Source organism: Oncorhynchus keta, chromosome 5, assembly GCF_023373465.1.
Source record: "Oncorhynchus keta strain PuntledgeMale-10-30-2019 chromosome 5, Oket_V2, whole genome shotgun sequence".
Taxonomy (NCBI): Eukaryota; Metazoa; Chordata; class Actinopteri; order Salmoniformes; family Salmonidae; genus Oncorhynchus; species Oncorhynchus keta.
Window position 1 is genome coordinate 18,327,390 of NC_068425.1, and position 63,122 is coordinate 18,390,511.

The 63,122-nt window shown below is 42.7% G+C and overlaps 2 protein-coding genes and 1 long non-coding RNA gene across 8 annotated transcripts; all 3 read right to left on the reverse strand.

Annotated features, from left to right (window-relative positions):
- Window positions 1-317: 317 nt before the first annotated feature.
- Window positions 318-9,109, reverse strand: LOC118365532 (calponin-1-like). The gene is made up of 7 exons (XM_035747817.2): window positions 8,860-9,109; window positions 2,650-2,771; window positions 2,370-2,436; window positions 1,605-1,742; window positions 1,363-1,479; window positions 1,027-1,173; window positions 318-847 (listed from the first exon to the last, which is right to left on the reverse strand). Exons 1-7 carry the CDS (start codon window positions 8,917-8,919, stop codon window positions 608-610), a joined length of 891 nt encoding a protein of 296 aa, XP_035603710.1. The 5' UTR covers window positions 8,920-9,109; the 3' UTR covers window positions 318-607.
- Window positions 9,110-13,773: 4,664 nt separating this feature from the next.
- LOC118365534 (TLC domain-containing protein 4-B-like) lies at window positions 13,774-31,081 on the reverse strand. Of its 6 annotated transcripts, none has more exons than XM_035747822.2 (7): window positions 30,970-31,081; window positions 27,456-27,608; window positions 23,321-23,410; window positions 17,919-17,977; window positions 17,693-17,787; window positions 17,447-17,520; window positions 13,774-17,346 (listed from the first exon to the last, which is right to left on the reverse strand). In XM_035747822.2, exons 2-7 carry the CDS (start codon window positions 27,599-27,601, stop codon window positions 17,010-17,012), a joined length of 801 nt encoding a protein of 266 aa, XP_035603715.2. In that variant the 5' UTR covers window positions 27,602-27,608; window positions 30,970-31,081; the 3' UTR covers window positions 13,774-17,009. The 6 variants fall into 6 exon arrangements, with proteins under 6 accessions (XP_035603715.2, XP_052374881.1, XP_035603714.2 ...); XM_052518921.1 differs by lacking the exon at window positions 30,970-31,081 and adding an exon at window positions 30,509-30,539; XM_035747821.2 differs by lacking the exon at window positions 30,970-31,081 and adding an exon at window positions 30,204-30,502.
- Window positions 31,082-31,521: 440 nt separating this feature from the next.
- LOC127930036 (uncharacterized) lies at window positions 31,522-51,866 on the reverse strand. The gene is made up of 3 exons (XR_008136581.1): window positions 51,622-51,866; window positions 39,151-39,318; window positions 31,522-32,821 (listed from the first exon to the last, which is right to left on the reverse strand). It is a non-coding gene; the product is annotated as an uncharacterized LOC127930036 (long non-coding RNA).
- Window positions 51,867-63,122: the final 11,256 nt, after the last annotated feature.

Sequence of the window (63,122 nt, forward strand, 5' to 3'; positions counted from 1 at the left end):
CAGGGATGTCAGCACAGCGCAGAGGTGCATACACAGGCAAAGTCATAAGGAATACATCTGATCAAAGCTTCTAGTCCATGCCCCTGTGTCCTGGAAGACTCAGTCTGATTCTCTGGGCCTCGAGTCATCCAGAGGGATTGAATCCCAGAGCGGACTCCTGTTCCTCAGGGGTTAAAGGTTAACAGCAACATGTCGGTCACTTCTTTCCATTCAATAAACTTTTTCCTGTATTCTCAATGTTTAAGCTTAAACTATAAGCTTAAACTTTATAAACTATAAAATATCTATCAATAAAAAATGATTGATTAAGGAATCTCTTGACATTATTAGTATTTTTAGTATTTATTTTGACCGTATTTGAATAGAAAAATATCCATTGCAAAGGGAGAGAGGGGTGTGGGCCAAAACATTACATTTATTTTAAAAACAAGGTCAAAGAGATTGAACCAGGCATGAATCCCCTCAAAGGACAACAATTATTTGAATGGTTGATCACAAAGACAACAGCAAGGGATGAGGATAATGAAAACAGTAAATAACAGTTTGGGTGGTCTTGCTGGTGGAGAGGGGTTCTTGAGAGGAGTGGACTGGGGTTATCCTGTTCTCTTTAGTCATAGTACATAGTACCGTCAAACTCAGCCCCCTCTCCGTTGTTGATGAATTCATCAGGGTTGGAGCAGTACTTGTTGTCGTAGACCTGCCGAGGGAGGCCGTATGTGGTCATGCCCTGTTGGGACGCCATCTTGTTGGTGCCCATCTGCAGTGAGACGGTGGAGGTGTCGCATTCCTCCAAGCCCAGACTCTTGTCATAGATGTGTCTCCTGGTGCCAGGGGCCGTCATGCCAGACTGAGAGAGGAAGAAAAGCAGGGGATGATTAGATATAGGCTACAAAGTGTAATATTTTACATCATATTAATTGCTTTCTTGATAGGCAGAGAGAGGGAAAACTCCCAAGATGTGCAGAATGTTAGTCAATTCTATCTCTACCAGAGAATATCTATTTGTGAAATCAAATGGCGCCCCACCTGGTTGGCACCCTTATTGGTGCCCATCTGGAGGCTGATGGTGGACTGGTCCAGAGGGTTCTCCATTCCCCCCCTCGGGTCATACAGGTGACGCCGCGTGCCATAAGATGTCATGCCCTTCTGGCTGGCAAGTTTGTTGGTACCCATCTGGACAGACAGGCAAAGGTAGCGCACTGGTTATGCCTGAACTATAATACCATTAAACCAATCCTATCGGCCAAACTAAAAACAAATGAAGGTATGTTATAACATGCTGCTACTACTACTTATATTACATCCGTAATAACAGTGATATCTTAGTGTATAAGGTGTATATGATACAAAGACTGTTCTGACCTGCAGGCCGATGACATTGCGCCCTTCCTTCAGCATGTCTGGGGCGAAACGACGCTGGTGTGCTGTCGCATACTTCACTCCCATGTCATGCTTGGAGTGGAAACCTTTGGACTGGGCCTGGTGAAAAACAGATTATGGATCCTCACGTGAAGTAGAAGTAGGTTTCTTACAAGCCACTGACAATACTTTCTACATACAGTACTGTACAATGTGCTGAGATTCCACTATGGGTTTCCACTCACAATTCCAGCCAGGGTGATGAGCGTGCTCTGGACCTGGGTGTAGTTGGTATTCTCAAACAGGTCGTTGGCCTCAAACAAATCGTATGGCTTCATACCATAAACTGTGATGGCTCGTACAAAATTGCCAATGTTTTCCAGCTGGGCAATGAAAAGAAAGAAGAATTAGCCATGAACAAATGGTCCACTGAGGTAAAAGCAAGAGTACAAACAAAGAGAACACCAGTTACTGAGTTATTTGTTATTTTGATATTGTCATGTTTCTTTAAATAGTCATTCTATTTGAGACTCAGGACTTCAAAAGGATCAGCTTTCTGGGGTTTTCTTCAAAGCCCTACTCACCAGTTGGATAATCTTTTTCTCTTTTATTCCTGACAAAGGGAGCACATGTGAGTGCATTGATTCTTTGTAACAGTGTATGTCATGGATGATTCTTTGGAAGTGCCTCAACAAACACTTAAAAGTGCTGTTTTCTTTTTGAGTCTCATATAAGAGAGCTGAAGACACACGCGGAGATGTGCCTCATTAAAAAACGTATGTAAATAAATAATCACTATGACAAGCAAAAGACTATCTATCTGGTTACATATTTTAGAGAGTTCAGTGGATGAAAGGTATGGAGTGGAAGAAACTACTGACTCTTGGCATGCTTATGCTGCTCAATACTATGCAAAGTATCTATAATAACTATAGCCTACTGCACGTCATGATGGGCATGATGTTATATAATAATATAGAAACATTTATTCTGTCTCAGAACAAGCTTACCTGATGCCAGTTTTGAGGGGAAGTGTTAATCTTTCTCACAGATCCTGGCTGAAGTGTGTTGATAAGTCTACACACAAGGAAAGAGAAAGCACAGAACAACAGTCAAAATACTGTTCTGACTTTGAGTGGCACAGACATCATTAACAGTGGGGAAATGAATGAGACTGAATGATATTGGAAGCAACAGAAAGTAATATGGTGATATGACACACAATATGCTCTGCCATTCTGCATGACATTCTGCACGGCCACAGTACTGAGGAGAGTATCGCTCACTCACTCGCACAAGATGACCCCATCCTTTAGGTTCTCCATGAAAGGATCAGCGATCTTCTTGCCTGTTACGTCCTGGATCCACAGCCTCAGCTCCTCCTCCTTCTGGGGGTCATACTTCTGGGCCAACTGAAGAGGCATTCGGAAAGTTCAGACCCTTTCACTTTTTCCACATTTTGTTACATTTCAGCCTTATTCTAAAATGGATTAAGTTATTATTTTTCCGCCACACACAATACCCCATAATGACACAGCGAAAACAACGCAGTGAAGGGGTCTGAATACTTTCCGGATGCACTGTAAATGTGTTGCATTTGACTGCATCCTAACATCTGCAGACACTCAGGTCTTGTAACTGTCAGTTCTGCATGATGAATGATCTTGTGACAGGTGCTTGGCTACCTGAAAAATAAAAATGATCTTACAACAAACTATCTATAGTAAACGAGTCATAGAACTATGATATTTATCAGAGCTATTATCCCCCCTTCTCCCTTTTCCTTTCTCATCGTGTAACAGAGGGATAACATTCCTCTCCACTTTCCTTTGAAAGCCTACCCGTTGTAATAAAACCTAAAGATGAAGATTAGAGTTAGAAAACAACAGGAAGAAAATGAAAAATGGCCAGGGGACATTCCTGCATGGAGAAACACTGATTCTCCGCTTCCATGTATTTCCCTATTGGCACAAACGCATCCCCCTAATACCAGAAATTCTATGGTGGGTCTGTAGCCCCCCTCTCGCTCTGCGCTCTCTCCTTTTCTGAAAGTTCTGCTCACTCACAGTCTGGGAGAGGGCTTGTGAGACCAGGAGCCAACACAAACAGGTATTTCAAAGCAGCAGGGTTTGCGTAGCTTCCAGTCCATCACACCAAACTTGGGAGAAACAGCTCACCCTATTACTCCTCCCTGTGCTCCCTCTCTCCCTCTGGGTTTTCCGGAATCTGTACTTTTACAGTGAGGCAATCTACTTAGGCAAACCACATCTGATAATGAGATGCCAAGACCTGCAGACAGCACTTGCATCCAGCCAAGGTATTTTGGTCAGAGTTTCATTTAACTGTGTCAGGAGGTCAGGAATGTAATCAGAACTGGTTCATTTATTTGCAAATGTATAAGTCTTTGATGCCACAATTGGCACCTATCCATTGATTCTATCAGTGTTTTTCATGTATGAACTCAGTGGAGAGAATATAAATTAAATCATCGTAGGCCATGGAATAAGGAATAAAATGGTTTAAGTTGAAACAAACAGGGGTGAAAGTAAGACGGAACGGTCCAGTATGGAGTACTGGCAAAATAATTAGTGGGTTTACGTCATACCGGTAAAACACGAACCTATCACAATAATTAAAACAAATTTTTAAAAAACTGTAGGCTATCACACTATTTATCATAGCGCATGTCATTCGCATGAACAATTATGGACTTGAATGGACTTGAAAACTTGTGGAATACGCTACAAAATGCAGTGTGGTTCAACTACAACACTGACGTTTTGATAAGGCAGAGATGAGTGGCCAAGACTGAGATGCACGCGGACAGCAGTATACACATCAATTCAGGTTACAAGACTTGTGCAGGCCTAATGAAGGACAATCACCGAATGTCATTCAGAACACTTTTTGGTGTTTTGTAAGTGATGTATCTTTGCATGTATCAAAAAGGCACTGCTGTATGGATGCCAGAATTATTTTAGTGTGGAGAGGCGTAATAGTTGGAATAGTAACTAAAGTCTGGACACTGACTATAGGCCTCATATGTCGCCTATTATAATGTTAACTCCAGCAGAATTAAGTGTTCCTCGCAGTAAAATTATAGACCAAATGCTAATTTTGTCACCGGGAACAGGAGTGGAGAAATACAATTTATTTATTTCAGCATCTTGAGAGAATGAGATTGAGGCTTTTAGGGACCTGTTGTGTAGCCTTAAAGTGCAATTTTCTTCAGCTACATAAAAGCTGACAGTATTTCATTTTCAGCCACCTTAAATATGCTTCCAAGACGAACTGAAATACTATCAGAAACATGTTGGATCGTTTTCACAGCTTTTCATTTCCTTTAAACCGGTCAAACAGATGCCATTTGGAAATCTCCCTGGTCCCTAAACGTCCTCGCTCCGTGAGAGAAGCAGAAATGAAAGAGAAACTTTAACTATGTCACCTATACGGAACAAAGATTTAAACGCAACATGCAACAATATCAAAGATTTTACTGAGTTACAGTTCATAAAAAGAAATCAGTCAATTGAAATAAATGCATTCACATGACTAGGTAGGGGCGCTGGGGATGGCATAGGCCCACCAACTCGGGAGCCAGGTCCACCCACTGGTGAGTCAGGCCAAGCCAATCAGAATGAGTTTTTCCCCACAAAAGTGCTTTATTACAGACAGAAATACTCCTCAGCACCCCCACTCCCCCTCCTCAGACGATCATGCAGGTGAAGAAGGTGGATGTGGAGGTCCTGGGCTGGCATGGTTACATGTGGTCTGGGGTTGTGAGGCCAGATCAAATCAAATCAAATTTTATTTGTCACATACACATGGTTAGCAGATGTTAAATGCGAGTGTAGCGAAATGCTTGTGCTTCTAGTTCCGACAATGCAGTGATAACCAACAAGTAATCTAACTAACAATTCCAAAACTACTGTCTTATACACAGTGTAAGGGGATAAGGAATATGTACATAAGGATATATGAATGAGTGATGGTACAGAGCAGCATACAGTAGATGGTATCAGTACAGTATATACATATGAGATGAGTGTGTAGACAAAGTAAACAAAGTGGCATAGTTAAAGTGGCTAGTGATACATGTGTTACATAAGGATGCAGTCGATGATGTAGAGTACAGTATATACATATGCATATGAGATGAATAATGTAGGGTAAGTAACATTATATAAGGTAGCATTGTTAAAGTGGCTAGTGATATATTTACATAATTCCCATCAATTCCCATTATTAAAATGGCTGGAGTTGGGTCAGTGTCAATGACAGTGTGTTGGCAGCAGCCACTCACTGTTAGTGGTGGCTGTTTAACAGTCTGATGGCCTTGAGATAGAAGCTGTTTTTCAGTCTCTCGGTCCCAGCTTTGATGCACCTGTACTGACCTCGCCTTCTGGATGATAGCGGGGTGAACAGGCAGTGGTTCGGGTGGTTGATGTCCTTGATGATCTTTATGGCCTTCCTGTAACACGGGTGGTGTAGGTGTCCTGGAGGGCAGGTAGTTTGCCCCCGGTGATGCGTTGTGCAGTCCTCACTACCCTCTGGAGAGCCTTACGGTTGAGGGCGGAGCAGTTGCCGTACCAGGCGGTGATACAGCCCGCCAGGATGCTCTCGATTGTGCATCTGTAGAAGTTTGTGAGTGCTTTTGGTGACAAGCCGAATTTCTTCAGCCTCCTGAGGTTGAATAGGCGCTGCTGCGCCTTCTTCACACGCTGTCAGTGTGAGTGGACCAATTCAGTTTGTCTGTGATGTGTATGCCGAGGAACTTAAAACTAGCTACCCTCTCCACTACTGTTCCATCGATGTGGATAGGGGTGTTCCCTCTGCTGTTTCCTGAAGTCCACAATCATCTCCTTAGTTTTGTTGACGTTGAGTGTGAGGTTATTTTCCTGACACCACACTCCGAGGGCCCTCACCTCCTCCCTGTAGGCCGTCTCGTCGTTGTTGGTAATCAAGCCTACCACTGTTGTGTGTCCGCAAACTTGATGATTGAGTTGGAGCGTGCGTGGCCACGCAGTCGTGGGTGAACAGGGAGTACAGGAGAGGGCTCAGAACGCACCCTTGTGGGGCCCCCGTGTTGAGGATCAGCGGGGAGGAGATGTTGTTGCCTACCCTCACCACCTGGGGGCGGCCCGTCAGGAAGTCCAGTACCCAGTTGCACAGGGTGGGGTCGAGACCCAGGGTCTCGAGCTTGATGACATACTGCCAAATTCTCTAAAACAACGTTGTAGGCGGCTTATAGTCAAGAAATGTATATTAAATTGTCTGGCAACTGCTCTGTTAGACATTCCTGTAGTCGGCATGCCAAATGCATGCTCCCTCAAGACATCTGTGACATTGTGTTATATGACAAAACTGCTAGTGGCATTTTATTGTCCCCAGCACAAGGTGCACTTGTGTAATGATCATGAGGTTTAATCAGCTTGTTGATATGCCACACCTGGCAAAGGGGAAATGCTCACTAACAGGGATGCAACCAAATTTGTGCACAACATTTTAGAGAAATAAGCTTTTAGTGCATATGGAACATTTCGGGGATCTTTTATTTCAGCTCATGGAAAATGGGACCAACACTTTACATGTCACATTTATATTTTTGTTCAGTATAGATTGTAGATGATGCACTGATAATTCTATTGATTTATGCCATCATTAGCAAGGCTTATCTAGTATTCTAGATGAGCATCAAGTAATGACAGAAGAGGAGCTGTAAGGATCTAATTATAGACAAGTTTACTAACAAATGTAACAAAACAAAAAGCAGAAAAATATCTAAATATAGCTTAAAAACTATTCCCGCACCCCCAGTTGTTCAGACGTCCCTGATTAACTACATTAGCGTTTTGAAGTAATTGATTGACACTCAGATGAAAACACATGACAGGTCATGTTAATGCCACATTTAAAAGGTAGGCTAATACATTTTAAAAGTTAAAGGACAAATCTTCACTATTAGGCCTGTAGAGATCCTATTAAATTAATAGGGATTCTATACATGTAATTCTACACACACAGAAGGTCCCTGTCTCGGGAATACATTACATTTCCTTTCACCCCTGGATATAAACATGTTGAAGGTTGACATTCCAGTGAATCCACAGGGCTTTGTTCTGTCTGTCTCTCTTCTGCCTCAACAGTGTTTTGTCATTTCTCACTGGAGTGTAAATTGTTTACAGAGAGACACTTGCTCAGGTTGTAAGACAGAGCTTGGGGACACCTTAAAAGGAGGTTTAGGTTGCTGACGTACCTGTCTGTCAGTCTCTGGAGCATATCCGCTATCATCGGATGTCATGCCATATATATATATATATATATATATATATATATATATATATATACTGACTGATACACTTTTGAATATGACCTATTTCTATACTACAGCACTAATGACCATGGTGGCCAAGTATTAAGGAAATGTTTGTTTGAAGAGTGTGGACAGGAAACCACTATGTATGCAGGAACCAGGGCTCTTCCAACACAATAAGGTTGATGATAGGAATAGCAAATTCAGTTGTCATTGACAGACATGGAGTTGGGAGTTCCGGAATATCCTGGGATAGTTACTTGATCCCATTGGCAGAGTCGTGCTGTGTCCCAAGCTGAACATGGGTTGTCAGCAGTTATGACACACACACACATATCGTGCATCACTGTTATTGCACTGTCCCTGAAAATACAATCTCTCCCAAACATTAGTGGATGTTGATGCCTACACGATAGGCCTACAGTAGCTGGTCCATAGACTCTTGGTTGGTGTTGGTGACTCATTTAGTTCTCGGCTAGACTTTAAAGGGGCAATCTGCAGTTCAAACAATAACAAAGCAGACAAACGCCACTGATTTGGTAAAATAGCTTAGGGATGGGTCTGTAGAAATGTAACCACTGATGGGTTCTGATGATGGGGTAAGAACAAGGAACTAAGCTCATGAAGGACTTATAAGTCATATTCTTCAAGAATCAATGAGAATCATGAATTTAAAAGTCCAAAATGAATGTAGCGATCACAGATTGACGCTTTAAAAAATATATACATACTGGTAGCCTTCTAGAGACACCTTGAAATCAGGCCTTGTGGGCTCATCTTGGAGGAATTATGTCATTGTGTTCTGTGACAGACAGGTTCAGTGATATCACCTATAATCTAAATGACCTGTAAGTAAACTGTAAGAACGGTAGGCTGCCATTTATCAGTATAGGCCTAGGCCCTAAACCTATGATCACCACTGACAGTCCAATTTGACAGTCCAAAAAGCCTATTCGATAAAATATCCTAACAGAAAGCAAAAATATATTATTGGCCCTCGATATACCATTGGTTCCCCTACAACTAATACATCTGAGAAGATGCACGTAGTAACAAGATATGCGAGCGTCAAGTGCGCACCTTCCTGAGCACGAGCATTCTCTTGGCCCACTGATGTCAATTACGCAAAGACCCCATTATTTTAATTTCAATTAAAAGAAAAGCTACATAACATGCGAGATACATACCTTACTTTTGACCTCAGCAGAAAGTCCGAAGGATGGTCCACCTTTGAAATTCTTTGACATAGTTATATTTGATTATTCACAGAGGAGATTTAAAAATGGTGAAATACACCCCTCTATCCTGGCACGAGAAAACCCACAGCAAAGTCCTCTTTCTCCCTGGACTCCAATGGATATGACAGACCCGCGGATTCAGATTCTGTAACGTTCTTGCCCGCTCTGGTGAGGCTGTGGACCACTTTGCAACACTTTTCTCAATCTTTTTTAAACTCTTCCCATCTGTGGATTTCTGGAGTGCGGCGCGATTGGCTAGGGCCACCATCCAATCCCGACGTTGCCTCTTCCTCTGGGTGATGTCACCAGTATGGCATTTGACTCGTTCAGTGTCACTTTTTCCACCTTAAGGGGAATTGGATGTTGGATGGAGGATCCTTTTCAATTGCCTAATTTTACTGCATCCCAATTTCACTTTCATTACCAAATGAAATAAATATCAAGCACATCACAAATTCATAGACCTATAGCTATTATTAAATAGTTGAGGGTCTACCTCACAATCACAGGTCAAGGCAGACCTTTAGAGTTTTGAATTACACATTTAACTTTATATTTATACAAAGTATTATAAAGTAATATGTATACATGCTGCAAGGTGTTTCATTACTGTAGATGTAGATCCTATATGACAGAATTATTTGTCAGGCCTGAAAGTATTGACCCATCCATCATAAACCTGAAGAAGCTTGGTTTATATTGTTGGGCAAAGAGGTTCAAGACCAGTGTAACCCTAATTGCGGTCATGGTCAAGGATGGCTAAGAAAGCAGATATCGAAAAGGCTAAATGGATACTTTCTCACTTGAGCATATTGAATTGATCACTTTCTTATGTAACATTATTTCAGTATGAATAGCAATATGATTCATCCTGATAATAATACATTAAATGTATCCCAAATGTATTTACGTAGTGATTAACATTTTATATGTATTCTTCCTACCATTTTCAACCCTGATGCTTTACAATTCCTGTCTTGGTTTTTCCATAACAAACTTGGAACTAAATACTACAATCTACTTTTTAAAAAGTGCTTCACTCCACTTCTCTGCTCGTCCACAGGCAGATGACAGGGGAATAGAATGCAAAGCCAGCGGGCTGTGGAGTGTCAAAGGGGAACAGGCAGCACTGCTCCCCAGAGAGCAGCATGATGATTCACCCTACTGCTATTAGTCCTGTCCCACTTTCACTCTCACATACATATGGTGGTAATGCGTTACCAGACAGGGCACGAGGAGAAGGTTCTGGAAAGAGCACTATGAGGGGATGGAGGATGAGGAAAGGGGTTATGGTGGAGGGCTGTGGGAATGCTGGAATAGTTGAGTTCAAACACCCTGACCCAGTAACAATACAGGCAGGATTACTGTAAATCAATCAAGTTGATGATAAAATGCCAAGAGTAGTATGGTAGAGCAGCAGTGAAACGGTCTGCAAAGCTCACATGATTCCAAGTGGTTTTTAATATGGAGGTTCCTAGACAAGGATGGACAATTAATGACTAATTCCAGTTACAGTGTAATTACACGTTGGAGCATAACGTTGGGACACCAATGTGTTTTTTTGCAGGGCATCTCAAATGAAGAAGCGTGGAAGTCAGGTGGACTTTCTCTGCCTGCGACAAAGACAAATCAACTATTTCCACCAGTACACCAGCGGTGAAATAGCTGTTTTATAATTGTTTCTAGAAGATTACAGACCTGCCAACATTATAAAAGTAAATGATTTGGGTTGAGAAGAGTCATAATGCCTCAGCTCAGACGATTGCAATTGCACTGCATTTGTGTGGAAAAGGTCACACATTATTTGACGATAAATGAGTTTCAGCCTGATAGGCTAGCTGTAGTGGTAGTAGAAGTTTGAGTTTGGCAGACATCTTTACACACAATAGTCTATAGTGTATAAACCAAGAGGTTATGAAGCTTAGACTCTTACTGGGCAACTGATCTAACTACTGAGCACCATTAACAATGTTAACAACTACGTTATAACCCAATAGTTGACGTTTATTAACAGGACATAGTCATGAAGAGTTTGAGGAACACTGTGAATCTGAGTACACACTTTAACAAACAATGACCAGAAAAAGGTACACTAAGCAAAGCTTAGGTAGAGCTGGTTTGTGAAGATAGGACTCATAAACCATAAAGGGCCAATCAGCAGTTGAAACAATAACCACTGTTTTTGTAAAAAGCTGAGGGATGGAGCTGTAGAAATGTAATCACTCTCAAAATCATAGACAGACCTATGGATGCAAGGACTGACCATCCATGATATCAACATTATAGTTTTAACCATGTTTTGAGGCTATACAGTGTTTGTTTACATTGCTTTTGTTTACAAACAATGGTGTAAAACAGGCTTATATTTGGGGTTCTGATGGTGGGGCAAGACATTAAAACTAAGCTCATGAGGCATTTAAGTTACATTCTTCAAGAATCAATGGAAACATTAATTTATGTCTAAAAAAGGATGTAATAACTGATTGTCCCGTTAAAGCTCACCTTAAAGTCTTACTTTAGGTATGAGGCTGCGACTGTGATGACAAACTAAAATTATAGTGAAGCCTTGTGTAACATGGCCATAAACAGACTGCCAGTGAAATACAGAAGTGCACAAGCACAAAGAGAGAGAGAGTAGCTGAGTGTGGGACCAAGCAAGGGTCTTATAAACATCTCAAGGAGAGAAGAGGCACACGGGAGGAATTTGGACACTTTATTTGGGCATGATGGGAGAAGGAAGGGCCGTAACTGGCTGGAGCAGCCCAGATGTAATGTGATGTGAAAGTGGAATCCCTCAAACTGATAATGAACTACTGTTACATGTTTGTTGTGCAGTGGGTCTGTTGTGGGTCATGTACAGTGAGAGGAAGCATAGGGAACATACCACACCTCCAGATTGGAAACCTCTTATGATGGTCTGTTTATTTGAATGCTAACATGCTGGAAATACTGTGTTGCGTGGAGTCTTGAGGAGATGACAAGGTTTGGATAACTTTACAACTTTAAATTCAAACTGAATTAGAAACACAAGAAAAGAGCCATTAGAGAAGGTACACCTTGGTAGGAAGGACACCTAGGCTAAAAACAGAGCTCAGGCAAAGGGAGATGAGAAGACTGAGGCTTTGGGAGAGCTACGAGATCCAAGAGAGGCAGACAAATTGTGCAAGTCATAATATTTGACAAAGCAAAGAAATAATGTGCACGTGTGTAGCTGGAACTGTTGAGAAACATTTGAGAAGCAGCGAGAGACAGAAAACCGCTGTTCTGGATGGTAGAGGGGCATTTCCAAAGTTCCAGCTCCCCCCTCTCCACACCCTCATCCACTCTGTCTGGCTATTTAGGGTAGAAGGCCTCCTCAACCTAGGCTGAGAAGAATTCAGAAGGCTGGGTTCTTAGCATCATCATTTGGGGTGTCTATGTACAGTAGGACTGAAAGTTTAAACAAAATATGGGCTTGACTAATCAATTTTTTGGTGAATTAATACCCAAGTGTTTGTGTATAGTAGCTCATAGCAAAGTGCTATTTGATAAACTGGTTAAAAGTCATGTTCAATCCCCACTGAATTGTCAAGGGTTTTAAGTACCTTGTAAAAAAATCTGTTATTTTTATAGCCTCTCAGAAGTCTGGAATGTTGATTTCAGAGTAGTTTTTTTAAAGTCTGGGAAAGCTTACTGCACAAATACCTCCTCAAACATCCCAATACTGCATTTGTTACTTTAATGTAACAATATGCTGCTCAATAGTGCTGGTTAAAGACATGGGGAACTTGATTACTGAATGGAACAGCTGAAAGCTGTAAAGATGCTATGTATAAATGGAAAAGGAGATTTCACTAATACTTAGACCTAAATGATTGAATCAGTGTTTTCAAATACACTATCCACTTACAGTAAACAGACAGATTTGTGATCCAAGGAGCACCAACAGATTTGCAAATTCAGTCAGACTACATTACAAGCACTGACGTCTGTGCATGTATGTTGTGTACTAGTGTAGGTGACATAGTATGTGTGTGTTTGAGTGTGTAGCAGAAGAGATTTTCCTCAAGTCTCATGTGACCATGTTTGGTAACGCTCTCCAGGCCCAGTCTGTGACCCAGCCCCTTGACCGGCGCACACGGTAGAGCTGGATTCTATCAGAGCCAAACAGTGGTTCAGATGCTTCTTTCTCTCTAACTCCTGTAGAACGGGCAGAAGAGGAGCGGTAGCTGGCACCCTCTCACACAGGTAACTATTATCTATCCTGTTGCCTAGTCACTATCCCTTTTCATTTTTTTATGCAACCTTTATTGAACGAGGCAAGTCAGTGAAGAACAAATTCTTATTTACAATGACAGGCAAACCCGCACGATGCTGGGCCAGTTGTGCACCGCCCTATGGGACTCCCAATCACGGCCAGGTTGTCTGCAGTGACACCTCTAGTACTGAGATGCAGTGCCTTAGACCACTGCGCCACTCAGTAGCCCTACCTATATGTACATATCTACTTAAATTTCCACGGACCCCTGCACATCGACTGTACTGCTACCCCCTGTATACTGTATACATCATTGCTCATTGTGTATTTATTTCTCATGTTACTTTTATTCTGCATCGTTGGGAAGGGGCCATAAGTAAGTGTTTCACTGTTAGTCAACACCTGTTGTTTCCAAAGCTTGTGACAATTAAAATGTGATGGACTAGCTAGACTGGACTGAGTCAGACAAACCTTGGATAGTTCTAAGCCTTGTAACACTGCTGTACACATTCTGACTGATGCATCCAACATGCAGTATTTTCATAAAATTGTCTGTTTGTACCAGTGTAAACAAAATACATGAAAGTCAATGGCGTTTGAATTGATACTCTGAAGCCAAAAAGCAATGATTGAGACAATTGCTTTTTCTGTCTTCAAATTTATTGAAGAGCAAAACTTTCAAGTAAGTCTCAACTTTCAGTGCTACAACAACATCATTAGTAGTGGTCATTGTAGACAATCTAAATCACATGGGGTTGAGACAGGGACCCTAAGGCCCGTGTATTGTTCTTTTCACATTAAAATATTCAGAAAATAAACAATAAATGTCATTGCATTAAAATAAGAAATAATAAAAATAAAAAAAATCCACTGGCAACATTTGATCTATGCTTTTTTTCCTCATTAGTTCATGTTCACTCGTTTCATCGCCATCATGAATATTAGTTATTTTCTTGACTTAATTTGTTCCATCTCTGCACCTCCTTGTGACTGAAAGGATGCGACTGCTGCGGTCTCCAGATCTGCTCCACAGGTGAAGCAGGACTATCCGAGAGAGTCCACAAAAAGCTGGGGCAAGAATTCATTGATTCAGTCAAAGGTTATTTACTGGCTAATCCATGACATTTAGTATCAAATGGCTAAAAGTCTTGAGACGCTGCTAAGTTCAACCTTACAAAAGAGATGAAATGCAGCTGAAATAAATGCAACGGTTCTACCAGTTCTTCCAGGAGCTACAACATGTCCTCATTTCTCACCAGGGCCCGAGACCCTCTGTACCTTCTCTTAATACACAATGTTAGCCTTTCAAAAGGGATAGAAGGCCACACGGTTATTTCTTGCGGATACAAGTGCACTCGGGCATGATGTTACAGAAACCTCTGTGTCACTTCCTCATTTCCAAAAACCAAAACGTTAACTATTTTAAAAATCACCCAGAGGTCTACATTGCAATTCAACACACCACAGACACACTGAAGTCAAGTGACAAACACTACACATCCAACTAATAGTTTGTACAAACATTGGACATTGTGCAGAAGTACAGCCTCTCGCACAAGCATCCGAAGCAGACTTAAATGTGCACCACAGCCTACTGGCGCACCAGTAATCTCATCATCAGGCTACACATGTACTCAGTTGTTTTCTTGACTGATGAATGATACAAACATGTTGCTCTATTGGAGGACTGGGTGAAAAGAGTGAGCTGAATCTCACTAGCTTCTCAACAGAGCTGAAGTAGCTGAATAACTACACAACAATAATTACATTTCCAATCTCATCTTCATTCTGATCATAACCAGCAGCCTCTAGGCCACTTCCCACTCCTCCTAATGCCACTAGAACCACCACAACATTTATAGCGGGGCCCGCTCCCGTATTCAGAAGAAAAACAAGCAGGCCCTACAGAGGGGTCAACTTTGGAGAATACTGGTCTGGATTCATTATTGTGCAGGGTACAAAAATATATACATGACAGTATCCATAGAGAGAAGAGATTACAATAGCGAGAAAAAAAGGAAAACAAACAGCAGTTTTACATTAAAATGTCATGCTAATCTCGACCGGACTGCAATAGATTTCCTGTTTGCGTAAAGGCACGACAATACAACCCTCCTAGGTGGTACATGGAGGGGCTCAAAAGGTTTTGCTCCACCATGGGGAGTGTGCTTTCATTCCACAGTGAAAAGTCAAACATTTCAGACCCCCCGTCCCAAACGACGTCAACGCTTTAGGGACAGGAGGAGGACAGAAAACAAAACACTTAACATGCACTCAATACAGCTGGGTGAAAAACATAAAATACACTGATTAAAATGAAGTGCAGAGGAACCCATAGATTAATGCAATTCATATTTATCCTGTTTAGTGATCCAAACTAGAGTATAAATAATCATAATCCAACATTTCCTTAACAAGCTCTGTGATTTGAATCAATCAAATCAACTTGATTTGAAAGGATGATTTCCAACTGAGTAATACAGTAGAACTTTACATGGCTACACATATAGTACCACATTGCCAGCGTATGGCTGTTCTTGTCAGATAGGTCATTCATAATTGATCTTACATGAATATCTATAGAAACGATTGGGAACATCACATTTCCAGCATTCCTATGGCTGCCACTCTGTAGGCAGAACAGCACCTAAAACAGGAAGATGCTTCCCCCCCTAAAGGGACCCTCTCTTGTTCCAAATTCAGTTCTCAATAGAACACAGAAAATAGAGAAAAATGGAAGTTAAAATCCCCAGAGGTACCTTAGATAAACACAACACTTGTTCTAGTGTCTAACAGTAGTGTTACACTGCAGTGGCTGGGAAAATCTCCAGAGAAAATGTCCTTTCCAGTCCACTAGAGATAATGGATGAGATCTTTTCAAAGGCTAAAACATCTTTACAGAAGGAGAAAACAACTCGTGATTATTCTCATATGGAGGGACTGACACGTCTTTATAAAGGCAGGGGAGAGGTAGAACAGAAGCATCAAACTGGATGGATTTAACCGCTCAGCTGTGACAGAGGGTTATGATAGTGTAGTGAAGTTAAGACACGATGTCAATTCCTGGTGTTGATGTTGAGTAACAGGAGGAACAAATGGGATAACTGAGACCCAAACAGAGCACAGCCAGACGGACGAGATGAGGCAAAAGCGTCCAATGAAAAACATGATTCCGGAGAGTTGGCGGTAGCATCCAATCCCCACATCCCAGTCTCCATTTCCCCTGGATGTGCATCCAGGCTGTGGATGGGAAATCCAGTAGTGATTCAATCTGAACTGTTGCTGTGAGAGGGGGACCGGTCTGCTGGCGATGTAGGTGGTGTTCATAAAAAGGAGGCCATCAGCAAATGCAGTAAGAGGCATTGTGGTGTCTCGGTCTGTCAAACTAGCACACTAAGAGGTCCTTATTCTGAGGGCAAAGCAGGAGGCTCCCCTCTGGGTGGACGGGTCAGGGAACTTAAAAGTGTAAAGGATGATGGCCGAGGGAGTCTGACAGAGCTAGAGTAAGGTTTCTTCTTTTATTGCTTTCTACCTGTCCATCACAGGCACTTCAGATGACTGAGTTTGGGTTGAACGTGAACAATAATGAGTGTACTTAACAGCTACTCTGTCATCTCCAACCAAACCCAGCCAGGGTACCACCATACCATTGATGAAACACTGAGGTACAGAAGCTAGTGTGGGACCAGTCTCATTCTGCAAGGCTGAATCGGATGAGGACCTGACCCCATTCGGCTGCATGATTTCCAGGCATGGCGATAATAGCAAGGCTGGAGCTAGCAGGGGCTATAAGAGCCCTTGAAGTCCTTCCTGTCTCCCTTCCTTCCACAGAGTCTGTCTACCCCCCCCCAGCCAGTATCTCTTAATCTGTGTGGTTATTCACATGGTTCTGCTTGAGTGGGGAGACCTCTTTGGCCTTCCTGCCACGGGCGCCCATCATGACCTTGTAGCAGCCGCGGGCGATTTTGTACATCCAGATGGTGTTGAGGATGTCCAGGGCGATACAGGATGTGATCCAGGCCACCTGAGCACCGGTGCCCAAGCGCTCAAAGGCCTCCGTTCCGAAGGTGGCAAACACCCGGGCCCAGTAGGGAGGCATGACGAAGATGCGCACCATGAAGAAGACCACTGCCATGGCCATGCCGTTGGCCACAACCAAGCGGTCCGAGCGAGGGTACTTCAGCACCTCGTAGAACCACCTATACGTGGAGGAGAACGGAATAACGTCAACACTGACAGAGGTAGGGGCTGATAAACAGGAGTATTCATTCATATATAGTAAAAGTGGAGCTAGCTTACCTTTGGTTCACAAAAGGTGTGGATAACTCTGAAATGAGACGGAAGTTGGCGAAATAGGGAAGCACACCACGAGACTGCAGAGAGCGTAAAGACGTATTACCACAAATAGACATGGGCAGAAATAAACTAAAAACAGACTAAAATGTGCAACACATCTTTAGAAAGAAGACGTGAGTATTTCAATACCAAAACCCAAAGAGCCATCTAATATTAGCCATTGTGCTCATGGTTTTCCCCCAGACTCACCAAGACATATCCATATGCATAGAGCGCCGCCAAGTGGTGGCAGACAAAAAAGCTGTCCCCCATTGTGCTCCAGTTAGTGGCCAGAAGCACAAGGTCTACACAGAACAACAAGTGGGTAGTTAGCACACAGTTTATTATTTTCATCTACTGTCTACAGGGAAAAGTGGATGGCTTATTGTTATACAAGAGGATAAACATGAGGAGAGAGAGAGAGAGAGAGACTCACCATAGAGCAAATAACCACACGTTATGGCCACATTAAGTTTCACTAGTCCAGGCTCCCCCCTGTACAGCAAAAACAAAACAAAGTGTTCTTTCAGAATAACAGTTGCCACATTACAGATTAAAGCAGTAAAACAGAAACAAAAGCTACTTACGATTTCACAGAAATCTAGTGAAGTCCACAAAACATTCTACATACTATATTAGTGAAGTCTACTGCAGGGGTCTCCAATGAGAGCTAATAAAAAAATAAAACTTCACCTACAATCTTTTCTCTAGCATTCAAATAGGCACATTCTTCTCATGGCCATGTCATGAGTCATAGTCTTGCTACTACTGAGATACCCGTGTCCAGGGAAGGTCCAGTTTAAATAGCACTGTGTTGACAAATGCGTTGTGCTCACAAACAGAGAGTGTGTTTCCATTTGCCTGCTGTACCCTTGTGTGATTGTGTGCTCATGGACAAATACGTGTCAGGATGTGTGTACATGTGAGCAGTAGCCTGCATTCATTCATACTGTAAGAGTGAGTACCACTGTTCTCGACTGTAGGAGTGGATTGTACGACTCAGTTCGGACAAGGTTTTGGCAACGCCATGGTTATCAGATCACTATCACATGGGCCACATTTACTGCCTAGGCCTGTGAGTGGACTGTAGCACAAGAGGCTCTTGACAAGAGCATCTGCTAAGTGACTGTGGTCCTAATGTGTGTCCGTCTCAGTAAAGTGACACTGGATCTGATTTTGGCCTCTCTCCATCACAGGTATCCTGTTGCTGAGGGCGGGGTCATGGCTCTCTGTGACAGCTCACCACGACGTGCTCTCTGGATCAGAGGAGGGCGCCACGTGACACCGCCCTCCCTCACCTCTACTGACCTTCACCCCAACGTACCCGTTCAGGGTATGTCTGAGTGCAACATCCTCTCTGAACCCCACTCATGTAGCCACGATCAATGTCATATGCAGCCAATCGTTTCTTCACTGCATGTTTACTGTACATCCTGGAGCCCACCCATAAGCCTAATAATCTATTTACGCATATAGAGAATAAAAGACATTCGTAAATAAACTTATGTATCTGTTAAAATTAAAAGATGAACTTAGATCAACAGGAGGGGTCAGGATGAGATCGGTTCAAAGGTTCTCAGATTCCATGACTGATCCAGGTATGGCAGGGCAGCAGGTAGTCTAGCGGTTAGAGGAGACCCAGCAACCGGACGGTTGCCAGTTTAAATCCCGGGTCTGCCGGGAAAAATCTGTCGGGAAGTGAGCTGGCAACCGGAGGGTTGCTGGTATCAAATCCTAGATTCCATTGTCTGCCGTTGTGTCCGTGACCAATAAAGGGATCTTTAGTGTGTATTTGACCAATAAAGGGATCTTTAGTGTGTATTTGACCAATAAAGGGATCTTTAGTGTGTATTTGACCAATAAAGGGATCTTTAGTGTGTATTTGACCAATAAAGGGATCTTTAGTGTGTATTTGACCAATAAAGGGATCTTTAGTGTGTATTTGACCAATAAAGGGATCTTTAGTGTGTATTTGACCAATAAAGGGATCTTTAGTGTGTATTTGACCAATAAAGGGATCTTTAGTGTGTATTTGACCAATAAAGGGATCTTTAGTGTACATTTGACCAATAAAGGGATCTTTAGTGTGTACATTTGACCAATAAAGGGTACATTTGACCAATAAAGGGATCTTTAGTGTGTACATTTGACCAATAAAGGGATCTTTAGTGTGTACATTTGACCAATAAAGGGATCTTTAGTGTACATTTGTACTTTATTTGACCAATAAAGGGATCTTTAGTGTGTACATTTGACCAATAAAGGGATCTTTAGTGTGTACATTTGACCAATAAAGGGATCTTTAGTGGTACATTTCAATAAAGGGATCTTTAGTGTACATTTGACCAATAAAGGGATCTTTAGTGTGTACATTTGACCAATAAAGGGATCTTTAGTGTGTACATTTGACCAATAAAGGGATCTTTAGTGTGTACATTTGACCAATAAAGGGATCTTTAGTGTGTACATTTGACCAATAAAGGGAACATTTGACCAATAAAGGGATCTTTAGTGTGTACATTTGACCAATAAAGGGATCTTTAGTGTGTACATTTGACCAATAAAGGGATCATTTTAAAGGGATCTTTAGTGTGTACATTTGACCAATAAAGGGATCTTTAGTGTGTACATTTGACCAATAAAGGGATCTTTAGTGTGTACATTTGACCAATAAAGGGATCTTTTTACATTTGACCAATAAAGGGATCTTTAGTGTGTACATTTGACCAATAAAGGGATCTTTAGTGTGTACATTTGACCAATAAAGGGATCATTTTAAAGTGTACATTTGACCAATAAAGGGATCTTTAGTGTGCATTTGACCAATAAAGGGATCTTTAGTGTGCATTTGACCAATAAAGGGATCTTTAGTGTGTACATTTGACCAATAAAGGGATCTTTAGTGTACATTTGACCAATAAAGGGATCTTTAGTGTACATTTGACCAATAAAGGGATCTTTAGTGTGTACATTTGACCAATAAAGGGATCTTTAGTGTGTACATTTGACCAATAAAGGGATCTTTTTATTTGTAAAGGGTGTACATTTGACCAATAAAGGGATCTTTAGTGTGTACATTTGACCAATAAAGGGATCTTAAGTGTGTACATTTGACCAATAAAGGGATCTTAAGTGTGTACATTTGACCAATAAAGGGATCTTACATTTGTAAAGGGAAATGGTGTAAGTGTGTACATTTGACCAATAAAGGGATCTTAAGTGTGTACATTTGACCAATAAAGGGATCTTTAGTGTACATTTGACCAATAAAGGGATCTTAATGTGTACATTTGACCAATAAAGGGATCTTAATGTGTACATTTGACCAATAAAGGGATCTTAATGTGTACATTTGACCAATAAAGGGATCTTAATGTGTACATTTGACCAATAAAGGGATCTTAATGTGTACATTTGACCAATAAAGGGATCTTAGTGTGTATTTGACCAATAAAGGGATCTTAGTGTGTATTTGACCAATAAAGGGATCTTAATGTGTACATTTGACCAATAAAGGGGGATTTCAATAAAGGGATCTTAATGTGTACATTTGACCAATAAAGGGATCTTAATGTGTACATTTGACCAATAAAGGGATCATTTGACCAATAAAGGGATCTTAATGTGTACATTTGACCAATAAAGGGATCTTAATGATTTTGACCAATAAAGGGATCCAATAAAGGGATCTTAATGTGTACATTTGACCAATAAAGGGATCTTAATGTGTACATTTGACCAATAAAGGGATCTTAATGTGTACATTTGACCAATAAAGGGATCTTAATGTGTACATTTGACCAATAAAGGGATCTTAATGTGTACATTTGACCAATAAAGGGATCTTAATGTGTACATTTGACCAATAAAGGGATCTTAATGTGTACATTTGACCAATAAAGGGATCTTAATGTGTACATTTGACCAGGGATAACATTTGGGATCTTAATGTGTACATTTGACCAATAAAGGGATCTTAATGTGTACATTTGACCAATAAAGGGATCTTAATGTGTACATTTGACCAATAAAGGGATCTTAATGTGTACATTTGACCAATAAAGGGATCTTAATGTGTACATTTGACCAATAAAGGGATCTTAATGTGTACATTTGACCAATAAAGGGATCTTAATGTGTACATGACCAATAAAGGGATCTTAATGTGTACATTTGACCAATAAAGGGATCTTAAGTGTACATTTGACCAATAAAGGGATCTTTAGTGTACATTTGACCAATAAAGGGATCTTTAGTGTACATTTGACCAATAAAGGGATCTTTAGTGTACATTTGACCAATAAAGGGATCTTAATGTGTACATTTGACCAATAAAGGGATCTTAATGTGTACATTTTACCAATAAAGGGATGTTAATGTGTACATTTGACCAATAAAGGGATCTTAATGTGTACATTTGACCAATAAAGGGATCTTAATGTGTACATTTGACCAATAAAGGGATCTTAATGTGTACATTTGACCAATAAAGGGATCTTAGTGTGTATTTGACCAATAAAGGGATCTTAGTGTGTATTTGACCAATAAAGGGATCTTAGTGTGTATTTGACCAATAAAGGGATCTTAGTGTGTATTTGACCAATAAAGGGATCTTAGTGTGTATTTGACCAATAAAGGGATCTTAGTGTGTATTTGACCAATAAAGGGATCTTAATGTGTATTTGACCAATAAGGGGATCTTAATGTTACAGTAAACCACACCTGGGATTACATCGCTGAACTCTGATCAACCAACTGAGCACTATCGTTTTAAACCAATTGAGTCTGCATTCTGCTCACATCGCACTTTTAAAGCTCAGCTAAACCAATCAGGCGATGTGAGGTAGGCGGATTTGGATTGATTGGATTACGATGACAAAACCCAGGTAGCCAGAGTGACGTTGTGAGAAGCTGAAATCTGTCACAATGCAGGTTGTGTGGGCGGTTAGTTCTGTGAAGCCCAGCACAATGCCAGTCTGTGCATGTCTAAATGATGCTGTAATGCAATCAGATTGTCTGAGGATTTAATGCTTACGCCATTCAGTGTTGCAATAAGAGGAACTAGCTACTGCGCTAGCAAAATAACATGGCTACCAGTCTAAATAGAGGAAAAGTAAGGGACTAAAAGAGATGGGCAGGAAAGCAAATACATAAGAGACAAAAGGATAGTGCCAATACTACACAGACAAAGACCAAAACAAAGGAAAAAAAACAAGACAACATGGCTTGGGCTGGGAGGGTACAACAATTACACCCCTATTAAACAAACCCTATGAGAGTAAAGGAACAACAAAGAAAGAAGGAAAAAGAGAGTAGTCTAAATGTGAGACATGTGGACACAGAGCAGATGAAGGGGGTGGCAGGACGTGCTGTATCGATCAGACAGCCAGAGACGCAGGGTGCTGCTGGGGGGTCAGGGGAGACCGTCACCAGAAGGGGAGGGGGCTGAAGACTGGGCTGCTGTTTGCTATGAAAAAGGAGCCTTGTTGGCAGGACTCTGGTCTGTCTGATCAGAACAAGAGGAAGAGAAACAGAAGGAGAGAAACAAGAGTAGAAGACAGAAACAGAAGGGAGAGGGAGGGAGGCAGGGATAGGGGGAAATTACCATTCCTCTCTTTCAGGATACAATGATGTAATCACACAGTCAGCAGTAGGAGAGAGAACATAGAAAAGACAATGAAAGGACAAATCCACTGAATATACACCTCTGGAGACTCCACTGAGATTTCTCTCTGACAGTGGGGAATGGCAGCATCATCCTTCCCATCCTCTTGGGGTAGGCTAGTAGCCATGGCTGCTAGAGTGACAGAAAGCAGACAGTAATGCAGTTCATCTTACCAGACGGGGTCTGCGTTGACAGCATCATCAAACCACAGGATGTAGAGACAGAAGAGGCCCACGATCAGAGCATGGACAGTGGACACCAATCTGGGCAAGCACACAGAAACAGGGACAGTTAGCGCCATGGAGGAGAATGATGCAAGACTAGCACCACGGCAGCAGTAATACTAATAAACAGTTCAAGTAACATAACAATAACATCCTTTATAGCACTGAGAACACAATGAAGACCTCATTGGGGCCGTGTGGAACCTTGGCAATGGAACTAATTTGAAGGAGAATCGTGTGTGTAAAACTACTCAGGTTTCATTGACTTCTGGGACTCTTTATCTGGGCTAGTGAAGAGAACTCCAGTGCTACCACGCCTCTTATCTCCCCTCATCCGCACACACAGTCCCCAGACCCTGAGCACACAAGCTGTCCCAAAGGCCTAGCAATGCTGGCTCCACAAACCAGCCACTGTACAATAAACATTGTTATTTTTAGTGTCACCATTATAACATGACTATCTGAGAGCGTATAACTGGAGTGGAATTTGAGGCAGTCTCTTATGAAGCAGAAGGGGCAAGTGCATTTGCTCTCCCTCTAGCCCCTCCCTCACTCTAGCTAGTGAGGTGTTCCTTAGCCTACGCCTCAGGGTTACATCTTTCTGTAGATATTCTCTGTGTCCCTTTACAAGCAAAGCTTGAATAAATAACACTGACACACTGGGAACCGTTATGCAATGAAGGGTAACTTTGAATCAAACTTCAACCACTATCAGTGCGTCACCTTTGGCTTGTTATGCCATGGTACACACATCCTGTAGCAGTGTTTAGTGTGCATGACCCCTGTATGAACTGAGGCCCAGGACTGCCGCGCAGCTCCCCCCAGGACCCCCAGGACTGCCGCGCAGCTCCCCCCAAGACTGCCGCGCAGCTCCCCCAGGACTGCCGCGCAGCTCCCCCCCCCCAGGACTGCCGCGCAGCTCCCCCCCCAGGACTGCCGCGCAGCTCCCCCAGGACTGCCGCGCAGCTCCCCCCCCAGGACTGCCGCGCAGCTCCCCCCCAGGACTGCTCCCCCAGGACTGCCGCGCAGCTCCCCCAGGACTGCCGCGCAGCTCCCCCAGGACTGCCGCGCAGCTCCCCCCCAGGACTGCCGCGCAGCTCCCCCCCAGGACTATCAACCCACAGGGGGAAGCACGAGACTGAACTTCACAACTTTCTAGAGCAGTGGTCACCAACAGGTGAATTGTGATCCACTGGTCGATCTCCAAGGCATTCCTAGTCGACAAACCTTTCTGTAAAAAACAACAATAAAGCCTTGTGTTCCTATTTTATTTGTCTCGGGCTGTTGGTGCACCCGATTCAGCTGCCTGTGTGCCAAGTAGGTGAACTGTTGCCATTTTGAACCATTTCATGTGGCTGAAAGTACAAACTGCCTTCCCGACGGGGCCGGAGAGCAAATCAAGTGCATTATAGGCCTATCGCTAGCCAATCGGATGGCTCAGAATACTGTGTTGGCAGTAATGTAGCAGGCATAAAAGAAAGCTATAGCAAAATTGATACTGTGAGATTTCAAAATGTTTAAAACCCATGACTAGAGAGACTGTCAACAAATATATCAAAGAGCTGCTGTTTTATGAGTGAGATCACATTAAAGTTCTTACTCAGCACTGTCAACACTTTGTATTCAACACTTTTATAAGCCATAAAACACATGTTCTTCCCATTTCCACTCAGCGCTACAACAAGCACTGCAGCAGAAATGAATGAGTAGGAAAGTGTATCTATAGGCTTGCATTGCTGCTATTATTAGCGTCTTGGGTCTTTTAATAGTTCACTTTCTCTGTTCATAGGAGTAACAACATGAATTTGAGCATGAGGCAGAAATAACAGTGCGACTCGAGTTGCCATCAGCTGGAAGACTGTCTCTTTTTGGTCAGTGTCAGTGGAGGAAAGGGAGAGCGGAGGGATGTTGAGAGGTGGACCCTCAGTCTGCTGTTCTCTCCCTCCACTGAGACTGACCATTAGATGTGGGCACCATCAGCCCAGTAAAATAAAAGACACATTATTTAAATGTATGCTCACTCAGCTGTGCCTCACAAGTAATGCAACAATGATCTATTACCGGCCTGATCATATAGCCTTCCTCACATTTTGAAATATATATATATATATATCTTTTTTTTAAATGGCCCAAACAACAACACATGGGCAATTCAAGCAAAGCCAATATGAGGTGATAATGTATTGTGCCTATAGCTTACTGCACAAACCTCAGTGCTACAGTACTGTTTTTAATTGGTCAATGTAGCATGGGCCACAAGTTTCTTTTGTAATGTTTTTTTATTTTTTTTAAATGGAGTGGTAATTCTCAGCTTTCATTTTGACTCAGAAAGTGATCTTGACATTGGATTACGTTTTTTAAAACATGTAAAAAAATCAAATCTGAGCAGTAGATCTCAGCTTGCATTTTGACTCAGAAATGTATTTTACCTTTATTTAACCAGGCAAGTCAGTTAATAACAAATTCTTATTTTCAATGACGGCCTAGGAACAGTGGTTTAACTACCTGTTCAGGGGCAGAACGACAGATTTGTACCTTGTCAGCTCGGGGGTTTGAACTTGCAACCTTCCGGTTACTAGTCCAACGCTCTAACTACTAGGCTACCCTGCCACCCCGTGATCCTGACTCGGAAAATGTTGGTGACCACTGTTCTAGTTTTCCCTGTTAACATGATCAAAGTTTCCCTTTACTGTGCAATTGTGATCAAATTAACATTAGCCACTGTCAATGCAACATACCAAAACAAACTATGCAAGAGATTTTGTTGAAGGCAGAACACATCAGATTTTATTACATTGACACGCACTACTCAGCCCGTACTCTACAAATACAGGTGCGGCATAAACAATCAGAGCTGCTGTAGGCCTATATGCAAATAGACCATTTCAAAGTAAATACATGGCATTGGACTGTGTTTACAGCATGAGTGAGTAGATGCGCTTGTTTTGAGATCAAAGCGAGAGCTGCATGTAGCCACGTGTGCACATTTTGTTCATATCCGTTGCTAGTTAATTAGTTATTAGCCTAGTTATAGAGAATTTATAGTCAGTAATGGGGGAGTGATTGCTTCCTATAACAGCACATAACGTGTACATTTCTAGACATCTTTGAAAAGAGTCAGGTTAAGAGCTTTTTTTGTCTTAAAGGGACAGTGTTGTATTTTGAGACAGGCTTGAATGAGTTAATTAGCCAATAGACAGAGGGTAACATCATTTGTCAGATTTTCTGTCATAATGATATGGAAAAGCATTTTATTTTGTAAAATGGTTTCTTGCGTCAAACACCACAACATTTTCAGTAATCTCCTTGTCCAAAGGACAAGTGGATTAACAGGTTAATGTCAAGCCCTGCAAGTTTTTTTTCCAAAAGTCTCATGGAATGTGGACTTTTGATGGTGTCCACTCTGGTAGCTCTACATTACAATCAAATAGCCACAGTAGACTACTTGGCCATTGTTAAAACTTTAACTTAAAGTGGGTACAGCCTCAGTGTTCACAGAAACAAGCTGGAGGTTGCACAGAATTTTCACAATGTTCAAGTTACCACTCAGTAGACCTGAAATTTGCTCAGTGCCAACATTTTTTTGAGGGAACAGTGGTAATAGTGAGTACCGCCCACCAGCTCAAGACAAACTGATACCAGAGAAGAGATGCCATTCAGTACATGGAGTAACTCATTCCAAACACCAATTGGCAACTTTTGAACTTAACCCCAAACTAATTACACATTTCTGGTATTTGAATTCAAAGCCCAGCCCCTGACGGGTCATCTTCTCAACTTTCCATAGTACACATGACAACCTAAATGACAATATTGTAAATAGATAATTAAAATTTGTCTGATTAGAGCTGAAGTATCAGCACAATAAAACTATTTGAATGCAAAGCCAGTACAAGAGCAATGTAGAGAATAAGTATCTACATAATCATTAACTTGTTAGCCTACCTTTCAACTAGTTATCATTTCTGACCTCAGATCAGTGTGCCTTGGTTAATGTCTGATAGAGGTGTGTTACAGCAGAGTCGGTACAGTACTAGTCTATAATGTGAAACCTTTTAAGAGGCCTGTTGGAAGGATATTGTACCTGGAGTTCCACTCAGTGAGCTTGGTGGAGGGCAGGCGGCCGTAGCCAGGGGTGAAGGTTGAGGAGAACAGTGGGCTGGCCACAGAGAAGAGCAGCTGAAACCCCACGAAGCTGCCAGCCACCACAGTCAACTCTCTCGTCTCCATCACTCACCTACAATATACCACACCAGGAGAGAGACGGGGTGAGAGGCATGTACTGTTACTGTACAGAAGACACAATATCCCGAGACTGGCAGGGGGGAATGTAGAGGGGGGCCGGAAGGAATAAGAGAAGAAGTGGAGGATGGAAGGGAGGAAAACAGGGTGGCAAAGGAGGGACAGGAGGGCAAGGGAGAGAGCCATTGAAAAGGAGATGTGGTAAAAGAGCAGAAACGAGAGAAAATAATTCATTATTGGACAAATATTTTGCACGAGGATTAAATGTGCAATTGTGGCTAACAATTGAAAGAAAAGAGAATTGTAAAGATGGAGCTAGAGGTTCCCGTTGGTGAACGCACGCTATTGAGAGGAGGAAGAACATTTTTGATGAGAGATGCAAAAACACAAGCAGAAAGACTGACTAAGTCTAGAAACTAGCAGTGTATGTGCATCTGTGTGTAGGGGTCATTGCCCTGCAGTGTCCAGAGTTGGAGACTAGTTGAGTAGCCTGAGGACAGGCATGGATCAACTGCAGCACTATTACATCGTATCAACAGAGCTTGGAGTCCACGCTCCCTGTTTACACTGTACTAAGAAACAGCCACTCACTCCCTTGACCTCGTTTTCCCAGAAGAGGGATTGTGTTTCATGAAGAATCAGATTTTCAGTAAACTCAAAAGGTCCTCAAAGCTACTGGCTCTTTGACTGAGGTCCATGACTGGTCGGTCATGTGTCCTCACCTCGACCCTCAGAGTCCTCAAGGAACTAGAATACTAACATTCCACAAAAACTGCATCTGGGACCATTAAATCCACAAGAATCTGAAATCCAGAGAAATTGGCTACTTGGATGAAGCAACAACAATAGTCTCTAAGGTTCTAACTGCTTATCCTAGTACAAACAATGTGCTGCCGATTACAATTGGGTAAGGCAACTGATTCGATGACTAGTCACCAACAGGGAGATTCTAGTGATACTGGAAAGTTGATCCTTTCTCCAATATCACTAGACCTAAGCCCAATAGGCTTTAATCTCTGCCCCAACTGGCACTTTAAACTTGTACAGTAGTTTCTAATACTCAAAATCCAATGTCATGATACCATGTATCTGGACCTCGAAGACAGTTCCACCGCATTTTTTCATTGTTCCCCTCTAGTCAGGGACTAATTTAGACCGGTTACACCAGGTGTGTACAATTAATTGTCAGGTAGCACAGAAAACCAGCAGGCTCCGGACGTCATAGGGTAAATTAGTACCCCTGGCCTAAATGAATAGAAAATAGGACTGGACCCAGAGCGACAGCCAGACAATAGGGAACACCCCATGTTCACTCAGGTTCTATAGTGTCAAAATCAACACACGTTTCTAGTACAAAGGAGCATTGGTACAGTACAGCTTAATGCCACTTCAGTCTGATACAAACACATGTACTGTTTAACATAGGCTACTACAAACCACAGTTTCATGTGCTCTGAGCAAAATAATTTTTCAATCTCCAGATCTATGGATGTGAGGACAGGCCATTGTGACAAGCTGATCAACACCATCACAGGAAACCCATAGTTTAGCTACTGCAGTGGTCCATACAATAACCCCAGCTCTCCCTGGAATAGACCCAACTCTGTAAGCAATCAGGAATTTGTAGTATTATCCAGATAGCATTGACCAATAAAATAGCAGTGTTTGAGAGAAGCCTCATTGTTCCAGAGCATGCTGATCATATGCTGCATGTGCTTCAATTATTCATTAGCATTCTTCACATGGCAAGCTGGTTCTGACTGCCTAGGAGGGCAAAGGCGCACATACCCGACAACCACCAACCACTTTTGACCTTGTTCTCCTGCACTATATGCTGTAGTCAGCAAACTATGGTATATCGACCAACACAAATAGCGGTTCCCATGTTCCAGTGGAAATATACAACGCCCTCTCTCATGCAATGCATATGCCATTGAGGTTTTTATAAGACAGGATGTGCAAAAATACAATGAATGTAATATTATTTTAGTCTAAATGCAGCTCACATGACTGTAAAATTACGACTGGCATTGTAGGCCAACTGACAAGAGACGAGATTTCCGTACACTTTAATAACGTAAATCTTGAGATGCAGACAAAAATCCTCCCCAACGATGGTGCTACTGAGTACAATTACTTGCCCTGGCCTAGAGTTAAAAATAATGAGGATATTAAATCATAACTGGTAAATGGACAGCTTCTCCCGTCTGGTGTAGTGCTCTTTCTTGCAGAGGCAGATAGCTACATCATGCGTAACTTGTCAGCACAGTCCCTTATTCTCTGCCGCGAGTGACACGGAAAACGTGTGCACGACAAGAAACGTGTACAATCCTTCGATTTTCGGCAACATTGTCGCCAGTAGCACACTTTCCAGTTTAGCCACAAATAGACTAGCCAAGCTAACTACACGAATTATGAGCACAGCTACTGACTAGAAAGCAGTGCTATATTGCCACAACCAGGGTCGTATTCATTGGTCGTATTGCGGTCACTAGCTAAATGTTTAATACATACCAATTGCAGTGCATTAGTTCAATGTATCGCTGTGTTGTGAACAAAATAATAAGTGAAAGGCTAGCTAGATAACTACCTGATATCAGTCGCATAGGTCTGAGTAAGTTGGTATAGCTTCTGTTCAGCTGCCGTCTTCTTTCACTTTCTTAGGTAGCTAACTTAGCAAGTCAGCTAGCTAGCAGTAGCCCACTCGCTAGCTCTCTAGTGTAAGTCCTCGTGAAAAAGACTATACGACGAAAGCAGCGGCATTCATGCATAACTATTACAGTAGCTAGATAATTGCGGATTCCAGGGTCATTTCCCTGCCACCATGCGTTTCAAGTTTTGCCTAAAATATAAAGTTGTAGACGTTCTGTTATGCAATTGACAGCTAGCACTAACCTGTGACGCGTACACGCAGATACCACCCACCCTCTAGCTCACACCCCTCGGTTTGGCCACACCCACAATAAACAAAGGCCACATTCATTACAGCGTTATATTCTTCAATGACAAAGACAGGGAACAGCTGATACCACTACCAATAACATGCAAAGGCTTAGTTAGCATCGTTGCTATGTCGAAACCTGCATTTGTAAGATATCCACAACTAAAACACGAAGAACTGCAGGCAGCTTGACATGCTATTGAATATACCGCAAATAGTTAGGTCATATTTTTACACTTGCCATAGGCCAATTAAATCAAGCCTACATTTTTTTATATTAGCACATTTCCATGTGTATTTTACTTTATTATAATTGGAAACTGAAAGGGTTTTACAGACAGAGATATTATGAATCCAATCTATTTTGAAAGCAGTGGTTATTTCTGTCATTGGATGGCTCTGTGCTGTCACTTACTGAGTCATCCTCCTGAGTCAAGGTTGTCTGTCTGGTTTCCCCAGCACAGGAGGGTGCTAAGGGGAGGACGGCTCATAATAATGCCAGGAATGGCGCAAATGGAATGGCATCAAACACCTGGAAACCATTGATATTCCAATCATTCCTCTCCAGCCATTACCATGAGCTCCTCCTCCTCAATTAAGATGCCACCAACATCCTGTGTTCCTTGCACTTCCCATGTTGACACGCAGGTATTTGGCATTGATTGTAGGCTAGATTAAAGCCTTCTTGTAAATAGAAGGCCCTGGGCTAGAGATCCAGGGACAAAGAGTGAAGTGCTGAAAGAGTGGATGGAGACAGATGACACCGGTGAAAGTAATCCTATCGCTAACAATCAAGGGCTTCAAAGATTAACCAAACATGAACTGCTAATCAGAGCAGATTAAACACCAGTCATTCTTCCAAACAATCACATCCTTGGAAGACATAATGCAATCACATGCAATGGAAATATGAAATTAAAACTACTTCAGGATGGTAAAAACAGTTATATAATTTTTTGGTTATTTAACACTTTATTGATCGTGAAATATTGCACACAGTAGCACGTGTTTTATTGACGTTCAGTTTCAAATTGAAGGGAAATACGGTTTCCCTTCCTGAGGTTTCATGGTCATGAGTGCAGGCAACATTCAAAACATGCCATACATAAACTGTGTGAGGGCAGTGCTTCGCCATGCCCACTGTTATCGGTATGCCTAGAGAAAGATAAAGGAAATCCTTATGGCAGGTCTCTAACATATAGCCACTTATTCCATAAAGGCTGCTTTTAGCTAAATGAGGAAAACAGTATGCTATACAGTCCATTATGGTACAGTGGTAAAGTACATGGCTTATTCCATAACGTTTGCTTTCTGCTAAACTATGTGAATTCCTCAGATTGCCGCATTGACCTTTGGTCATACCACAGATGTCTCTACCGGGCATGTGTTTTTATAATTATATTTAAAATGCAGAATGCTTGCTCTGTGCACATAGCCTGTAGAATAACTGGCAGATAATTGACACCAAAGTGCTGCCTGGTTGTCTTACCATGTTTCTATCAGCACTAAGCAGTAGTATTAACAGGTCAATTCTTATCAGTTGTGACTAGATAGGATACAGTTATGGACGTAAGTCACTTTTCGTAACAGGTTAGGAGAGCATTTTAGCTAACCCTAACCCTTTTCATAACCTTCATCTAATTATCCTAAACTTCTAAATTATCTTAACCTGCAGCTTAAATTCTACTAACCTGCTACAAAAAAGTCACTTTCATCCATAGCTGTATATCATCTAGTCAAAACCATTCTAATCATTTTATTCTGGTGCATGATGGGAGGTTGCTGTGTTTACCACAATCAAGGCTGTCAAACAAATGTGATTTCTAACAAAATCATACTAAAATTGCCAGTAACACATTCTTTACACACATTGTCACTCTTATTTTTGCAACATGTATTTCTTTAACGTAATTAAATCCATTAGATCATGATAATGATATGTGTATGAGAGTAGCTATTTTAAGGAAGCTATTCTAGGCTCATGCTAGCCAAATTCTCCAGTGAATGTGTCACCTTACTGCTGTGCCAATTGTGGGTGTCCTCCTCAGTAATGATAAGCAATGAATCTTAAGCACTACTAGCTGGAGGGCAGAGTAGATTTCAAGATACTATCTGAATCTTTGTGCGTGTGCCAACAGGAACAGTGAACCACTGTCAAGTTCAGGGGAAGAATAGGGAAAAGAGAGTGGATTGTGTGATGTCCCTGGCAAAGAGGATGGAGGTCCTGGATAGTCATCCAGCCCAGGAGAAGGTCGTCAATCGGCAGGCTGTGGAGAACATTTTTCAGAGGAAAAAGAAGAAAGGAGATGAGAGTGAAAACTATGACAGAAACACATACATACATAGCCTTGGCCGTGGCCTGAGGAAACAGCTGTTTGAGACTTGATTGGATTTCAGGAAGATCTAGAGGAGGAGGTCAGCAGCTGAGAAAGAAAAGGCCCCTCCCAGCTAAAGTACTTTATATCATTAAATTATAGTGCAACGAGCATCACACGTACTGTAGAGACTAAGAGACAGGTTATTTTGCCCAGTAGGGACAGAATTGATGATCCATGAGATCTCTCTGCAATAGACACAATCTTGCGAGGAGACGGTACTCAATTATGCCAAAGAAAGTAAGTGGGTATCAATGTGGCTGAATGAAAGGAGATGGGATGAAAGGAGTAAAATAAGTCGGTATAGTGGCTGATGGAAAATAACCACATACTGTCAGTGGTCACTTAATGGGCATAATTAGGTAACATGAGGGAATTTTGAAAAGCTTTGTTAGTGCATAATGATCCGTGGGAAGGCAACTGTGTCAATTGTGTCTGGATGTGTGACAAGAAATGCAGGTTAAGCAGGTGTGAAGGAAGCGGGAGAGTTCAAACACACATTATTACATGCACATTGCCAACTAACTCAGATAACAACACATATAAATAATAATAGCTCTGAAATAACTGTCTCGATATATCACAAACGGGGAAAAAACAGATTGAGGAAACAACTGTGCCAAAATAAGAGAATGATGGGTAACACTGCTTTCTCTTATGGCCATTTTTGTCAAGAAGCTGATTTGTGTGTGGTTCAGAAAGGACAATGGAAGGGTCACTTGTGAGCAATGCAACACCAAACTCCATGTTCAATTGTGTTAGCCTACTGTCTGAATATAAAAACGTTTCTGTTAGTAGCTTATGTATGTTTAAAAGACAATAGTTTAGCCTTAGTTTATTGCAAGTACCAATTAACTTGTAAAAGAAAAATGGAAACAATTATAGAATTTTAATGAGGACAAACTAACCTGGAACATGCTGACTTCATCCATAATGACATTAGATTAGCAGTTTTAGTAAAGTGGCCCTGTTGTTTGGACCTGGGGCTTAGTGCTGACAAGCTCAAGATTGTGAGTAAAATGTCCACAAAACCTGTATATAAGGAACATGTATGCTAATTGTATGCTAAATTACCGTATTATTATTGTAATTTATATTAAAAAAGAAAGGTCAAAGGCCAAAACGAGACAAAGCTTTCAAAATATGGCCTTGTCATACCAGTGAGGAACACAAGATGGCATTATTGTTATCTTATAGTAACAGGCAGCAGCTCTGAAGGGAGTCGAGGTGTTTATTGTCGTCAATGACTCCTGTGGTTGTGAAATTCGGCATTATGAGCACCAATATTTCATGATGTAAGAAGTCAATATAGCAAAGAAACAAATTATAAACCATATTTACCAAACTCCTTTGCTCTCTTTGCCCTCATCCCAAAGGAATACATTCTGTGTGTACATTCAGTTTATGCAACATTATGTAATATTCTGCTATTAATGTAAAACAGTTGGAATGAGATGTGTAGCAGTACAGATTTTGCCAGGTCTCTGTGTGTGGGGGCGTGTGGAGGCGTCTGAAAGGGAGGGCAGTAGAAGGTGCCATAAATTGTACTGTGCCATGCACAATCTATTCCATGCAACACCTACACACACAAACACACACACAACTAACTAACAGAAACATGCACATACACACAACCAAGCAGAGCACACATTCATATAAAGCACCAATATTGCACACAGGTCACATAGACACAGACACATACACAATGACCACAAACAACATCTCAGTCCATACATTTGCCCTAATGAATGTCAAGCAGAACTTAACCCTATTTACCGTCTATCACAAGGCCTGCCATGCCCAGTTTAAGGGCAGCCATCAGACAAGGTGCAATGTGTTATCTAAGCAGCTGGGCTCTGATCTGTTATGACTCTCACTGACACATCTGTGGCGCAGCACATCTGGCCTGAGATGGCTGCTCTCCATCCTGAAGACACCCACACACCTCTCACCTGGCTTACCTGGAGCCCAACTCCCAGAGGCTACTTTACATCCCTGGGGCTCTAGCTACATCTACTAGTCTAAACGCTGGTGCAAAATACATTCAGATACTCCAGTCCAGACACTGTGGTGCATGTGGGTCAGGTGTAGAGTTCAAAAGCACTGCCAGTGTTTGGTTTACATCTAAATGAGAATCGTGAACAGACATTGTGTACTGTTTATGCACTTTCATTTGTTTTATCTGTATCTGGTGAATGTGCAGGTTTGACCTGACTGACATACTGCTGTGCTATATTTTGCCCATCTTGGTTGAATAACCAGTGAACAAAGAGGAAACTCTATCCAGGAATAAAGAACATATTCATGAGGGTTCCTGACCAACAAGCAAATACTGTATACATGTATAGTAATGTTCACCTCTTTATCAAATTACTCACTCATCTGTTCTCTGGTCTGTCTCCCCCGGCTCTCTCTCTCTCTGTGTCTGTGGGTCCAACTGTCAGTAACTCTAAATTTGTCTCTCTCACACTGCACTCAGCCACTGAAAAATCTCAACACTAATTAACGGAGATTACACAGCAATTAGCAGACCATTAATCACTCACTTATTAGTTTAGCCATGCAGACAGAGGAAAGAGGGGAGAGATAAAGAGAAAGAGAGATAGAGAGATGGAGAGGGAAGAGAGAGGCCCTCCTCTTGGCAGAGCAGTTCACATAATGATTTCACACTGCCTTCTGTTTCACATAGCTTCAGGAGCAAAACAATGCCTTGCTGATGAATACAGGTGTGCTGAGTATGAGTGTGTGTGTTTTTTGCATGTGTGAGAGATAGTGTTGAGTAGATACTGTACGTGTTTGTGTGTCTGTAGGTGGGGGTGTGATAGAATGACTGAGTGAGAGAGTGTGGGTTTGGGCTTGTGTGAGTGTGTGTGTGTGTGTGTGTGTGTGCAGGCGAGCAGCAGGAGCGTGTGTGTGTTAGTATCTGTGGTAGTTAAGTGTGCTGGTGCTAGAGGGGAGAGGTTGAGAAGGAGGAGTGTGAAAGAGGTTTCAGAAGATGAATATCTACATTTTTATTTGATCTACTCTTTTCTACCCCCCCTCTCGCTCTCTCTCTCTCTCTCAGCTCCCCTCTGCCCCCTCACCTCTCCTCGTCAGCAGGAGGGGTCAAATGTTATTCCCTCTTCGTTGGCATGGTTGCCAATCACCTCACATTCGGTAGCAACAAGTTGCCACGGCAACAAAGAGATCTGGTTGCCAGGCACCAAGAGCAATGCATGTGATTGCATCTTATTTATTTAATTCTATCTTTATCTATTTGTTCATTCTAAATGCATCCAATCACTCTCACACACATACATGAAATGATGCAAACTCTTTTCTCCTCCACTCTCTCATACACACACACACACACACACACACACACACACACACACACACACACACACACACACACACACACACACACACACACACACACACACACACACACACACACACACACACACACACACACACACACACACACGGTTAGTTTGCATTTACCACAGGTGCAAACGTGCACTATTTGGATGACAAATAGTGATGATCATTGCAATAACGGTCATCATCTCCATTACTCTCTCCTGGCCTTCTGTTCCCTCCTCTAATCTGCCACATCTCATAAGAGCTCCTCCATGATAAAGACAGGGTCCTAATGAGAGGTCTCTTATTGCACAGTGATTTCCTCCCTGCGGCCGGCACACAGCCTTTTGTTTGTCTAGATCAATATTACAGGGTAATTGTAATGGAGTGACCCATCCAGGGGAAATTACAACTATCCCCACCCAGCAAATCCAAGACCTCCTTATTTATTCCCAGTCTGAATTCTCTGTTCTGTTTGCTCACTGGGATGGTTATTAGGAGAAGTGTACAGAGAGACAGGCTGCAGTCAGACTTGTCCGGTGTTGTTTTAGTTGTGATCAATATACAGTAGCATACCAGCTTCATCACAGATGTAGACACGGTAGATCTTATTAGTGATATGCTAGTGTCAAGAGCATGCAAGATGCACAGAAAATAAACATGGTCAGTTGATATAGCCAAAATAGAAAAAAAAATTGTAAATATGACATTGCAACATTGTTGAGTGCAAGACCATAGGAGTGGAGGGAATAACAGTGTGAGCAATCTCTTTAGCCTTTATTTATAACCTGAATACATACAGTACTGTATGTAATTAAGTAAACAAACTCAAACCCCCCACACACACACACACGCACACAGAACACACACACACACACACACACACACACACACACACACACACACACACACACACACACACACACACACACACACACACACACACACACACACACACACACACACACACACACACACACACACACACACACACACACACACACACACACACACACACCTCCCTGAGAGAGAGGAGCTCATGTCAGTGCTGTCTCTAGGGGCTGCTGTGGAGAATCCTCTTGGCTGAGTGTCTCCAGTGTTTAATACAGAGACACTGTCAAAGACCCTTTACACGGATGAGACCCAGACTCCTCCCACTGTGAAATCAAGGTATTTACATAATCTTATTACACCCTAAAAACACTAAAATGAGAATCACCACGGAGGGAAGTTATTAATTTGACCACCCGACACAACCCTACTAGTTCTCTTCTGCTTTTCCACGTACAGGTGCAGTTAAACAAGTGGATGTATTAATAAAAAAATGGAACAGAAAATGAATGTACATGTACAGTGCCTTGCAAAAGTATTCAAACCCCTTCGATTTCTTCACATTTTATTGTGTTGCAAAGTGAGATTCAAATTGATTTAATTGTCTTATTTTTGTCAACAATCTACACAAAATACTCTGTCAAAGTGGAAGATTGAAAAAATATATAAAAATGTAAGATGAATACAAATGTTATAAATGAAATATAGTCATTCATAAGTATTCAGCTCCTTGAGTCCATACATGTTAGAAACACCTTTGGCAGCAATAACAGCTGTGAGTCTTCTTGGGTAAGTCTAAGAGTTTTGTACACCTGGATTGTGCAATATGTGCCTATTATTCTATTTAAAATTATTCAAGCTCTGTCGAGATGTTGGGGATCATAGCTTGACAACAATTCTCAAGTCTTGCAATAGTATTTCAAGCAGATTTAAGTCAAAACTGTAACTTGGCCACTTAAAAACATGCACTGTCTTCTTGACAAGCTACTCCCGTGTAGATTTGGCCTTATGTTGTTGGTTATTGTCCTGCTGAAAAGTGAATTCCTGAAGCGGGTTATGCTCTAGGATTTTGCCTGTGCTTAGCCCTATCCTATTTCCCTTTATCCTTAAAAACTCCCCAGTACCATGCTTGAAAATAAGGAGGCAGTTACTCAGTGATGTGCTGTGTTTGATTTGCCCCAAACATAGGGCTTTGCATTAAGGCCAAAAAGTGTATTTCTTTGCTATGTTTTTTTTTGTTGCAGTATTACTTTTGTGCCTTGTTTCATAAAAGATACACATTTTGGAATATACTGTATATTTGTGTTTTTCTTTTTATTCTGTCATTTAGGCCATTATTGTGGAGTCACTACAATGTTGTTGATCCATCCAGAGCATAATTATTAACTTGACCATACTTAAAGAGACATTCAATGTCTAATTTGTTTTTTATAAAAATGTGAAAAGCTCCCTGATCTTTGTAGTTGAATAAGTGCTTGAAATTCAACACTTGACTGAGGGACCTTACAGATGTTGTATGTACCGTATGGGGGACAGAGAAAAGGTCAGTCCTTTAAAAATCATGTCAAACCCTATTATTTCACACAGTCCATGTAACTTTTTATGTGATTTAACTAAGCCTTTCATAAACACATTTTTTATATAAAAAAAGTAATGTTCTTCCACTTTGACATTACAGAATACTTTGTGTAGATTGTTGACAAAAAAATGACAATTTAGTAAATTTTTATCCCACTTTGTAACACAACAAAATGTGAAAAAAATTGAGTACTTTTGCAAGGCAATGATACTGTCTACATTTGGATGTGCGTTACAAAAAGGTAGTTTAACCAAGATCACTGTATCACAAATACACCAGTTCACACACACATCTTTGGTTGGAATGCTTGTTAAATCTCCCACACCATTCAGCCTAGACTGTCCTTCCCTGTTGCCCTGCCTCAACCTGCCTGTCTGACTGTCCCTGTACTACCTCCAACCAGCCTGGAAAACAGCATCCAGGCTGAGATTTATCTTTGTGCTCTAATGCATTCAGTCCATGCTCCTACCTGCCAGTCTGGATATTGGATTTGCTCTTTGGCTGTGACCTTATTCGCCACGAGCCACAGGAGCTGCTGCTGGACCTCTGATGTGTGGTATGGTGTCGCCCAGGCCCACTTCCTCACAAACTCTTATTGGATTCCCCATCCACCACGCACTGCCTCTGATAAGGGCATCTGTCAAGCGGAGGAATAATCAGAGCAAAAAAGGGATGTGATATATGGCTGGGATGCGCTTACCTTCTGAAGAGGATGTCTGGTTGGGGCTCAAGGTACCGGTCACAACACAGCTCAGAGAGAGAGAGTGTTGGGCAGCGTTGAGGCTGCTTGGATCAACACTAAGGGTCCATATAATGTAGAACATTTAAAACAACTGATAGTACAAAAGTGAAGATTGATCTTTGGAGGAAGGTGTTGCTCCTGTATGTCTATATGACTCCAGAAGGAAAGGTTGGTTGAGGAAAATGGCTTCCACTCAGCTACGCGTATTCTCAAGCAATAACATCGACATCTGTATTATCAACCCAAGAATACCCGTGGTCGAGACGGGAGCAAACATTCCGGCCACTTCCTCCCCTCCATCTTCTCTCCTCTCTCTCCTCTCCCCATCAATGCTTCATTACAGTGGAAAAGAGATGGAGGGGTGGGCGGGGGTTCATTTACCGCTAACATTGTCCAGGTCCTAGAAAAAAAAAGAAAAACAACTTGCAAAGGAAGAATCGTCTTTCAGTTTGGAGTAGTAATATGGAATGAACAGTCAATGAATGAATAAGTATCCTGTATCTATATCTTCTATATGTCTATATCACCTGTATCTATGCCTGTAATAGTATTAAAATACAGTAACTCTCCCATATCTAGTCCATATCTGACATCTAGTCCATATCTGACATCTAGTCCATATCCCACAGTGTGGGGTGACTGAAAGGCCAGTTGAACGTGATGTAACTACAAGCTCACGTGTGCTGTCACCTTGTCACACCACACCAGTGTACAATAAAGTTGGCAGTTTTTGAATTCCCGGCCCCTGACTGAGTGTAAACTGTGAGGCTTGCCATCCCTGTCCCTGCGTTTATCAGTGAGAGCCACAGTCACACACACATCTGAAGGAGTGTGCTTCCCCCGCAGCGCCGGGAGCCCAGGCCCCCACGCTGAACACATGAGAGAAACGGAGAGAGAAAAAGAGAGAAAAAGAGAGAGAGCGTAAAGGAAGGAGCAGGGAGTGAGTGAGAGATATGTTTATTGGGACAGGCAGACTGTAAACTTAAAGGACCTGCTATCGCCTGGCTTTGGACTGGCATTATGAGCTGTGATTGGCTGTCAGTGGAGATAAGGAGACTTCACATTCTCATGGCCTTGCTTCCTCAAGGGGTGGGGATCAAACCCAGAAAACACTGCTCTGCACGTCTCTGCTAAAAGGCGAGCACATGAAAGGAATGAATCCAGCTCTATTATTCTAAAAACCTCTGCATGTGACATACCACACGTTTGGAGGAGGAGTGAAAGAAGGAAGACAGAAAGCCCTGAAAGGGTTTAAATGGGAGGATTTTGGTAGGAGTCTGATAGCATCCTTGTGGTTCCAAGGCCTGAAATTCAAAGCTATCTTTTTAGCTCCACTCCCTCTTTAAAACTGCCTTAGGCTCTCACACAGGAGAGTGAATTAAAGGGAAGGATGGCGAGGGGCAGTCTCCCATATCCCAAACCCCAATCGGACGTAGCTAGTACTGTAGCCCTGAACCAAAGATGCCATCTATAACATGTACAGGATCATGGAACATACTGCATGAGGTATACATATGGGCCTTTATGACATATAGTCTAGGCAACTGTTTATATGATTTCTATTGATGCCTATACTGTATAGAGGTATAGTACACAATATAATGTCTACACTGTGAACATGACAGGGCTGTCTAACAGGACTACATCCTGGGTATGGACACCTAAAGTAGAAGAGGAGATACAGCTATACACCTATCTACCACTGACAGTCTGTGGGATTCCAGGAGCATCAGTGCCACTCCAAACCAGCTCCCCACTACGCATCACATCAATTATTCACCATATTTATCTATGCAATTTAACGGCCGCTCCCCTCTAAAGCGCCTAACAAATTGCGGAAGCTGCTAATATGGCTTCTGGGTCTCTGTCTCAAATCACCACACAACATACAGAATGCCCTGTTGCTAGCTTGGCAGTATGATAGTATTCAATACCCACTGGGCACAGACGTCAATTCAACATCTATTCCACGTTGGTTCAACATAATTACATTGACATTAGGCGGAAACAACATTGATTCAACCAGTGTGTTCCCAGTGGGTAGTCTCTTATATGATTACCAACAGTGATCTTTCTTTGTAAAGAATTAGAATAACTGTTGACCAATGCGAACAATGAATAGTATAGTGCTGTATGTATGCAAATATGAAACCTGTGGAGCCTTTACCAACACAAAAATGATTTGTCAACCTAGTGCCCCTTCCCCCATCAGTTTGAACGCACAATAACACACCTTTGTTTTCCTCTCCACCAAACCTGCATTTAAGCATGACCGAAGCCGAGGAGCCAGGGAAGCCAATTATCAAACAGATGTCAATGTATGTTTTACAATACTAAGGGGAGCCCAAATACGACACAGATGTTTTATTTTCACATGACAAGATGGTGTCGACAGATACAGTAGCCCTGTTTCTAGCTCCTAGCCAACTTTGCAATATTTTTTCTTACATTATTTGCTCAGAAGGTTTATTTTATTATTACCTGCAGCCGGAAATACCTTTTGGATATTTGATCGGCAGTCACCCACCAGAAATTTGAGCAGAAACGTGGATCCTTTGTTTGAACTTCCCGAGACAGGCGCAATTCATCCTGGGGGCTGCACCAAAATGTTGAGGCCAAAGAAGATTGGGGCCCTAGTCAGGAGTGGGGCCCTACTCAGACGGCATGCATACCATCCACTGCTTCCGAGTATATTACTTGTTGGACAATAAACTGGACAATAAAAGGTAGACAAGCTCAGGGCGAGGATCTCCTTCCAGAGAGACATCAGGGATTCGTTCACCCAATCTGGAATACCTAACCATCAAATGAGGACCGCATTACCTCCCGAAATGTTTTGGTCATCGTCACTGCCGTGTATACACCCCCAAGCCAACACAGAGACGGCTCTCAACTAACAACACTGGAATGTGCAAACCATATATCCTGAGGGCGCATTTAGATTAGCTGGGGACTTTAATAAAGGAAATCCTGTGCTACACGCGCAACACAGACCCTGGATCCTTGTTACTATCCCTTTCAGGAGGCGGCAAGACCCTTCCCTCGCCCTCGCTTCGGCAAATCAGATCACGCCTCCATTCTGCTCCGCCCCACCTATAGGCAGAAACTTAAACAGGAAGCTCCTGTGGTAAGGACTGTTCAACGTTGGTCAGACCAATCTGATTCTATGCTGTTTTATCACGTGGACTGGGAAATGTCGCCTCTGAGAATAGTATCGACGTGTACACTGACTCGCTGACGGGGTTCTTCAGGAAGTGCATAGAGGATGATATTCCCACTGACAATTAGAACTTATCTAGACCAAACACCATGGATAGATGGCAGCATTTCCACAAAACTTAAAGTGCAAACCACTGCATTTAACCATGGCGAGGTGACTGGGAACACAGACCACCTATGACCTCTGTAAGGCAATCAAAGAGGCAAAATGACAGTACAGGGACAATGTGGAGTCGCAATTCAATGGCTCGTGTCGGGGACTCCAGACAATCACAGATTATAAAGGGAAACCCAGCCACATCGCGGACACCTTCTTTGCCCACTTCAAGGCAAACAAAATGGAGTTGTCGACATGGGCCCCTGTCACTTTCGAGGACTGTGTGCTCTCGTTCTCAGTTGACAACGTAAGCAATTTAAGCATGTTAACTATCGCAAGGCTGCCAGCCCAGACGACATCCCAAGCCGCATTCTCAGAGCATGTGCAGTCCAGCTGGCTGAAGTGTTTACGGACATTAAATCTCTCCATATCCCAGTCTGTTGTCCCCAATTTCTTCAAGATGTCCACCCTTGTTTCTGTACCCTTGAAAGTGAAGGTAACTGAACTAAATGACTATCACCCTGTAGCACTCAGTTCTGTCCTCATGAAGTGCTTTGACAGGCTAGTTAAGGTAAGAACCATATCACCTCTACCTTACCTGACACCCTAGACCCACTACAATTAGCATATCGCTCCAACAAATCCAACCGCCATTGCACTGCACACTGCCCTATCCCAACTGGACAAGAAAAATACCTATGCAAGAATGCTGTTCATCGTCTACAGCTCAGCCTTCAACACCATAGTGCCCTCCAAGCTCATCACTAAGCTTGGAGGGCACTGGGTCCTGGACTTCCCGACGGACCTACGCCAAGTGGTGAAGGTAGGCAACAACACCTCCACCACGCTAACCCTCAACATGGGGGTCCAACAGGGTTGCGTGCTCAGCTCCCTCCTATGCTCCCTGTTCAACCATGACTGCGTGGCCAAAACGATACTCCTACAGGGAGAAGGTGAGAGACCTGGCGGAGTGGTGCCAGGAAAATAATCTCGCCCTCAACTTCAACAAAACAAAGGAGCTGATCATGGACTACAGGAGACAGCACAGAGAGCACACCCCCATCCACAGTTGAGAGGGTTAAAAGCTTCAAGTTCATCTGCGTGCACATCACTGACAACCTGAATAGTTCCCTTCACACAGACACTGTGGTGAAGAAGGCGCAACAGTGCCTCTTGAACCTCAGGAGGCTGAAGAAATTCGGCCCCTAAGACCCTCACAAACTTCTACAGATGCACCATTGAGAGCATCCTGTCGGGCTATATCACTGCCTGGTATGGCAATTGCACCATCCATAACCACAGGCTCTCCAGAGGGTGGTGCGGTCAGCGCAACGCATCACCGGGGGCATGATGCCTGCCTTCCAGGACATCTACAGCACCCGGTGTCACAGTAAGGCCAAGAAGATCATCAAGGACCTCAGCCACCCGAGCCACGGCTTGTTTACCCCGCTATGATCTGGAAGACTGAGACAGTACAGGTGCATCAAAGTTGGGACCAAGATGGCCTCCCAAGTGTTGCAGCGGTCTAAGGTACTGCATCGCAGTGCTAGAGGCATCTCTACAGATCCGGGTTCGATCCCGGGCTGTGTCCCAGCCGGCTGCGACTGTGAGACCCATGAGGCGGCGCTCAATTGGCCAAGCATCGTCCAGGTTAGGAGAGGGTTTGGCCGGCCGGGATGTCCTTGTCCAATCGCACTCTAGCGACTCCTGTGGCGGGCCGGGTGCATGTATGCTGACACCAGTTTGATGGTGTTTCCTCCGACACGTTGGTGCGGCTGGCCTCCGGGTTAAGCGAGCAGTGTGTCAAGAAGCAGTGCGGCTTGGCAGGGTCGTGTTTCGGAGGATGCATGGCTCTCGACCTTCGCCTCTCCAGAGTTACAGCAATGGGACAAAACTGCAAACACAAATTGGGGAGAAAAAAGGGTAAAACGTACCAAAGAAAAATACTAAATTAAGCTGTGACCAAGAGACAGAAAAACAGTTTATATCTCCAGGCCATCAGACTGTTAAATAGTCACCACTAACCTTAGTCACTGTTCTAACTTGTACCTTAGAGACTTCTGCCCTATGTTCATAGTCATTGAACATTGGTCACTTTAATCATGTTTACATACTGTTTTACCCAATCGTTGAACACTGGTCACTTTTTTTTATTTCACCTTTATTTAACCAGGTAGGCCAGTTGAGAACAAGTTCTCATTTACAACTGCGACCTGGCCAAGATAAAGCAAAGCAGTGTGACAAAAAAACAACAACACAGAGTTACACATGGGATAAACAAAAGTACAGTCAATAACACAATAGAATAATCTATATACAATTGTACAGTGTGTGCAAATGGAGGTAAGGCAATAAATAGGCCATAGTAGCAAAGTAATTACAATTTAGCAAATGAACACTGGAGTGATAGATGTGCAGATGATGATGTGGAAGTAGAAATACTGGTGTGCAAAAGAGTAAAAAATCAAATCTAAACAATATGGGGATGAGGTAGGTAGTTGGATGGGCTATTTACAGATGGGCTATGTTCAGCTGCAGCGATCGGTAAGCTGCTCAGATAACTGATGCTTAAAGTTAGTGAGGGAGATATAAGTCTCCAACTTCAGCAATTTTTGCAATCCGTTCCAGTCATTGGCAGCAGAGAACTGGAAGGAAAGGCGGCCAAAGTAGATGTTGGCTTTGGGGATGACCAGTCAGATATACCTGCTGGAGCGTGTGCTACGGGTGGGTGTTGTTATGGTGACCAGTGAGCTGAGATAAGGTGGAGCTTTACCTAGCAAATACTTATAGATGAGCTGGAGCCAAATGGATCTGGCGACGAATATGTAGCAGCCAGCCGACGAGTTCATAGAGGTCACAGTGGTGGGTGGTATATGGGCTTCGGTGACAAAACGGATGGCACTGTGATAGACTGCATCCGGTTTACGGAGTAGAGTGTTGGAGGCTATTTTGTAAATGATATCTCCGAAGTCAAGGATCGGCAGGATAGTCAGTTTTACGAGGGTATGTTTGGCAGCGTGAGTGAAGGAAGCTTTGTTGCGAAATAGGAAGCCAATTCTAGATTTAATTTTGGATTGGAGATGCTTAATATGATTCTGGAAGGAGAGTTTACAGTCTAGCCAGACAGCTAGGTATTTGTAGTTGTCCACATATTCTAAGTCAGAACTGTCCAGAGTAATGATGCTAGTTGGGCGGGCGGGTGCGGGCAACGATCTGTTGAAGAGCATGCATTTAGATTTACTAGCATTTAAGAGCAGTTGGGAGGCCACGGAATGAGTGTTGTATGGCATTGAAGCTTGTTTGGAGGTTTGTTAACACAGTGTCCAAAGAAGGGCCAGATGTATACAGAATGGTGTCGTCTGCATAGAGGTGGATTGAGCGTGGCTAAGGTGCACCCGTGACCAGCACGGAAACCGGATTGCACAGCGGAGAAGGTACGGTGGGATTCAAAATGGTCAGAGTTCTGTTTGTTAATAACTTGGCTTTCAAAGACTTTAGAAAGGCAGGGCAGGATGGATATAGGTCTGTAACAGTTTGGGTCTAGAGTGTCACCCCATTTGAAGAGGGGGATGACCGCGGCAGATTTCCAATCTTTAGGAATCTGAAAGAGAGGCAATATGAAAGATAGGTTGAACAGACTAGTAATGGGGTAGCAACAATGGCGGCGGATCATTTTTGAAAGTGAGGGTCCAGATTGTCTAGCCCAGATGATTTGTACGGGTCCAGGTTTTGCAGCTCTTTCAGAACATCTGCTATCTGGATTTGGGTGAAGGAGAAGCTGGTGAGGCTTGGGCAAGTAGCTGCGGGGGTGCGGAGCTGTTGGCCGGGGTTGGGGTAGCCAGTAGGAAACTATGGCCAGCCGTAGAGAAATGCTTGTTGAAATTCTCGATTAACGTGGAGTTATCGGTGGTGACAGTGTTTCCTAGCCTCAGTGCAGTGGGCAGCTGGGAGGAGGTGCTCTTATTCTCCATGGACTTTACAGTGTCCCAGAACTTTTTGGAGTTAGAGCTACAGGATGCAAATTTCTGATTGAAATAGCTAGCCTTTGCTTTCCTAACTGACTGTGTGTATTGGTTCCTGACTTCCCCGAAAAGTTGCATATCGTGGGGACTATTCGATGTTAGTAATATCTGTATATCTGACTTTAATAATGTTTACTGCAGGAATGTCCAACATAGCTGTTGCCAGAGAATGTAATGTTAATTTCTCTACCCTGAACCGCTTCCAACGTCCTTTTCGAGAATTCGGAAGTACGTCCAACCGGCCTCAAAACCGCAGACCACGTATAACCACGCCAGCCCAGGACCTCCACATCCGGCTTCGTCCCCTGTGGGATCATCTGAGACCTGCCACCCGGACAGCTGATGGAACTGAGGAGTATTTCTGTCTGTCATAAAGCCCTTCTGTGGGGAAAACCCCATTCTGATTGGCTGGGCCTGACTCTCCTGTGGGTGGGCCTAACTCAAGTGGGTGAGACTATGCCCTCTCAGGCCCACCCATGGCTGCACCCCTGCCCAGTCATGTGAAATCCATAGATTAGGGCCTAATGAATGTATTTCAATTGACTGATTTCCATATATGAACTCTAACTCAGTAAAACCTTTAAATTGTTTAATGTGGCGTTACATTTTTGACCAGTTATATATATACACACACGCACGCACGCACGCACGCACGCACGCACGCACGCACACACACACACACACACACACACACACACACACACACACACACACATACATACATACATACATACATACATACATACATACATACATACATACATACATACATACATACACAGTATGTACACTGCTCAGAAAAATAAAGGGAACACTAAAATAACACATCCTAGATCTGAGTGAATGAAATATTCTTATTAAATACTTTTTTCTTGACATAGTTGAATGTGCTAACAACAAAATCACACAAAAATTATCAATGGAAATCAAATTTATCAACCCATGGAGGTCTGGATTTGAAGTCACACTCAAAATTAAAGTGGAAAATCACACTACAGGCTGGTCCAACTTTGATGTAATGTACTTAAAACAAGTCAAAATGAGGCTCAGTAGTGTGTGTGGCCTCCACGTGCCTGTATGACCTCCCTACAATGCCTGGGCATGCTCCTGATGAGGTGGCGGATGGTCTCCTGAAGGATCTCCTCCCAGACCTGGACTAAAGCATCCACCAACTCCTGGACAGTCTGTGGTGCAACGTGGCGTTGGTGGATGGAGCGAGACATGATGTCCCAGATGTGCTCAATTGGATTCAGGTCTGGGGAACGGGCGGGCCAGTCCATAGCATCAATGCCTTCCTCTTGCAGGAACTGCTGACACACTCCAGCCACATGAGGTCTAGCATTGTCTTGCATTAGGAGGAACCCAGGGTCATCCGCACCAGCATATGGTCTCACAAGGGGTCTGAGGATCTCATCTCGGTACCTAATGGCAGTCAGGCTACCTCTGGCGAGCACATGGAGGCCCCCCCCAAAGAAATGCCACCCCACACCATGACTAACCCACCGCCGAACCGGTCATGCTGGAGGATGTTGCAGGCAGCAGAACGTTCTCCACGGCGTCTCCAGACTCTGTCACGTCTGTCACATGTGCTCAGTGTGAACCTGCTTTCATCTGTGAAGAGCACAGGGCGCCAGTGGTGAATTTGCCAATCTTGGTGTTCTCTGGCAAATGCCAAACGTCCTGCACGGTGTTGGCCTGTAAGCACAACCCCCACCTGTGGACGTCGGGCCCTCATACCACCCTCATGGAGTCTGTTTCTGACCGTTTGAGCAGACACATTCAGATTTGTGGCCTGCTGGAGGTCATTTTGCAGGGCTCTGGCAGTGCTCCTCCTGCTCCTCCTTATACAAAGGCGGAGGTAGTGGTCCTGCTGCTGGGTTGTTGCCCTCCTACGGCCTCCTCCACGTCTCCTGATGTACTGGCCTGTCTCCTGGTAGCGCCTCCATGCTCTGGACACTACGCTGACAGACACAGCAAACCTTCTTGCCACAGCTCGCCTTGATGTGCCATCCTGGATGAGCTGCACTACCTGAGCCACTTGTGTGGGTTGTAGACTCCGTCTCATGCTACCACTAGAGTGAAAGCACCGCCAGCATTCAAAATGACCAAAACATCAGCCAGGAAGCATAGGAACTGAGAAGTTGTCTGTGGTCACCACCTGCAGAATCATTCCTTTATTGGGGGTGTCTTGCTAATTGCCTATAATTTCCACCTGTTGTCTATTCCATTTGCACAACAGCATGTGAAATGTATTGTCAATCAGTGTTGCTTCCTAAGTGGACAGTTTGATTTCACAGAAGTGTGATTGACTTGGATTTACATTGTGTGTTCCCTTTATTTTTTTGAGCAGTGTATATATTCCTGTCTCTGACATTGCTCGTTCTGATATTTCTTAATAATTTTTTCTGGATGATTGTTTTTATTTATTTATTGCTAGGTGTTACTGCATTGTTGGCGCTAGAAACACAAGCATTTTGCTGCACCTGCAATAACATCTGCAAATCTGTGTATGCAACCAATACAATTTGATATGATTTTGATTTGATCCTCCCCTCTCTTGCCTTTTCCCAACATGGTATGTTCAGGGCCCTCTGAGGATATCCCTATGCCCCCTCCCTCCCTCCACCACACACACACTGCTTGCCAAATGGAGAGGCTGAGATTGTCAATTAGCAGGGTGGGAGAGGGGGGATGGGAGATGTTGGGGGGAGGTTGGGGAAGGTGGAAGGGATGGAGGAGGGATGGAGCACAGATCAGAACCAAGGACAGCTCCCAGTGGAGAGATCTGTGCTGGTTTACTAAATGGATGTCCCGCTTGTTTGGCTTTTAGAGAAACAGACACACTCGTCAATTTCCCTCTCATTTTCTATTTTCCCTTGGTTTATTTTATTCCTCTCTATTCTCACCTCCTTCCTTAGAGGAGATACACTCACAGTTTCAAGCCCAGTCCAAAAACAGATGTGACGGAACTCTATGTCTCTCTCTACTCCTTGATCAATATGAATTTAATGGACAAGGGTTGAGTTCAGGGAGTTCATGCTGGCCGGTGTGCCTATGGGCAAACTGACTGCACACTGAGACTGACACACACACTCACGCTCACACAGTCCACATGCATATACACACATGCGCAAACACACACACTTGCACGCTCACACACACACACACTCACAATGTTCCCTGCAAATGCTACTAATTCAATCCAATTTAGTCTATAGGCAGTATGTGTCCCAAGCTCATATTACTGACATTCGAGTAATAATTCACACATCATTGAATTATGTATCTCACTAGGATAAACCTTGGAAGTTTTATGGGCTAAATGGGCTAAAATTGATTGACAGAAACAAAATACTTTGCCTGCCTCAAAGTGAATTTAAATATACAAGATAGAGACTGAGATACTTACAAATAGTGATCAAGCGATATAGACAATTCACAACCCAAAAAAATGTATGCAGGACAAATGCAAATAGTTACAGTGTTTATAAAGATTATCATTCAACTCTAAATAAGATTGTGGAAGAACACAACTGACACATCAATCCCTTTCTTTTTAAAGAAATGATGTTAACCATGTAGCGACAAAAAGTATATTTATTTCTTTAAAAGCTTGAATACCTAATTGAAACAATAACAAAGCAGCCACCCCACCTCGGTTTTGGTAAATAGTTAAAGGAATGTGCTTTGGGAAATGTTACCACTCTCAAATTCATAGTCAGAGCTATGGATGCAAGGGCTGACCATCCATGATATCAAAATGATAGTTTTAACCATGTTTTGTGTTTTTGTTGCTATACAGTGTTTGTTTACATGGAGTAAAACAAGCTTATATGTTGGTTTCTGATGGGGTAGGCCCTACTACAGTTGAAGCTCATGAGGCATTTATGAGTTACATTCCTAGATAAGTAATGGCTGAAGCAGAATGAGCGTTTTCCATGTGTCTGATGCCATTCCATTTGCTCTGTTCCGGCCATTATTAGCAGCCTCCTGTGCAATGGGTATATATCATTAATTTAAAATACAAAAACAAATGATGTAGAAATTAAGGATTCTAGCTTTAAGACTATATATAGTGTTACGTTTTAGGTGAATGAATATCATTCATCTGTGTGTTGCATTGTGCATTGGATTGCCACCTGCTACACATATTCAATATGGATAGTCCTGTTTCATTTGTGGCATTATTTTAAACCAAAAGACAAGCCTTTAACTTTCCCAAAGGTTTAGGTTATTGAGTGTTGTATCTATATCAACTTCTATTCACAAATAATAACTTGAATCTACAGTAAAAACAAACAGACATGGTAAAGGTAAAACACTGGGCCTCACTCTCAACATGCATTCATAAAGTCGCTCGTGACAGTTTGAGCTGTCTATTGAGGAATACGAATTTAGTACAAGGTAGTCTACCAAGTCACGTAGGTCTATCTCTGAATGCATAGACTAGCCTTTCCAAAAACAGTCGGTCTTGTTATAAGGGAATTTGAGATCAAACAATTACATTTCAGATAAGTAAAATGGAATAACATAGCTTGAGAAGTCATAGCACTGTTGGCTTTGTGATGCGTTTCAAACACTCAGCGCTTTTTCCACTTGATGATGGAAGGCTATCTTTTACCATGGCCAAACAAGTATTTTCCATCACGTGTAGCCTACATATCAACCAGTTAAGAGTACCGTTCCTTACTGTATCAACGAAGATCAATTGATCACAAATGTTTGGTTAAGAATATGATAATTTCAACCAATCTAAATTCTCGTGGGTTTCGTAATTGTAAGCCATTTGGGTTATTTTGTCGGCAAGAGGAGAACATATACAGCATTACCAAATATTACATTCAGATGTCATATACTCACCAATTGTTTTTAGTCTTGTCAGTTTCCCCCACTCAAGTAGACGACACGATGTTGACAATGTATTGGAAATATCTGATAATCATAGCCAGGAGAAACGCCCCCTCCAACTCTCTCTCTCCCGCTCTCTAGATACTCCATCCCAAAGCCTCTCCCTTTCAGAAAAAAAGAAGAAAGACCCGAAAGCCAGAAGCCACACGCTTACACCCTTTTCCTTCGTTATCTCTTGCATTTCTTTCTCGCTCACTCTGTCTCTCTTTCTCTATGCTTCTCTCTCTCGCTCTCCCTCTCTCTCTCTCTTTCTCTCTGCCTCTCTCTCTCTGATTCTATTTCGCTTCTAACCTCCCATTGTTGAGATTCAAACGTGGTCAAAGGGGCGAGGCGGAGGCGACTCGAGATTGGGAGAGAAATACATTCACGCTCACACATCATCATGATGCATAGCCTACGGATCAAGATAATGAGAGTTATAAGTGCCCAAAAGAGCTGGTGATGACTGTGATTGTGTCATAATAGCCTAATAATAATAACCCAGTGAAGTCTAATGCCTACCATTTTATTGTAATCAATCAACTGCCTTCATTGTATTAATAACCACATTAAACAATGGTGCTAAAAATGCAGGACAATTATTCAAATGTAACCTTCAGAAAAGTGGTCGAATTATAAAACTGCACACCAGGGACACTAATTACACCAGTGCCATGTTGCTAAGAGACCTCTCTCTTTGAGCCGTTTTGCCCTAAACGTGACCGTGATATGCGTTAATTACCTGTAACTTAAAATTACAGATGGTCCTGAATTTAGATTCAGGGTAGACTGATCGACATTTCTGTTATCATTTCAGGATCCACCTCGCCCTTGCACTACAACATGGTTATAAAACAGGGATCATCCATTTTTCCTTGAGCGTATGGCCGGGGTGCCTGAACATAGTTGTAAATCATTTATACACTGGAAATTGACCGCAAGAATCCAAAACAGATAAAACAGTATTTCAAAACTTGATTACCTTTGGTGGGATACGATCACAAATGCCTTTCTAATTATACGTGGGAATACTTGGGAAAAGACTTCCTAAATTAAAATCACTTTGAGCTGATTTCCTGGTGATTTTACAGTCTATGTACAAAATTAAAATAAAGATGGTATTTTTGCTTAGAAAACACGGGGCCAAATAAAATGAAGGCTGCCAGAAAATTGTTACCTAGATGCTGGGTATACTATACTTTAAAACATATACATAAATTATAGGACTAATAAAGAATATTTAAATATATCTTAATAAAGACCTAATTTTAAAAATTTGTATTTAACCTTTATTTAACTAGGCAAGCCAGTTACGAACAAATTCTTATTTACAATGACAGCCTACCCCTGCCAAACCCTAAAGACGCTGGGCCAATTGTGCACTGCCCTATGGGACTCCCAATCATTTTTAATAAATGATAACATACAGAACATATGAGGCTATGATGGATATATCATTGCAATGAGTGCATATGTCTTGCTAGTGCATGCAGAGTCCTATGCATTGGCCACTCCATGTTGTCTGAGGAACACAGTAGGCTATGTGGTGAGTGACAGTGACATCTCAGAGATGGGTTGTAATACACTTTAATTTAATCTCACGGGATTTCCAGGTGTGGCATTTATACACAGACAGCTTCAATTCTATGATCTCTGCTTACCAAATCTCCCCAAACCATCCTCATCCTCTGTGGGATAACACAGGCCTGCACCATGGATAGCCTGCTCTCGATGCATCTGGCTATTACACAGCTCCCCATTGGCCTGTAGATCTGCCATTAAAAATATAACAATGGATTTTGTCTGTCAATCAGTTGATATTGTGTGTTTGTCACAATTTATTAGAGATACAAATGAATATTTCTGAAGTGAAACTGTCAGAGGCTCAAATAAATCTGCCTACACAATGGAAGGAAAAAAGTAAACGTTGTATTTAAAATCTATGCCTAAAAACATATATTTGACCTTTTTTTGAAGAGATTTTCCACTTTTCTTATCTGCTACCCAAGAGAATAAATATGCATAGGCAATGTGGCATTGTGGTGTGTGCAGTTCCAAATGGCCTGGCGAGGACAGCTGAGTACTGAACAGGAGTCCTGTATGCCTCTAACTGCCCGCCCGTCCTGTTGTGTTCTGTTCTGTCTGACTCTCCCCTCTCTTTCCTCCTTTGCAGTCTCCTCAGATCCCTGTTGGAATGAGCACATTTCTCATTCCTTCTATCCTTCTCTCCCGCTCCCTCGCTCCCTCCAGATTGCTGCTTTATTAAACAGACTCTCCCTATCTTTCATTTGTCAATCTGCTTCCCATTCCCTCCTCTCTCCTTCACTCTATTTTTCTCTTTCACTCATGCACGCGCACGTCCCTGCACACACACAGAGCTGGATACATCAGTACAGCACATCAGTCATTGCTCCATGTAGTTTCTGCTCTTACACTTTCCTCCATATTCTAGTTCAGGGAGAGAAGAGAGAGAAAGAGAGAAAGAGAGATAGAGAGAAAGAGAAAGAGAGCAACGAGCAGCCCCACAGAGAGCTCCACGCTGCTCTCTGTCTCCTCCTCTCCACTCCTCTCCCCCTCTCTTCCCTGTGCTCCGTCTCTTCCAGAACCGGCCAGGGCAGCTATATTTAGAGCCAGGTTAACTGCTCCTGTCAAAGGTCTGATTTGTATTCCTTGCATGTCTGTCTGACTCAGGGCTGGGAGCAACACAAACAAAAGAGCTAGTTTGAATATGCACTGAGCCACTGGCTTAGAAATCAAAGCCCCCTTTGCCTCATTGCCAGTGGCGCCACCTGCTCTGGGGGGAACTCAAAGTCAAGCCCATTCACTCTGAACACAATCAGCAGAGAGGACTGAACTCAAAGCAACACTTCAGTTTGCTCTATCACATAGTCAAATGTAGGATGGTTAGATTGAAGAGGGATAAGGCAGCCTATTGGCCATCTACCATTCCCCTGAAATGTCTTCCTAGGGCCCCTACAGGAACATCTTACTTGGAGTATTTCTTGACATTAACCCCCAGCTGAAATGACAGAGGAAATTGTATTGAAAGACATGCACACACACAGGGGCAAAGACGGGTAATGTTCAATTGAGAATGAGGTGTGATGCTTGCTGCTGCTCACCTCCTCCTCTCTTCCTCTCATTGGCTCTGACTACAACTGTGAAGCCTTCTTCCCACAGGAGCCTCCCCAGTACTCCCAGCCAGACTTCAGCTCCAGCCCCTGGGGAGACAGACTCACTCCGCGCCCACTGTAGGCCAGGCTTCCAGCACCACTACTTGGTTCCAGATGCCAAGACTCTAGATGGGAAGTGGATCCCGTAGAGACCCTGACAGTCTGTCTGGTCCGTGATTGGCTAGAGGTACTGTATGAGGTTTGGACTCACATTGCAATTTACTTGCTGTCTCTTGACATGGAAATATCAACCAATCCATGTTTACACCGGTCTAACTGCATTGGATCAGAGATGACTTCAAGGAAGAGAGAAAAGGAGGGAAGGAACTTAGGCCTCTGTCTTGAGTTCACTTCCTGACTGGCTGGTAGCCTGACAAGGGACGTTCCTATGAAGAGCCCCAGCTGGGTCTGTGGTTGGTTGATGCTTCCGATGCTTCCGATGCTTCCTCCTGCATTCAGAGTTCAGACAACAGACACTGTTTGTCGTCAGTGTGGCAGAGTCACAAGAGCACCTTTGTTCCCACCTGTCATCCCATCAAACACTTTTGCTTTTCACTAAATACATAAGACTGTATCCTTTTCTCTTTCCTGTTCTGTAACAGTATTTGCATTGATAGTACCAATGTGGTGGACTTTCACTTTAACAATCTCTAGTCCTTAGTGGATGCATGTTCAGTTTTAGGACATTACTAATCACACCCAGAAGATTCCTCTGACAGCATGTGCTCATGGGCCATTACCTTACTGTGTTCTCCCTCTCCCTCTCCCTTTCTCCATTTCTCTCTCTCTCTCTCTCTCTCTCTCTCTCTCTCTCTCTCTCTCTCTCTCTCTCTCTCTCTCTCTCTCTCTCTCTCTCTCTCTCTCTCTCTCTCTCTCTCTCTCTCTCTCTCTCTCTCTCTCTCTCTGTGTGTGTGTGTGTGTGTGTGTGTGTGTGTGTGTGTGTGTGTGTGTGTGTGTGATGAGATCCTGATCCTGCCATCAGTCAGATTAACAGCAGGCAGAGAGAGGCATCTCATTCCCTCAGGTCACCGTCTCTCCCAAAGGCTCTGATGGTGGCTCACACTGATGATGTCATGGTATAGATCAGCAGGGCGTCTGTTGTGGGGTTGGGTGTCAGCGGCGCTGGCTGGGATAGAGGAGGGAGGGAGAGATGGAGGAGTGGGGGGTAGGGACAGCAGAGTGCCTCACTGGCTGAGAGTGACTCAATCCTTTTAGCCAACTTCAAGAGACACTGGGGAAATGTGAGGAGGATGAATCCACACATTACTTCCAGCTACTGCTCATTCTCATCCATGGGTGGGTCAATATGTTAACTGTAAAACTGTTGTGTTTCCATCACACAGACAGTGAGTGGGGTGAAGTGAGTGCAGCATCATGCCCTCCAGGGTGGTGTGGGACAGAACAGTGACACTGTCTCTCAGGGCTGCTGGGCTCTTGACTGTAGCTCCGCCTGATACACAAAACGATCCTTTCCTCCTCCTCCTCTTCCTTGCTTCGCCGTTTCAATCCCACTCTCTGTTCCCACTTCTTGGAACCAGCCCATGCAATTGGATTTGGTCTCTGTCCGTCGGTGCGTCTGGCTTGTCTCAACATCCTCTTCACTCACTATGGCTCTCCACTTCCCCCTGCCCTGCCTTTTATCTTTCTCGTAACTGGCCAGTGGTCCATTGCAGTCTGTTACAACCTGACTGTGCAACAACAACAGCAGAGATCCGTATGTACTTGTGCTGATGCTGTGTACTGAGACGCGGTACGCCTGCTGCTGCCTCTAGGAGCCTTTGTGTGATGTTTGATGCGTGCTCTGGTGTTACACTGGCTGTTTGTGTTTAGATATCTAGGAATCGGTTGGGGGGGATGGAGAGATAGACAGTTCATTGTTTACATTCATTGATTGCCAGGAAGCCTCTCTCTCTCGCTCTCTCTACCCGTCTTTTCCAACAAAACCACTTTATCAGTACACCCAGTACCCTGCTCCCTAAGCAGCTGCAGGCCAGGGGTTTGGTTAGATCAGGGTAATGGGTGTAGAAACAGGCTAATAACATTACTGACACTGTAAGGAAGGGGGGGGGGGGGCAGAGTGGGCTGATGGGAGAAAAGGGTGGAGAGGGATGCTGGGAAGGGGGAGGGGCAGGTGCATCACTAATAGCTTTTTAAAAAGGTTACAGCATGTCGCTCCCTCTTTATAATGGGCCCTAGCTGTGCTGGAAATGCAATTTCCGGGAAAGATAATGTGCGAGTGAGAGGGGGAAGTGTGTACCTTGTGCTTGTGCTTGAGAAGGGGAGGGAGAGAGAGGGGGAAGTGTGTACCTTGTGTTTGTGCTTGAGAAGGGGAGGGAGAGAGAGGGGGAAGTGTGTACCTTGTGCTTGTGTTTGAGAAGGGGAGTGAGAGAGAGGAGTTGGTGAGAGAGAAAGACATATAGAAAACGATAGAGGGAGAGAGAGAGAAAGGCGGGTGGTGAGTAGAGGTGTACTCTGTGAGTGTACTCTGTTTATCACTGCAGTGTAAAGGGTGGCGGTGTAAATGTTGAAATACTTCATGTGAGCATTATCCGTGGACACTACACTGTCATGTATCTGAACAAACATGATTCCTGAGCTTCCTGCATGTCTGATTCAGCCATGTACACTAATTAACCTCGTGCATCCACTGGATAGGAGTTTAAACATAGCCTGATTACGTGCGCATGCTTTTCCAAGGGTAAATGTAATTGCTAGTCATGTTCTGGAGACAACTTCATTGCACACTGCCTATAATGATACTCTTACAATTTCCTTCTCACTCTCTGCATTTTACATGCAGGTACAGAATTGATTAAATGTATAATTTCTATTTCATTGCATCAAGAATGGAGAGTGTAAGACTGTTGATATACCAAACTAAAGAATTATAATCAATATTGACCTTCATTTGGCATGTGTGTGCGTGTGTGTAGAGAGAGAGAGAGTGAGAGCACTGAAGAACAAGTCAGAGAACATTGCCTGGGTTTCTCTCATCTATCAGCTTCCCTCGATCTCTTTCTATATCTCTATGCCCCTATCACCTAATCTATCAACCACGGAACATCCGGGACTGTCTGTCACTCTCTCCCCTTCCTCTCTGTAGAGTGTTATACACCATCTCTCTCTCTCTCTCTCTCTTTCCCCATCATGACTCATCCTGCCTGCCTCACCTCCTTCAGTTAATGATGATGGTGACACGTGTGACTTCCTCAATGGAGTGACTCATCTGATCACACATAACTTCCTATTTGACAAGGGAATCTGCTGCTGCCTCAAGTCACTGCACCTGGAGAGACTTTACGGTTGAGCAGTATGGGTCGAGGGTTGTATTCGGAATGTGTGACATTATTAAACGTAATAAATATGAATCTGACCTGTTTTACAACTTCTATGTATGTTAAGGGTCAGGAATTTAGCACGGTTTAGAAACAAGAAAAATCAATAGCAGAATATACACATAGAATTACACTCTCAACTGATAGTCAGAACACTGTTCACACTTTAGAGGGCTCAGTCCAGGTTTAAATCATCCTGAATAAACCCCAGAGGAAGTGCAGATGGAGTCCGGCTGTGAGGGGAACATTTCTCCTCATAGGGTCTTTCAACCTCTCTACATGGAGTCTTTGGTTCTTTATATTAATTTACCCAGGTTTAGAAATTGCAGGTGCAATTCTAAAAGGTCTTGAAGCTTCTGAAATCATTGTGAGTCAAAGGTTTATTTTCTAAGATTTTAATTAAAACCTACATTTGTAGTAAAAGAGGCGAGCCTAAGAGAGCCAATGCTACTGTGTCATTGGAATACCTTAAAATGTTCACAGCTGTGATATTGGAACATCACCTAGAAGAAACAGGAATGACAACCTCGTAATCAGTGATGCACTCTGATAATTGCTTACCTTGCATTATTAACACAGGTACGTTGCCTCTGAATAACACAGTGATAGCACCGGTGGAAATATCTGATATAGGTCGCCATCTTGTGGCCTTCTACTGTCACTGCATAGTCAACGGACGTAATCAATAAGGCCCAGTCCTTGCTATAACAGTCTGTAGTGTCTTTGCTATTACTATCACATGATAGCGTGCACATAATACATATATTCTACATTTTATCCCAACATACATTTACCATTTGTGAAACCATTAGGCTAAGAACATAAAATACAGTGTTTCCTTGTTCAGTAATTTGCACGTATGCTAGTTTTTAGACATTACTGGGAGTAATTAACAACATTGTACTGAGGTAATAAGGACATTTTAAAACTTCTTAGGGCTAGGCCACTGTTTTCTCCACTTCCTGTCTGAATGATGTGCCCAAGGTAAACTGCCTGTAGCTCAGGCCCTGAAGCCAGGATATGCTGATAATTGATACCATTAGAAGGAAAACACTTTGAAGTTTATAGAAATGTTAAAATAATGTAGGAGAATATAACACAATAGATATGGTAGGAGAAAATCCAAAGAAAAACCAACCAGAATTTATTTTGTTGAGAGGGACCATCCTCTTAGAAATGCAAGAGAAAGGTCATATTGTAAAATAGCTCCCTGGATGCAATTCCTATGGCTTCCACAGGGTGTCAGCAGTCTATGTTCAAGTTTCAGGCTCACAAATAAGAAATAACAGTTTTTGTAAGAGGACACAGTCTTGTGTCTTGACACAGTCTTGTTTTTGTGCATCTTGATAAAGTTGCACAACTGCTAAAATCGGTTTCCTATTGAACATACTTCTTTCCAAAATAAATATTATAGTTTGATTACATTTTAGGGTGTCTGAGGAGTAAATAGAAATGTAATTTGACTTGTTTAAATAAAGGTTAGGGGTAGATTTTTGGATTTCTTTCTTTGCAAGTTGAACGAGTGGATTACTCAAAACTAAACAGACTTTTTGGGAATAAAAAAGAATTTGATCTAACAAAACGACACTACATGTTATAGCTGGGACCCTTTGGATGACAAATCAGTAGAAGATTTTCAAACAATCGCATGGCATGTTTTTGCTGTAATAGCTACTGTAAATCGGACAGTGCAGTTAGATTAACAAGTATTTAAGCTTTCAGCCGATATAAGACCCATATGTACCTAAATGTTTAAAATCCTTAAGAACTATTAGAATTGATTTGAATTACGCGCCCTCCAGTTTCACCGGAAGTTGTTCCCCTAGCGGGACACCGATCCAAAACAACTTCTATATCACAGAGGTTAGAGAGTTATCAGCTCAGAAGTTGCAGATCTGCATTGACAAATAAAATAAATGATTTACAAGTAATACGTATCTCTCACCAGCCTTTAGAGGTTGTTGCTGAGGCAGAAGTGCATATTATGTCCAATAGAGAAAATAAAAAGAGAACATTGATTAAAAAGTATAAAACATTCCTATTGGCTATGATCCACACCCTGGGCAACATTTGAGCAGAATTCAGCATTGCGATTGGTCAAAGGATAAAATCAATGACAGTAAAACGTGTCCTGCCCTCATAAAAGGCAAGAGCAAACACTCAACATCCTTTTTATTGCAATATCCATTTATTGTTCTCATCAGACAAATCTTTACAAAACAGAGGGTACGTTGTAACAAGATGAAATGAAGTGTTAAAACTCAAAACACTTTTCCTTTGTTACTGCATTATTTATCGTGTTATTATTTTTTAAATAGAACTAAATCAAACTGCAGATGTATTGTATTGCACCAAGGAACACACATTCTGACCCAAACATAGTCAAGCCATCTGTGTAGTATTTTGTAGCTGCTGTCAGTTTTGGCCTAGTAGTTAAGAGCGCTGGACCAGTAACTTAAAGGTCGCTGGTTCGAATCCCCGAGATGACAAGGTGCCCTAGACCAAGGCACTTAACCATAATTGCTTCTGTAAGTCGCTCTGGATTAAAGCGTCTGCTAAATGACTTAAATGTAAAAGCAACAGACCCCCTCAAAATTGTGATAGTAGTATACAGTGCACTTTGTCCTAATTCACTGACTTTGGTGTATAGGGAAAGGAGGATACCTAGTCAGCTGTACAACTGAATGCATTCAACCCTACCCCTCTGAATCAGAGAGGCGTGGGGGGCTGCCTTGTTCCCTGGGAGCCAATGACATTGATTAACTGTCTTGCTTAGGGGCAGAACGACAGATTTTTACCTTGTCAATTTGGGGATTCGATCCAGAAACCTTTCGGTTACTGGCCCAATATGGACTGGCAGGTGAACTATTACAAGAGAAACTAAACCATGAGGGGATTCTATTGTTAGCATAAAGTCACGGGCCATCTTCGGTTGACTCCAACCTTGGACCGGGAGAGTACCTGGTTTGATGCAGAATGGCTGCCATTTTGGAACGAGGAGAGGTCCGATCCAGGCCTGATTTAGAGTGGATCAGGACCTTTACATACACTCTTGTCTTTAGTAATACAGTTGATACGATTAATGTTCCCATTTCTCCATAACCACTTAATGTAAGGAGAGCAGTGGGGTGTCTGTGTAAAAATCACATTCTCATTACAAAAAATAACTATTTACAAAACCATACAAACAGGTTTAAGTGTAAGAAAGTGGAAAAGAGGGGAGGTATAGGCTAGAGATTAGGAGAGGTAAGTGAGTGTGTGTGTTTATTTGTTTTGTTGGGTGAGCATGTGTTTGTTCGTCCAAAAGTGTGTGTATTTTGGTGAGTTTGTCAATATTAAATATATGTTTTCTTATGAGCGTTTTCGTATGTGTGTGTGTGTTGTCCAGCAGAGGGAAACATTCCACAGCACAGTGACAGTATAATCAGGATACAACACAAAGAAGAAAACCAAACAGTGGAAGAAAACCATCCGCCAGTGGGAGGGAGTAGAAAGTGGAGGGTGAGATATGAGCAGTGGTGGAAAAAGTACCCAGTTATCATACTTGAGTAAAAATAAAGATACCTTAATAGAAAATGACTCAAGTGAAAGTCACCCAGTAAAATACTACATGAGTAAAAGTCTAAAAGTATTTGTTTTTAAATATACTTAAGTATCAAAAGTAAATGTAATTGCTAAAATATACTTAGTTAAACGTAAAGTAGAAATCGTTTCAAATTCCTTATATTAAGCAAATTTTTTAAATTTACGGATAGCCAGGGGCACACTCCAACACTCACATAACTTACAAACAAAGCATTTGTGTTTTGTGACTCCTCCAGATCAGAGGCAGTAGGGATGACCAGGGATGTTCTCTTGAATAGTGCATGAATTTGACCATTTTCCTGTTCTGCTAAGCATAAACATTTTTGGGGGCTGTCAGGGAAAATGTATGGAGTAAAAAGTACATAATTTTCTTTAGGAATGTAGTCAAGTACAAGTAAAAGTTGTCAAAAATGTAAATAGTAGAGTACAGATACCCCAAAAAACTACTTAAGTAGTACTTTAAAGTATTTTTACTTAAGTACTTTACACCACTGGATATGAGTGAGGGCTGTGCAAATCAAAATTAAACTGTTTGTGGTAACCACACCATATATACACATCAAATAAATACATCTACGATCAATCTCCGCAAAGTCCAATAATATCTCTCTACGGCCCAGAGACAGGGAATCTTGGTTTTCCAGTGTGGCGTTCCGTTCCATGCCGATGTGATCCGTTCCATGCCGATGTGATCCATTCCATTCCGATGTGATCCGTTCCATTCCGATGTGATCCGTTCCATTCCGATGTGATCCGTTCCATTCCGATGTGATCCGTTCCATTCCGATGTGATCCGTTCCATTCCGATGTGATCCGTTCCATTCCGATGTGATCCGTTCCATTCCGATGTGATCCGTTCCATTCCGATGTGATCCGTTCCATTCCGATGTGATCCGTTCCATTCCGATGTTCCCGATGTGATCCGTTCCATTCGATGTGATCCGTTCCATTCCGATGATCCGTTCCATTCGATGTGATCCATTCCATTCCGATGTGATCCGTTCCATTCCGATGTGATCCGTTCCATTCCGATGGGATCCGATGTGATCCGTTCCATGCCGATGTGATCCGTTCCATTCCGATGTGATCCGTTCCATTCCGATAGATCCGTTCCATTCGATGTGATCCGTTCCATGCCGCTGTGATCCGTTCCATTCCGATGTGATCCGTTCCATTCCGATGTGATCCGTTCCATTCCATCCGTTTCATGCCGATGTGATCCGTTCCATTCCGATGGGATCCGTTCCATTCCGATGTGATCCGTTCCATTCCGATGTGATCCGTTCCATGCCGATGTGATCCGATCCATTCATTCGATGGGATCCATTCGATGTGATCCGTTCCATGGGATCCGTTCCATTCCGATAGGATCCGTTTCCGA

Bases quoted from the DNA above. Each gene is read 5' to 3' on its own strand.
- LOC118365532 (XM_035747817.2), bottom strand. From the start codon at position 8,919: ATGTCAAAGAATTTCAAAGGTGGACCATCCTTCGGACTTTCTGCTGAG. The intron at 2,437-2,649 runs GTGAGTGAGCGA...CCTTGTGTGTAG, and splicing joins GATGGGGTCATCTTGTGCGA to ACTTATCAACACACTTCAGC. The intron at 1,174-1,362 runs GTCAGAACAGTC...CTGTCTGTCCAG, and splicing joins GCAATGTCATCGGCCTGCAG to ATGGGTACCAACAAACTTGC.
- LOC118365534 (XM_035747822.2), bottom strand. From the start codon at position 27,601: ATGGAGACGAGAGAGTTGACTGTGGTGGCTGGCAGCTTCGTGGGGTTT. The intron at 17,978-23,320 runs GTAAGATGAACT...TTTGCTGTACAG, and splicing joins GTCAACGCAGACCCCGTCTG to GGGGGAGCCTGGACTAGTGA. The intron at 17,347-17,446 runs GTAAGCTAGCTC...CTCCACGTATAG, and splicing joins ACACCTTTTGTGAACCAAAG to GTGGTTCTACGAGGTGCTGA.